The sequence below is a fragment of the Harpegnathos saltator genome, unplaced genomic scaffold, assembly GCF_003227715.2.
Source record: "Harpegnathos saltator strain DR-91 unplaced genomic scaffold, Hsal_v8.6 scaffold419, whole genome shotgun sequence".
Taxonomy (NCBI): domain Eukaryota; kingdom Metazoa; phylum Arthropoda; class Insecta; order Hymenoptera; family Formicidae; genus Harpegnathos; species Harpegnathos saltator.
The window spans coordinates 11,711-83,799 of NW_020230227.1; the positions used below are offsets into that span (position 1 = coordinate 11,711).

Sequence of the window (72,089 nt, forward strand, 5' to 3'; positions counted from 1 at the left end):
TACGATCGCGTGACGCGCGAGGCGCCCAAGTGGCCGAAGTTCCGCGGAAAAACCCGGAAGAATCGTCGGCGAGCGGCGGGAGCGCCGCGCGCGATCGCGTGCGCGGCCGCGCTCTGTCCTCGATTTGCATGCTAATCGACGCCAGGCTCGCGACGCGTCCCCCCGCCCCGCTCCCCCTCCCCGCCAGGCAGCGCAAGAGACTCGCCTCGATATATCGATTCTACTTGTTGATATCTTTCGCCGCGCCGGCCTGACAGCCTCGATTGCTCGACCACGAGTCGCTCGAATTGCGGCCGCCCCGCGCGCTCGTCATCGGCGACGGAACGAAACTTCGCCCCCGCGATCGAGGACTCGAATGTGGAAGACGGGGGATGGCTGGGCAGACAGAGACAGACAGACAGACAGACAGACAGACAGACAGAGAGAGACCGAAGTTTGATCTAATCATCGCAAGATGTGACAGGCTGAACTTTACTCGAAAACTTTAAATACCCGCCGTCCGCTCGGTTTTAACTCGGCCCCAACATTTTAACTTCTCCGTTACATCTCTCTCTCTCTCTCTCTTTCTCTCCCCCCTCTCTCTCTCTTTCTCTTACGCGACTTCCTCGCCTGTTTCGCAACTTTCCGCGGAAGTCGGACGCGTAATTACGCGTTAGATAAATATAGTTATACACGAGACGCGGGAGAACGAGCGAAAGGATTCGCTCGGAGTACGAAGCGACAAGCCAAGCGCGGGAAAAGGGCGGGAGAAGAGAGGCAAGAGAGAGGGAGGGGGGGGAATGCCAAGACGTCGCCAGGCTCTTGTCACGTTCTTAACAGCGCTTCTTAACAAAGAACCATTACGCAGGAATGAGTGTCCTTGGTGTGAGCGTCTTAGCAAAGGATCGAGCGTTATCTTATCACCGCAGGAATACCGCGGGATGTTGGTCCTTCCACGGCCGAAGAAAGCGAGAGAAGAAAATCTCTCTCTCTCTCTTTCTCTCTCTCTCTCCCTCATCCCAGCTTCCGTCTCGTCTCAAGCCTCGAGCAGGCCGTATATTTCCAGCGACGCAGCGCGTAAGAGAGCGACTTGTAGCCGGAAAACACAATAAGGCCTTCCTAACGTTTGTAAGTTGACTTTATGCCGCGCCACCATTGGCCGTCCTTAAGCAGCACGTAATATCGAGCGCGACGCGTTCCTATCTTGGGATTATGCGCGCGCGGCGCGCCTTTTTTCACGATAATGAGCGCGACCGGGAAGTCGTCCCGGCGCGGCAGCGAATTACGACGAATTAAGCGCGAATAAAGTTGTTACGCACCTGTAATTACTCGTCCACGCGCGCGCGCGCGCGCCTGTAATCGCGCATTTCGCTTAATTCGATGTCCTTCGGTCGGTTGACTTCTCCCCGACAAATCCTTGTAATTTGCGCGACTCGTGTGGAGCCGGTGGATTTTTGAGAAGGCGCATTGCGATGGAAATGTCGCGGAGTTGAGCGATTCAACTTTTCCGTGGCCGTGTGTGTCGGAGAGGGAGAGAGAGAGAGAGAGAGAGAGGAAAAAGGGAGTGTCCTGCGTAAAAACTTCCTTGACACGTAATTTGGCGTTTAATACGATTTCTCGAAAGCCAGGCAGATTCAAATCTCGCGCGGAAAATATTCTAATCCGTTTGGGTTTTCTGACAGAAGAACGAAATAAGATCTAACGGGATATCTCTAATGCAAAAAAGTAGCGAGTGAGAAGAAAATTTCGGGGGCGGCAGGTGGAATCCGCTTTGACTTTCCGCTCAGAATCGCAGCCTCATTTCGGCGCAGGAAATTTTGCTACGTAGGGACGAGCGCGCGAATTCCTGCATCTGTACCAATTTTTGATAATCGGCTTTTACCAGTCGGTTTTTAACGACCGACTGACGAGCGATAATTAGCGATAAAAGTGAGACATATTTGGGGATTCCAATCGGAATCTACGCAGCATCTGGCAAAATCCTGAAAAGCTCTTCTTTGCCCTTTCCCTCTGTGTCTCCCTCGCTGCCAGGAGAAGCAGACGATACTTAATCTCATCGACTCTTGCCGCGCCGAGTTTATCGAAAATTCGTCACGGCGAATATTACAGCCGGCGAGCCGCGGCGGCGGCCGACTTAATCATTGCGTATCGATATGGAAATTGGCTATCTAGGGGCCATTTGATGCGCTATCGAGAATCGTGCGTTGCGATTCCGGCGGCATTAAATTATTACAGTGCATTAAATTGTTACACCGCATTAGCTCGCGGAGTATGAGCGCGACGAGCGCGCAATTTCGCGCCACAGACCGCATTAAGCGCTTTGAGGCACGCTTCGTTTAATTAGCGGCGGCGCCGAAAGAAATTGGCCGCCGCCGCCGCCGCCGCCGCACTTATTTGCAAGCCGGATTGTGCGCCGCGGTCGACTCTATTCCAGTAGTTCGCAAGAGATCGATCGACCTATCCATTCTGCACGGCAAAGATATCGCATCCGTGAAGTTTATTTGATTGATGCCCGAGGAGCTTATTTTGGCGCGGCTATATTTATCGGCGGTGCCGCCTCGCGTCAACTTGTCCACCTTACTGCATACGTAAACATGATGGAGATGCATCATATTTTCGAGCGTATTCTCAGCTGTATAGAATATCCGGTGAAACACAGTATCCCGCGGATGTCTGGATTTATTGCATTAGTAGAAATCTTTAAGAGTTATGAAGGACCAACGGTGATGACATTTTCTCAATAAATCCCCGAATGAATTTGATCGCGGAGCGAACTTGTAATTTGACCCTTGAATCTCAGGATATTAAATGTTAAGAAGAGGACAATCCGTCAAAATTTCATTACGAAGAAATTCGAGAAAGTCGAAGAGAGAAAGAAGAGAGAGAGAGAGAGAGAGACAGCGATGTTTATCGACGTTCCCCTCAAGCACAAGTGCAATAAGAAATTACAATGTACAAAAAGAAAATTCTTCCAATTAGAAAGTAAGTAATGAGCTCTGCAATAAATAGTTTCGGATTTCTCAAGTGAAACGAAACAATCACATCTTAATGTTGTTATAATAGTATGAAACTGTATATCCGTCATTTTAATCTATAATCTTGCATCATTCTTCGTATACATCATTTCATTAAGTTCCAAGGACATAAAATATGGTCGTTTCGTCAAATCTGGAAAATCCAAAATTACTTATCACATAACCTAACGCGACATTAAATAAATGAAAATGAACCAGAAAAAATAAAAATACATACATATATGCGCTATTTTGATCTATAATTTTGCACCATTCTTCATATAATATCATAAAATTATAAAATTATAAGGACACAGAGGTACGATTGTTTCGAAGAAAATCAGGAAAATCCAAAATTATCTACCACACAACTTAACGCAATATTAAACAAATAAAGAACATAAAAAATAAAAGTATATACATGCGCTATTTTGACCTATAATTTTGCACCATTCTTCATATACATTGTTTCGTAAAATTATAAGGATATGAAGGTACAAACGTTTCGAGGAGAATCTAGAAAATCCAAAATTATTTTCCACGCAACCTAGCGTAAAATTAAATAAATAAAAAATTAATAAAGAAGAGAAATATATTGAGAAAAAGAGAGAAAGAGAGAGAGAGAGAGCGAGAGAGAAACGTGTATATATTTATGTGCGCGTAGTGAAAAAGCTCATAAAGTCCAGCGTACAGCAAGATTTGAAGGATTCTACGCGTACGAGTCGCACCTGAGTCGCAGGTGCAATTGTATACTCCGTTCGAGCGCGCGCGATTATTTGTAGCGGCGGCGGGGGTATAAGCGATTCGATATATACAGGCCGGCCTGTTTATCGATAAACTGGCGACGCGCAAAATGCACAGCGACGATTTGCATTCCGTGCAATTGCTCGCTGGCGGTGGACCGACGCCGAAATGTCGCGGCGTATTTGCGTTTCGCCGAGCTCGGGCCGCGGGCTCGTTCACAATTAGGAGTAATGTCGGCCGATCTCTCGCGCTGTTTGTTATCCGAGCAAACGCGCCGCCCTATCGTCGCCCTCGCGCGGGAGCCAAACGCAACACGAAGAATCCCCAGCGTGAATATTCGTCACTACGAAGCGCGCGGCGAACAGGCGGGCGCGAAATCAGTGTCGCCGGTTTCCGCGGCGGATCGAAAGTTCGCGGCGCAAATCCGCCGGAAAATCGCGCGACGGGCTCTCTCTCTCTCTCTCTCTGCGAGACACGTCCGGTAAATCGAAGCAATTAAAACTCTCTCCCGCTCTCTCCCTCTCTCTCTCGCACGCGCGCGCCGCTCGTGGCCAGAAGGGATTCATAAATCAATTCTCGCGATAGAACGCGCGGTTGTGCTTAGGGACGGAAACGTGATTCAATTCGCTACATAATTGTTCGGTCGAAATTGTCGAGAGCCCGCCTGCGCGCGCGCGTCCGAATTAACGCGCGTTGTGTTGTGTTCGTTTTGATCATCCGCGCCGCTCTTTCTCGCGCGCGCGCTCGCGTTTTACGCTGACCGACGTGCGTCATAATTGCCAATTATTCGCAATCGCGCCCAGTAATTAATAACGTCGCGGTCGTATCCGGATTTCCGGCCGGCCGAAGTCGCTGCTCGCATAACAAAACGCTTCTCTCCCTGTCCCCCTCTCTCTCTCTCTCTCTCTCTCTCTCTCTCTTGCTCGCTCTCTCGCTCTCTCTCTCTCTCTCGCACATACGCACACCCTCTGTCTATCTATTCCTCGCTCGCGCGGGCGTGCAAAATGCCGGGAAAATGCCGAAATTTTATTCCAAGGTGTCGATATATCTGATTTATGGTGATCCTTAGTGGCCGACGCACTGTGTATTCCCTTTTCTCATATAAAAGTGCCGTCTCGGTGCTGCTCGCGCTGCTGCGATCTTTAGTGTGCACAAGCGCGCCGGGTGGCGGCGAAGAGCATATATTTCCCAAGTGGCGTGCGAGATAAAGAGTAGACCAGAGACACGTAGTGTTGGTGGAAACGGCCAGTTTATCTGGAGCCATCATCTTAATTTTCTGTTACCACGTACATAATATCGTCACCCGATATATCCCAGCCGGTATCGCCCGCGCAATCTTTATTACTGACGTTACGAGGCCGTCTTAGGGAACGTTATCTCTTAACGACGGCGATACAGAATCGTTAGGGACTGTAATGACAAATTTCGCAGACGCCACCGTGAATACAGATAGCTCGTCTGCATGCTTCGTATTTGTATGCAAATGACATTATTTTTATGTCGCGATACATCTCCCGAGACGTCGCGCGACGAAAATTGAAGCAGCGGCTGGGAAAGTGACAGCCAAGTCGCACAAACGCGATCTTCGGGAGAGACGCGTTTACGCTTGCCGTCCTACCGTCGCCGACTTGCGAAAATACCGTCGAATCAAATTCCAAATGTATTCCCCCCAACCCCTCAATTCACATAAATACAGTATCGCGCCTTGTCGTGATACTGAGCGAGGCTTCGACATCGGAACCAGGTGAGGGAGATAATGCAGAATTTCCGCCGCGAAATATTTCGAAAAGACAACCAAGTCGTAGACGCGTTTGCGGTTGCCGTCTCAGCAAAAAGTACCGTTGGATCAAACTCCAACTGTATTCTTTTCTTCCTCGAGACAGAAATACCTTGTCGTCGTTTGACGTCGCTGTAATCGACGACTTGGCGAGAGCTTCGACATCGGGAGACCAGGTGGAGGGGAGGATAATGGCGGAGGAATTTTTCCGCCGCGAAATATTTTCGAAAAAGACAACCAAGTCGTAGACGCGTTTGCGGTTGCCGTCTCAGCAAAAAGTACCGTTGGATCAAACTCCAACTGTATTTTTTTCTTCCTCGAGACAGAAATACCTTGTCGTCGTTTGACGTCGCTGTAATCGACGACTTGGCGAGAGCTTCGACATCGGGAGACCAGGTGAAGGGGAGGATAATGGCGGAGGAATTTTTCCGCCGCGAAATATTTTCGAAAAAGACAACCAAGTCGTAGACGCGTTTGCGGTTGCCGTCTCAGCAAAAAGTACCGTTGGATCAAACTCCAACTGTATTTTTTTCTTCCTCGAGACAGAAATACCTTGTCGTCGTTTGACGTCGCTGTAATCGACGACTTGGCGAGAGCTTCGACATCGGGAGACCAGGTGAAGGGGAGGATAATGGCGGAGGAATTTTTCCGCCGCGAAATATTTTCGAAAAAGACAACCAAATCATAGACGCATTTGCGGTTGCTGTTTCAGCAAAAAATAGCGTCGGATCAAACTCCAACTGTATTTTTCTCTTCCTCGAGACAGAAATACCTTGTCGTCGTTTGACGTCGCTGTAATCGACGACTTGGCGAGAGCTTCGACATCGGGAGACCAGATGGAGGGGAGAATAATGGCGGAGGAATTTTTCCGCCGCGAAATATTTTCGAAAAAGACAACCAAGTCGTAGACGCGTTTGCGGTTGCTGCCTCAGCAAAAAATACCGTTGAATCAAGCTCCAACTGTATTTTTCTCTTCCTCGAGACAGAAATATCTTGTCGTCGTTTGACGTCGCTGTAATCGATGACTGAGCGAAAGCTTCGTTATCGAGAGACCAGGCAGAGGGGTGGGAACAGCGCGTCTCGGAGCGATACGCGCTCGCGCAGAGAGAAATTCCTCCACCGCAGAATATTCCCGGAAAAGACGCGGGACTCGGTTCAATGGGCTACAGATTTTCCTAGGGGTTCCTCGGACGGTGTTGAGGCGGGGGGAGAGGGTAAAATTTCACGTCAGTGGGGGGTTAAGTAGCCGCTGTAAAACGCACTGTAAGCGCTTTGTGACGACACAGCGTTGGCCGAAGCCTCGGCCGAAAGAAGAAGTGCTCGGCGCGGTCGCCTGTTAAAACGTAAGCAGCTCACGAAAAGCTGCTTACGATACTCGAAACGAAAGGCAGTGCGATGCTGCGCCGGTGGGGGGAAGGAGGGAGATAAAGAGCAAGGACGAGAGACAGAGGGGGGAGGAAGGAGGGAGGGAGGCAGAGAGACAAAGATAGAGACAGGAAGCGCCCTTTCTGCTCGTTCGCCAAATGACAGTCTGTCAGCGTGTTTCATTAGCGTGAGCCGCGCACACGACTCACTAATGACGCACTCGCACAAAGGGACCGCAATGTGACGGCGAGGTAAGGCGATTGAATTGTACGCGCGAGTGATATGATATGTACAGCGTTGTTTCTGTTGGACAGAACGCCGCTTTCGCGGTGCTGTCGCGAAGAACGAGAGTCTGCGAGACTGGAAAAGTGCCCTTTGTGACGTCGCGCGCGCGCGATAGCGATCAATCGGAGATTAATTAGCGGCGAACGGACTAAGCGTCGACTGACGCGCTCTTTTTCAATTGCAGTTCACCCGATGGTCCAGGTGCCGAACCAGCTGGTCGGCGCGCCGACCGGAACCAACGTCACGTTAGTGTGCCACGTGGAGGCGTCACCCAAAGCCATTAATTACTGGACCCGGGAGTCGGGTAATACAGCGTAGCTCGTAGTGCTTCTTGTTGGCCGATACCAACGCTCGCAGGAGTAACGCCTCTTATCGGCCGCCTCTTATCTCGCTCGCGCTCGCGCTCGAGTACCTCATAATAACTCTCGCGCGTCTCGCGCGAAAACACCCCGGGAGCTTTCATCTCGCGTCCTCGCGAGGAGAAAGCCCGGGCTCGCGCGTCCGAGCAAAAATACTCGTCGAAGCGTGAGATTCTTCCTCTTGCCCTTCCGCCCTTTCGTCTTTTTTTTAACGCCCGCCTCTCGCTGCCGCTCTCGCGCGACTCCAAGTTCCTCGAACCTGTTTCCGCAGGCGAGATGATAATCAGCAACAGCAAGTACGCGATGTCCGAGATGAAGACGTCGGTGTACAGCGTGCAGATGCGCCTGGTGATCATGAACCTGCAGAAGCAGGACCTGGGCGGCTACAAATGCATCTCGAAGAACTCCATCGGCGACGCCGAGGGGAACATCCGGCTTTACGGTGAGTTTTTCAGGAGAGCGGATAACGCTTCGCGCGCGCGCGCGCCCTCTCGACGACGACGACCAGGTGAATACGGGTCGTAAAGTCGCGCTATGCGCGCTCGAACTTCCGCCGAGCACCGGGATATTCCGAGGGGTACTCTGGGAAAAAGTGCTCGCGCAGCGCGATATTGAACCGTTGAAGGCCGTAATTGTTGCGCGAGTATTTTCAATCGGACCGTTCCTTCGCTAGAGACCTCAGATTGATATTAAAATTGTTTTTTTTTTTCCCTTTTAATCCTTGAACACTGGAATATATTTGTTGCCTCCTAATAACTAGGACGGGTGAATTTTTACTCATAATTTTTTAATATTTTCTTAGTTATTCTTTAGTCGCCGTGCGCTCATGAACTAAATATTTGGCAAAAATTTGTAACAACGTGTAAAACTATTTTAAATCATATATAATTTTCTAAAGGGAAAATAATAACTTTCCACTATAAAAAAGACTTCTTTCATTTAAGCAAAAATGATCGAAGGTATTTATGAACGTCGTAAATCCTTGCCTTAAAAATACAAAAAATATATGTTAACTAGTGACACCGTTAAAAAATGCCGTCGCAATTATTTACTTCGATATTATTATAAATATCTTACGTTAATCAGATAAGATTTTATCCAATAGGTCAACCAAAAAGTTCCCTCGCGCTGGCGGTTGACGGGTTAACAACGCTGCAAAACATCTCACGATAAATGTTTAAGTGGACGACGAGTTAAACGTAATTCGTTCATCTTTTTCGAGCGTATCTCACATAGGCGCGCGATGCGAGTGCGTTTCGCCGCACGCGACAGCGGCAAGTTCGAAGTTTAAAAAACGAGAGCACTTTCAACGGCATTAAAACAGCCCTAAGTATGAGGGGATTCTTCGCCGTCGTCGCGACCGGCGACAAGGTATGGCGTATCACTGCGATGCATCGCCGCCGTTTCCATTACACACGCGATTTAATACGTCGCAATCTCGCAGGAGCGATCGACGGCAACGATCTTGTTGCGCGCGTTGCGCAATTTTTCTTGTCGCCTCGTAGCGACGCCAAGATGGCGAATTGACTCGGCTTTATGAGCAGAAATGAACGTTGTTGCGGGAAATTCGGAAAATTCGGTGAGTCTCCGGAAACCATCTACGTCCTGTTTAGCGCGTAGACTTTGGCGGAAATACTGCGGATCATCTCAAATTGATGACCTCGTGTGAATTCCCACCGATAAGCGCAGTTAATGCCAAAGAGGTTTGACCAACCTTATGCGTCGCTAGTGATATTTTTTTGCCCGGCAAAAATAATTATATATGATTATGTACGAAAAATTTTGTCTCTCACTGGGAAAAACGCTGTTGTAAAAATATTATGAAGGTAACAAATGTAACACACACGAAGCAATGTCATTCTTTCTTCGTTTGACAGCATTTTTTCGCTTGCGCACATAGAAAGTCTGGATGTGTGTATAATTTCATATGGCTGTATACATGATCATAAAAAAGACAATTTACATATAATTGTACAGAGTGTATAAAAAGTACTGAGACGGCGAAATATTTCGAAAATTAAGTATTTAAAAAGAAATGTTTCAGACAAAAGTTATATGGTTTCAAGGAAGACATAAAACAATTGAATTATTTTGTTTACAGATGACGCCACTTTTGAGATATTCATTGATCATTTCACTTTTCTTAAATGGAAACTCTAATTCTTCTTATTATATCATCTTTATCTAAGTTAAATTATCGTAAGTTAAATATTGAAAAAAGTTGCTAAGTTTTCCTTAAATATCCCAAAAGATATTAGGCAAATAAAAAGTGTTTCAAGAAAATTGCTCAGATTAATTGGTAAAAAAAGTTGATATAATAGAAAAGTGCGATTTCGATTTAAGAAAAGTAATGATGAGTGAATATCTCGAAAGTGATGCCATCTGTAAACAAAATGATATCCCTATCCTCGTCCCCCTTCAAACCAAATAACTTTTGTCTGAAAAGTTTTTCCATATCTTTTATATCTTTTGAGATATTTGAGTGGATAAATCAAAATGAACTACCCTGTATGATTACTTTTCCTAAATGGAAATTTTAATTTTGTTTATTATATTTTCTTTTTCTACCATTTAATTTGAGCAATTTTTGTTTAAAACATTTCTTTATTTGCCTAATATTTTTTGAGATATTTTAGGAAAACTTGGTAACTTTTTCAGTATTTAATTTACGATATGTTGGTAACTATTTATCGGAGGGAAAATACTAGAAACTTTTCCACTGTGTTTGGTCTCAAAAATGTACTGTTACAATAGTGCACAAACTTTTCTTAATTTGTTGATTTTTGGAAATTTCAAAATCATCAACCTGCGACGGCTTTCAAGACTCTTATCAACCATTAAACACTATGACGCATGAAAATGCACCCGATGATATTTTTTAACTGTTGCCATTAGCAGCACGTTACACAGCGGTGTCCTGCCAGGATTTATAATATTCATAAATATTTATGGTTCATGTAAACTCAAAAGAAATAATAAAAAAAATTATGGATGAAAATTCCCCCGTTCTAGTAACAGGAGGTAACAAAAAGGTTCTAGTGTTCAAGGATTAAATGATTGCGTCACTTTTATTTCCATCGACACCTCAGCCGCTCCATAAAGGAACGTATAGCTGTCGCCGTGTGCGACAAAGAATAGAAAATGAGAGATCCGACGAGTTAGCGAGAGCCAGCCAAGAGTAGCCGAGGAGGGAATATTTTACGTATAAGCTGCGTGTAATCCTCCGAACGCCACTTCTACCGTTTCGATAATCTCAGGAATTTATTTCCGAAGAAACCGCGCGCCACACCGACACTACAAAGATATCGGTATTCGCGAAATTAACTTTTCTCTCTTTCCCTGCCGAGTTTTACTATTTAAGATATTGGAAGCCGAGGCAAGCCGGAAGACAGATCGGAATTTCCGCAGTTTCTTAGCCACGTCTTCGTCGTAACCGTAAGTTATTTCGCCGCGCGCAGATAATATTGTACTCTCTGTATAATATTTATGGAATTCGCTTCCCCATTGTATGTCCGCGAAATACCACCACCACGGTACGTCCATGAAATACCTCAGTCAGTAATCTTTAAAATGTCTTCACGATATCGGTTAAAACACGATTACGGTCTCGTCCTCTTTCTCTCTGCCACTTTCCTCCGCGCGGCCGCACCGTAACATTCTTCCCGCACGTTTAACCCACCGTTCTCTAAGTATATTATCGTATCTCATACACGCGTCCTATTCTGTGCCGATAACAGCACGGCCAAGACGCAGACCGCGGCTTTAATCCGTTGCACTCGGAATACCAGCTGTACTGGCATGAAAATGATTTGACGGCAAAGAGCAATAAAATGCGGCGACAACATTAAAGGAATTAAAGATCCTTTTTGTAGTTTTCCTAGAAATTCAGAAATTGTATTTACATTCATTGAAAACTGCATATCTGACTCTAAACTCGAATTTGAACATTTCTTACGTAACGTAGACGAGTTTTACGTTTCAAGTTACGAGTCTCACGTAACTCCTGAATCTCACGTCAAGTGAGACATTGAGATTTAATGTTAGATGTGAGTTCTTGAGTCGATTAAAAACGTAACGTCACGTACGTCGTGTAATTCAACTGGAAATCTCAGGTTTAGCTTTGCATTTTCAGTTCCGAGTGTCTCAACCGAAGCCTTCATTTATTTATTACTTCAACCGAAATACTCTCCGTTTCGGCTCCGGATTCAAGTCTGATTGCTCCATGTGAGACACGCGATCAACTAACGACTACCGATATTTAAGAATTTATGAATGTGAAACTGCGAGGAAAACGCGTTTCTCCAGAGCATCTTCGGAAAGAAGCGCGCACAATCGCGCGACCTTGATATTTTGAAATCCTACAAAAAGGACTTATGTCACAAGGTGGCTTCCCGACTCTCCGCGAGGTTTAAGGAGACTGGAGGGTCAGATTGCTGAAAAATCGTGCTTGTTTCTGATAATATTTTGTGACGGACTGAATAAATGTGCAAGAATGAACATTTTTGATATATTTATATAACATATGAAGAGTAGAAAAATTTTGTTCATTAACAGATACTCGTATAAATATACGTCCACTTAAATTTTAAACGTGTTTTTCTCGAAATTTTATTGGTCAACTTTTTGCAATGATCTCTCCGAAACTGAGCTTTGTATCGATTTGAAATTTTAAAGCAATAATATTTGTTCATTTGGCTCTCAGATGAACCATGGACAATTACGTCAAAATATCTCATTTCGAGATATTAATTTTTTTATTGTAAGAGAACTGAAAAATTTGAATTTTTTCCTAATAATAGCTGCTATTTTATTAATTCTGTTCGATTTTTTCGTAGTGGTTCACCGGATAATGATAAGCCTCCTTAAGATTTCTAGTTAAAATTCGCTCTGATCGGACCATCGAGAGCCGAGATATTACTGCAAAAGCGACAACTTGAAAAAAAAAGGAGAGTATATTTCAGCTATATATATCGTATATTTATATGAGTATTTGTTAATAAACAAAATTTTTCTATTCTTCATATGTTGTATAAATATACCTAAAATTATCATTCTTGCACATTTATTCAGTTCGTCACAAAGTACTATCAGAAACAAGCATGATTTATCAGCAATCTGACTCTCCGGTCCCCTTAAGACTTATTTTCCGGCTAGTTTGGCGCGCGAGTAACAGCGAGTGAAAGCTGAAATGCGCATAATTAGAACGACTAAAGGTTGTGCTAGCGGTGTCCTCGCAGGTGCGTCGCTGCCATGCGCGGGCGCAATAAGTCGCCATGAGTGTTGCCTCATAATTTCTCGCGCTGATTGAACGTTACGGTCCGTTTACGACGCATGTGCAGGCGCCCGTTTTACTGCCGAAAAGCGAATGAAAAGAGAGAAAAAGAGAGGAACAAGTGCGGCGCATTTTCGCGGGTGACGCAGCAGCCGACAACGTCGACGTCGTCGTCGACGACAACGACGACGACGACGACGACGACGATGCTTCCGCCGGTGCCATCAGCCGTAAATGCGCCCATAACTTCCCGCTTACTTTCCCGGGGCGTCCTTATTTTTTCACAGTTTATTTACCGGATTCCATCACATAATTTTCCGCTTTATAGCGCGAGGAAAAATCCACTGTAGCGCCAGGGCAACTGCGCGCGCTTCTCGCGGATAACACAGCGATGAGGTGTAATCAACTTACTTTACGCGGCAGATTCTTTCGCATTTTCCCGGCCAGGACGCCGCGATTGGCGGCACTCGAGGATGTGGTAATTGAATCGTCGTGGGAAGCCCAAGCAAATGAGATGCCGCGGCGCGGGAAATGGAAGCGCTCACTTAAAATGCCGCGAGCCGAATTAAACGGCCCGTTCAATCTTTGAAAAGCATTCGGTCCGGAGTAGAAAAATTAATAGGGCTCTGGTAAGGGCCTGATTATTTTTCTCTAACATTAATCGAGCCCTAGCAGGGATAGAAAGACAAGGGCCCAACAAGATATGTAATAAAACGGCTTAACGAGTCTTTATAAGGCAATATTATAACGGTTTTATAAGGTAATATCAACCGGGCCTTATAAAGCAATATTTATAGGGCCTTGTAAGGAAATATCTTTATTATTGCTTGAGTAAAAATATTCATTCTTTTCATTCTAAAAAATTTAGACTGCAATTTCTTTATACCTTTATAACCTTGTTAGTATACAACAAGAATTTTTTATTTTAAAAATATAGCATGCTTTACAATAAAATGTAGCATTCTTTACATATAAAAATATACATAAAAATCCTGCTACTGTTTTTATTAAAGTTTGCTGCATTTCAAAACAAAGGCAATACTAGAAAATCCTTGGAAGAGACTAATGAGTATAGCAACTAATAAAACTAACAAAATTTGTTTTTAATTGCGGTATAATTAAAACAGCAAGTGAATCTCTTTTTGTGGCTTTTTGTGGCTTTTTGTGGCTGCTTCGTTAAAACGATATGAGAGAACGCGCAGCTAGTGCGTTGTCGCTTATTTATCCACTTTTACATGTCGCGTAATTCGATAGTCGTAATGACTTATATAAAGCAAAGTTGAGATTTGCACCGTGCGTACGCACAAAAGGCAGAAAAGGGGACAATAGTAAATATTATTTAGTTCCCGTTTGGAGAAGCCTGTAGCTGGAATTACGCGCTCCGATAATCGTCAATCGATTCACCATTAGCGCCCCAATTATCGGCGCTGTAGACTTCTGGATAACATTTGAATATTTTGGTCGACGCGCATTAGCCAATACTTCTTTCTTATCTTCGTGTTGCTTTTCGCATATCGCGTGATCGTTATTGAACAAAGTTATATCAATTCAATTATCATTCGCGCTGACCCGTAAAACCAGATGATACGTGATGAGATAAGAACTGTCAGGCAATTTCTTTATTGGAATACTACCTAGCCCGATTAATCAAACGCGCCTTCGCGGAAAGAAATGGACATGTTGAAAATTATCGGACGTAAACAACGAGCACGGGATCGCACCTGCCGAGATGTAAACATCGCCGAGGTCACATTGATGAGGAACGCGGTCGCTAATATTTTCGCTAGCTCAAAGCCGAAGCACGAGTATGAGAAAAAATATGTCGGTGTATATCGAGGAAAAGACTGCCGTAGCAGTGATTCGTTAAATTTTCTTAAATTGACACTGCGCATAAATATTATGCTCATAAAATATCAGATTAATAAAGTGTTGCAAAAAGATGCCAGCTTCGGTGCAATTAGTATGGTTTTTCACTCGTCAAATATATATCTTATCGATTATCAGAATAAATATTTCCGCAATGATCAGAGAGGAAGCAAACAATGCTTCTCGCAATTCACATTTTTATTAAACTAGATATCAACGCATATTATCGCGCACTATTTTTTATTATCTCTGGTCGAAAATTAATGCGATTTATATATGAGCATGCATTATAAAACACGACGCTTTCTGAGAGTTTGATCTGCGCACTCACCGACTTCTGTTGATTCCTGTGACTCTGCATCCGTCCAGTCTCCTCAGCATTCAGGACAAGTTCCTTTCTTCATATTCATATTTTGTCGCTTTTTCTTTCTCTTTATTTATCTTTTCTCTCGCATTAATTTCGATGGAATTTAAGGAAAAGGAATAACGAGACAAAGAAGCATATATGGTCGCGTTCAAGAGATGAGATTTTTATCCCAAAAAGAAGTAAACACGATAAATTGCAACGTTCCGAAAATATATACGTGAGACGCGATTCGCGTAGAATCAATCGCGAATGAAAATTACGACGTTTAGACAAGAGAGAAAAAACGAAAATGTTTTGTTTCGCAAATTCGGTAATTCGAAAGAAAAGCACGTCTTGTTTCGTAAGGACTAAGTTGTAATGTAAATAAACGCGCGTACCGAATTTATCGGTAATTTCAAATGAAATATTATCGCTTCTGACACGCGTGAAAAATGTAGAAAATTGATAAACTCGACAGACATAAAATTTATCAAGCCGAATAAGATAAATAATGATGAATTTCACGCGCAATTCTGACATTACGCAAATTTTAACATTACACACTACTCGAAACAGGAGTTATATTAATTGAATCGCAACAAATAATTCCATATCTTGATTTCAATATAGTAACAAACTAAAGCATTTATATCTGTATCTTTTAATGATTCAGAGTAAATATAAAAGAGAGAAATATATATTATATCTTAAAGATTCTGTTGTGTAATACGGTCATTGAAAGACACGATCTCCTGATTATTTCGAGCAACGTGTGAAAAAAGTATAATTAAATCGCATTGATTTTCTCGAGATATTGCAAACACCCATCACCATAAAAATGTCTTTTCTTCTCTGACTCACCGATACACAGCAAACAGAGTCAGCCGCGTTCTGTTGCGGATCTGTAACAAAAAATATAGTTTCGTTAGTTAAACCGTTAGGTTAAAAGTTAGGTTAGGTTGAGCCGAGTTCGCGGAAGCGCGCTCGCGCAGATACAAATGTTGATCCTTTGCCATTGTAATTCAACAGCTTTTACTCCAGTCACTCGGTTTTCGATCGCAATGAATCAGGAAGAAATGTACAAACGATCAGTGAACCTCACCTTCAAGCCGACTCTGCTCGGCCCGAACCGGATCCTCCGGTGCGGCATCGGCATCTGTCGAAACTGCGTCCCGGTAACCGCAGCAATCGCGTGGCCACAAACTCCAGCAGATCTGCAACAAGAAGCGAGTTTTCTCATTAGTATTACGACAAATGCGCCTCGCATCAAGAATATGAAAACTCGAGACTACAAATTAGCTTCTTCAACTTAACCAAGTTAACCAATAAAAGTTTACCTTTAAAGACCATGAAACACTGCTATTGCTCAAGATGCTCCGGATCGTCACGCGCACACACACACACACACACACGAATATTACACATTATACGCGCGCGTACACTGTGATCGAGCGTGAAAATTCGATCGAACGGAAATTATTACGCGCGGCGATCCGCCGATCCGTCCGCCGCCGCGGCGTAAACAATAATGGAGACGGTCGCGGTAATTGCATACTTATGAACATGTTGTTTTCAAAGTCGCGCGACCTTGACCCGTCGGGACGCGTCTCAGAGAGCCTGTAACGTTGTATAAAACTTACCTTTTTAAACAAAAAGGTAAAAAGAGGCGCCAAGTACACGCGCAACACGTATATTGTGTTACTTTTAGAAATTTCAAATTATTTTTTTTTTCATGTTATATATGTAACATAAAATTTTACAAGTAAACTTATAACTATAATAAAACTCTACAACAACGCTGTTCTACTTTACAAAAGAAATAATATATTAAAACAGTAACGCCAACCGAGAAACCTAACATATACTCGTATATATGATTATAATATAATTAATTCTTTATTCAAGATAAACTACAATGTTTACGCTTTTAGTACTGTGCATTGTACCGCACCTGAGCGTGTATCATTGGGCAATGTAATTTATTATTTTCGTTATACAAATAATAAGTAGAGATGTGCGAAACTGCGAACTACTCGAATTCGAATCGAATTGAATCGAATCTAATGTAATTCGATTCGATTCGAATCCGAATAATTCAAATAGGAATCAAATGCATTATCGTTTGCGTGCATCAGCTACAAAACGGGCCATCTGGACCTGTATGTTTGAACCCTTAACTTGTAATTAAATTAATTTATAATTAATAACTTAATTATAAATTACTTTAATTATTTAAATATATATTTTACTTTAAGACAATGATATTACAATATCAATATTCCCTTTCATATTAAAACCTTCCATCATTATTTGCATGTTTAATAGTCATGTTAAATTTTTTAATGATTCGATTCGGTTTCATTCGATTCAATTCGAATTCGAGTGAAATCTCATATATTCGATTCGATTCGAATTCAAATTTAAAAAATGAGATTCGATTCGATTCGATTCGACATAAAAATTCTTCATTCGCACATCTCTAGTAATAAGTTTGCACAAGTGAAACTTATACCTCTAACAATAAATTTTTCTATTGAATACTATAAATAAAACTCTACAAAACTGTTCTATAAAAGAATGTTATGACAAAACAATAGCATCAACTGAAAAACTCTACTTAACATCAACTCTGCAAATGAGAGAGATTTGCAATCTGAAGATAAATATATCGAAAACCCCCAATGATACATAGTCCGGTATTTCAAAAACAGCGTCTTCATTATTTACTAGAACACTGAGTTTTATAGTTATTTTACTTACTATTATAATAAATTAGTTATTACAACAATGCAATAAAAAATATTTAATGCAAAAAAACTTGGCTTCTCTCTCTCTCTCTCTCTCTCTCTTTCTCTCTCTCTCTCTTTCTCTTTCTCATTTCTACTCCTGTATTTTAGCAATATTCTTCTCTCTCTTACTCTCTATCGCTTGCTCACTCGCACTCGCTGCTTCTTCAGCGCGCTCGTAACGTCTCTGGTGTCGGAAAAGTGAGATGCACAAATCCTCTTTCCTCTGCGCTCTAATGTTTCTTACTTTCTTACTGAATCGAAATTTTCTGTGATTCGGACTTTATTTATCTTAAAATATTTACACTTAGAGACAATGTACACAAAAAATACAAGGACACTTTTCTCCCTATTTTTTAAGGCCGAATCGATTGGGAAAAAACCTCGATCGATTTAGCCATTGCTGAGATATGAATATCTCACCTGGTTTCAACTCGCAGTTTCGCGTAATATAGGCATGGTGTGCCTCGCGCCGCTCGCTCGGACACAACTTCGTTGCTTGAACTTGGCACGAGGCACTACCGTGCCTCTTGAATCTTTAAAAGAACCAGATAGAGCGTACCTGCTAAAATAATACTAAACTATGACAATTTTATTACACACTTCAGATCTTATTAATTTTCTGTAATAACACTTGATTTTTATATATCTAAGGCATCCCTAAAAAATCCTTCCAAGGCTCTTCTCAGCTTTTCCTATTATACCCTTATTTCGTAGAATATAAGATACCTCTAAAAGATCCATCTCAGATGATGTGGTAATAATGAAGCACCCCTTAATAGAGCATTCTACTTTCGAATCGATTCTACTTTCAGCCTTATCAGGGGGGCCTTATGCTTCATGAAGATGGCCCTAACAATTTTTTGCTCGGGGTGGTCTTCCCGTTTTCTCCACGATCAGTCGCGACAATAAAATTCGAACTTAACTTAATAAACAAATACAATGCCCGATCTTTTTCTTCCAAAAGTTGAAGAATCGATTTTCGATCCGCTGATGCTTTGACTGGTCAATGTCGTTTCGTTTAACGAAGAATTCAAGCACTCACTGTCAACGTTCGGAAGAATCGATTTGCCCGAAAATCGAATGGAAAAGAATCGATTCGGGAGGAAAAGATTGCTTCTCCGCTAAAATTATTAATTGTCGCCGGCTTCGTCTCCAGTTCAGACTATTCGTAACGCGCGGTATTAGCGCTCGCGCTCGCCATTTCTGCAGGTGCTCCCGCGAATGCTGTATTTTTGATCGAAATAACAGAATGAACTCGGCGCGGCATTCCCCGCCGCGTAATTAGTGTCGCCGAAAGTTATCGCGCCGATAAAAGATCAGCTGCGGCGCATTACGCGTCGCGAGTTTCGCGCGCGCATCCGCGCGGCGCGTTATCGTGGCGAAAATGCAGCGCAGCGCGGCGCAGCGCGATCGGAACGAAATTCCGGACGAGTTATCGACGAGAAGCGCGCGTAAAATTACGAATTCACGCGCGCCGCTGCATCTGCATCTGCGCATCCCTACGCGTGCGAGAGAATATCTCCGTGTGATGCTGCCGTCGAAAAGACGCGACAGCGGAGCGAAACACACGCGGGGGTGATAAGGAGGGAGAAGGGGGAAAGGCGAGAAAACGCGATAAAAAGATCTAATCGCGTCTAGTGCCGCTGGTATAACCCGGATATTTTTGCAGCCGAGTGCCTCGATGGTAACAGCCGGATAACCGAACACGCGAGTGCTAAAAAATAGAAAAAGGGATAAAAGTAGAAAAAAGATACGTTTAAAAAATCATACGTCTCGTTTTGCATAAAAAGGTTTTTCTCTCACCGGTCTGCTCGCGCACGGATATGCTGAAGCGAGGACAATAAAGAGCGAATGTTCTTTGTCAAATGTTTCATATGTTATATCAACGTATTCTGAATTTTTTTTTATATATACCTTGGTAAAAAAGGCAAAAACTTAATATTTTGCAAAGCGTCGATTTTTTCGCTGATCTTCCTTGATGCTCCTCAACGCTGACATCTACTACTCATCATTTGTTGTAATTATTGCTGCGCCTGTAACTTGCTTCGCCCTTTGTGCACGAATTATTATCGTATATTTGATATTGTAGCCATATTGTCGTGCTCGGTAAAGCTACTAACACTATTATTGTTGCTTTTATTATCCAATAATATGCTGTTTTATTATTATAGATAACAATATATATTTTAGTCTCAATATGCTTTGCCAATATTTTTCTAGTTATGTGTTTTTAATTTGTCTTCATTTTGTCAACATATTCTCAATATTTTGCCTTGTTGTTATTATTTTCAAGCGTGAGAGATAAGTAAATAAATAATCATAACACAGCGCGTATGCGCTGTTGCCTCGCCTCTCGCGCACAATTCATCATTATTGTACGCCTAATATTTTAACCATTGTTATTGTATCCGATAAAGCTACCACTAATAATTATCCATACTACTTGCATTGTATTATTATTGTGTAATAACGCACTATTTTAGTCATTATAGATAACAATATACATGAATATTTTTTATCATATTATTTTGTCAATATTTTCTCAATATTTTGTCTTATTATAGTCATTTTCGCGCGTAAGGTGACTTGAGAAAAAAATAATCGTAAGGACAGCGGGAATCGACGAGCACGAACCGTGTCGTGGCAAGAAGGATCTCAATCGCTCATCCGGCTCGCTAACGCGTATAAAAAGACGTAACAAGTGGAAGAGAGCGGCGGCCGCGCGAGATACTCGCGAGTTAACCGGGCCGGCGCTCGCGTCCGCAACCCTCTAATGACGGCAATTTTATCGCTCTGTCGTGTAAAGAGCGGCCGTGCGAGGGTGGTGCGCGATGGTATCCGGGCATGCTCGAACTTCTCGTTGAAGTCACGCGATCAGATAAGCTCGAAGGATTAACTGTTAAACCGCCGGTGTAAACTGGGCACGGGAGCGGGGAAGAGGGTGAAAAGAGCGCGCGCGAGCACGTTTCCTACACAAGGCCGGCGGCGGGGAGGGGCAGGGTAGATTTAAAGGCGCCGAGACAGAGAGGGAGGGGGGCTGGGAAGGGTGATAATGGGATGGGGTGAGGAATCGAGGGTGAGGGGGCGAGGGGCGAGAGAGAGGCTACATCGATGTTGGAGGACAGTGGCGGCATGTTGGCGCGTCATGTCGAGAGCCGAAAGTCCGCGAAACAATATCCAAGCTTTCCATCCCCCAGCTGCAGCGCGCCGCTTTTTCGTGTCCTCTTTTCCGCCGCTCTTCCGGGGATGTTCTTGTCACAGATTGCGCAGGGACGCGCGCGAGCGGTCGGGATTATGGATTTACTTTGATAAATGGCGACTCGATGTATCCGCGAGGCGCAACCCCGGAATGAAGATATTGCGCCGCTTTAAATTATCAGGTCTGGCAGTTAATTCTCCCCACAATTGTTGACAATTTTCAATCTTCATTTAAAAATCAATGGAACAGGATTAATTAATGCAATATTCTCCGTTGCAGTCGAAGACGTTACGCCATTTATTGAGCATTGCCGAATCCCATTACGAACAGAGACTTGGTGGTTTTAACCCTTTCACTGTTAATGGGAAGTATACTTCCCACCTTTTCTTGATTCAATTTTGCGTTGTAAATCACATAATTTTGAAGAACTAATCGGGGATGAGTTTTCCAGATAACTGAATAGTTGTTCAACATACTCCAATAGGCTTTTATACCCAATTATTCATTTGTGATTATTTATAATGAATCAAAATTGAAAAAAATGCTTTCTTTAGGGAAAAATCGATTCCTCGGAGAGTATTGAATGTAGAGGTCTAAAATTTTCACCAAATATTTTTCTGATGTTGTACAAAAACATGTATTTTTTTCAGTATTTTTTTGCAAGTTTGATTTTTCTTTATAAACAAATATTTCTACAAAAACGGCCGAAATTGGATTTTTTTGCACTTTTTAGCTCTATTTTCCTAGTTTTTTCATTCTGTATATCCATCTTATCCGTACTATCAATATTATTTTACTTAAAAAATTCGTAATCAACGACTCGAAACACCCATATATCATCAATAATAATCGGAATTTTTATCAATTTCGTACATTATGGTCGCCATATTGAATCCGTTATTTTGAATTTTGCAAATCTGACTTCAGATTCGCAATCAGCGACCCGAGAAACCAATACACCATCAATAATAATTGAAATTTTCATTAATTTTGCACATCATGATCGCCATATTGAGCCCGCCATTTTGAATTATGCAAATCTGACTTTAGATTCGTACGAATCAGCGACCCTAGAAACGTAGGGCTACCAAATATTTTAATAATTTCTTCAAAGGAAGTTAATTCAGCAATGAAAGGATTAAGGCTATAAAGTCATCGATGAAATTTTGTACGTCGTCAACTGTCGGAAAATATGTATCAGACAGTGCGTGTTGTATCGATCGAAACAAGTGAAAGTCTGATGGAGTCAAGTCTGGAGAATACAACATGTGTGGAAGAACTTCCCAGCCCAAGTGTAAGATGGTTTCCTTTGTGGCTTCTGCTGTATGCGGTTTGCCATTGTCGTGCGGCAGAATGACTTTACGACTGCCTTGTCCAGTAAATGGCCTTTTTTCTCGATCGCATATCGCTCAAACGTATCAATTACTCTTGGTAAATCTCTGCTCTAATGATTTTATCCGGTTCCAAGAGTTCATAGTACAGCACACCCTTTTGGTCCCACCATGCACAAAGAAGAACTTTTTTTTCTGAAACGTTTGGATTTTGCTATCGACGTTGTCGGTTGACCAGAATCTACCCATGATGTGTTGCGTTCAGAATTTTTATACATAATCCATTTTTCGCCACCAGTTACGATTTTGTGCAAAAGATCATTTTTTGTTCTTTGGCGAGCAAGGTAACACGCATATGGTCAGTCGGCGATTTTTCTTGTCAATGGTTAGCTCATGTGAAGCCCACTTGCCTTCTCCCTGCACCTTTCCCACACGATCGTAAATAGCTTTTTGGCTTATCCCCAGCTTTCCCGCGAGTCCTTGTTATATTTGTGCCATATTTTCATTCAGTAGATTTTGCAACTCCTCATCTTCAAATCTTTTTGGCTGACCGGGGCGTGGTCGTTCAAATCAAAATCTCCACTTCGAAAATGTTCAAACCAGTTTCGGCACGTGCGATCACTCTCAAAATTTTTACCGTAAGCAAATTATTTTGGCTGCTTCGGAAGAATTTTTGTTCAAATGAAATGCGAAATGCATCGCCTATCGAATACGTACTTTATTGACAGCCATTGTGAACACTACTAATTATTTGAGGTTATGTGCATCAAACGCCAAACCATATATGTCATTTCGTAAAGTCAAATATTAACACGTTAAAATCGCAAAAGAGCGGGAGAATATTTCAATTTAAAATTTTGCTCTGAGCTATGTAAATTTCATCGAAAAGAATTAATTAACTAACTAACCTAATATAAGTCCGTTGCGGAATAGAACCACCGATGTGGCGAGATCGCGTAATGCGTGATGTTTTATGACTTGAGGAAGGCTTAGCGTGTGAAAAAATTGTTAAAATGTTAGTTTACAGTGCGAGGAGACACGCAAAGAGAAGCCCGACAAATTTCCTTGCCAATGTTCACAAATAAATGTGGTTTATGATGCGCAATTTTGACACTGTCACGAGAGGTTGTCGGCGGAACGTGCATGATATTTGAAAACCCACGCGAGAAATAATCGTCCCTCGCGTTTTGACTTTCGGTCGAAATTTTTCGCGCTGAAATATCGCATGTACGTATGCTAATGAACGTTATCAGAGGAATTCAACGCGTTAACCGTTGTCGGAAATTACGTACTTGCCACAATTTTCTCAAAAACTACACGGCCAACGATATTTCTGCAATATTTTTACAAGTCTCTCTTTCTCTTTTTTTTCCTCTCTTTTTCCTTCGCTCTCGTTTGATCGCTTTTCATTAAGAGCGTAAAAGAAATTTCGATTAAAAACGTGATATCAACATCCGCTTCGTACGTGCGACGCACGTAACCTTGATTTCAATTATCTCAGCTTCGGTACAGTCAATCTCCTTCTAATTGGCTACGTGTCTAGACCGTATTTCCGTCTTACAAGTAACTTTCACCAAGTGTTACACGCCGATTGTTTTCATGTTTTGAAATCTGATTTAGGAGTCAAATAGAAGATAAAATGCACAAAAAAATTAGCTCAATATTATTCAGACCATTTATACAAGGGGTGCAAGCTGAAGAAATAAGGAAGATATGATACAATATTTCTCGGAAACAAGATATTTTAAGGAGAAACTTTTGAAACAAAAATTGCTTGGTTTCAAAGGACATGTAAGATAATGATTTTTGTTTGACCTTGAGAGTCTCTTTCAAAGTCACGATAAGGTCATCATAAACATTTTCGACAAAATCGCGAGATTTTATTTATGTTATAATCCTGTATGAAAAAAATAAGTAAACATACACATACACATCGTAAGTTAAATATTGAAAAAGTTAACGAGTTTTCCTTAAATATCTCAAAAAATGTTAGGCAAATAAAAAAATGTTTCAGACAAAAGTTATTTAAATGAATTGGTAGAAAATGACGGTGTAATAAAAACTTGGGATTTCCATTTAAGAAAAGTAATAATTAATGAATATCTCGATAGTAATGCCATTTATAAACAAAATGATATAATTGTTTTATGTCTCTCTTGAAATCATACAACTTTTGTTGTAAACATTTTTTTCTAAAATGTTTTCGAGATATTTTACCGGTCCCGAACCCTTTTTCCTCACCCCGTATGTATATGTATGTGTGTGTATGTGTGTTTACTTATTTTTTTCATACAGTATTATAATATAAATAAAATCTCGCGATTTTAACGAAAACGTTTGTGATGACCTTATTGTGACCTTGAAAGAGACTCTTACAAGGTCAAACAAAGATCATCTTACATGTCCTTTGAAACCAAGCAATTTTTGTTTCAAAAGTTTCTCCTTAAAATATCTTGTTTGCGAGAAATATCATATCTTCCTTACTTTTTCAGCAGGCAACTCTTTGTATAAATGGTCTGAATAATATTGAGCTAATTTTTTTTGCACATTTTATCTTCTTTTTGACTCCTAAATCAGATTTCAAGAGATGAGAACAATCGGCGTGTAATATTTAGTGAAGGTTAGTATATACTGTGAAAATTTCAACAGATCTCTGAGGAAACGAATCTACGGAATAACTATTTCGTTGCTGTTTGGTAAAAGGTTGTCTCGTGAAATGAATATCTCAGTAACTCGTTGTAACTCTTGAGTTACACGAAAAATATATATCGATCAAAGTGTTGTATTATTTAAGTGTCTTCACGATCGGTGAAAGATTCGAAGAGCGTTAGCAAATTGTAATATATGCGATCAATGTCGACGCGCGTTTCCTCGCGTCCATTAACGCGTCGTTGTTCTATTTTCATTTTTGCCTTCCGCGCAAATCACATTTAAGATGTTAATAAAAACAACTATGACACATAAAAATACATAGACATTGTGCAAAAGAATTATAGAATTTTTACCGCAGTCGCTCTTGAAAGTACAAGCATGAGAGCTCGTAATTTGCAGAAATATTCCATGTACGAGAACGGAAAGAAAGGTGACACTCTGCCGTTATAAACAAGTTAAAAAAAAGAGATAGAGACTTTGGCAGAGATGTGCATTGAAATAATCGTCCTCATAAGGACAGGTGCTTAAACCTCGAAAGCAAAAGCTACCATCAATCATCAACCCAAACTAACTTTTCTTCTTATTGTTTACAGCAAAGTATATGCGAGAATGAATCTATTTTATCGTAATGTTGACACTATTAATACAATGTGAATAAGTGCCTACAAAGTTATCATTGTCAGTGCGATTACATTTTCTAATAAGATAAAACATTCGCATGGGGTGAAATTTTCACGGCCCACGGCGGCCTTTGAGGGTTAATAGAGACGAGCAGAATCGAAAGTTTGCACCGGCAAACAAGAAAAAAAACGAGTTCACTGCGGCCACAATTTTAGAGTAGCCAGAGACCTTTCGCCGCATCTTTTATCAACGAAATATTAATTTGTGATACATTCTAAGATAATTATCTGAACATGTAACTCACCTCAATTATCGGCAGACGCAGTTTATTCTTCCTGCCGTGTGACTAACCCGTTTCCGACGCCATCCTCGCCTGAAGACGGTCGCCTAAAATAGCGCATCGACCGGGACTATTTCCTTCTTTCTTCCTCTCCCGTGGCTTTCGAGTTCACGATTTTTCCTTCCTCGCCACGACTTTCGAGTTAACTCTGCAAATCTGAGGGGAAGAAGGCGTGATTAATAACATAACGAGCGTAAAACAACGCGCCCCGCTCGATCCGCGGAGGCATCGAAAAAACGCCGCGCAACAACAATGGCCGGAGGTCGTCGGGGCGTCAGGTCGCCGATTAAAAGACTGCGAAACAATATCTCTCTAACGCCGCCTCCCTTCGCCCCGCCGTTATCTCTCTTCTTGTTACCCGCCGTCCTCGCGCCCGACCTAACCTCACCGCCGTGCCGCGCTACTCCTGTCTCGTATTAGTTATCGTTTATCAGCCGACCAGACAAAACGCGGTGTGCCCGGAATTGGGTGAGCCATCTGTTGCCAGACATGATCGATAAAAGTCTGCCAAGTGTTATCAGTGCTAAACTGCTATTTCGACGGGCTGCGCCGCACGCGTGCGCGCGTCCGCCAGCCCTCTTCTCTTCCACTTCTCTACTTCTTCTTATAGTTCTTCCAACCGACGGTCTACCGCAACCTGTCTCTTCGTTCACAGCAGCTGTACACCCGGCCCGAGGGCTCCGGGATGGGGCTGAAAGGGATATGAGGACGAGAGAAGGGGGGCGCGAAGGGTGTGTGTCGCGGACAGATTTTACTTGGCGAAAATTGTCCGGCCGCTGCGAGATTGATTCTCATTTCGCGAGAAACGCTCAGCTGGCAGATTATTAGAGAGAGAGAGAGAGAGAGAGAGAGAGAAAGCGACTTTCCCGAATAGGAAAATTAGCAGGACTCTGGTAAAGGCCTGATTATTTCTCCCTAACATCAATCGGACCCTAGCAGGGTAGTAGAAAGATAAAGATCCTACAAGATGTGTAACAAATGGTTTAATGGGTCCTTAGACCCTAAGACAATATTATAAGGGCCTTATAAGGCAATATCAACCGGGCCTTATAAAGCAACATTGATAGGGCCTTATAAGGAAATATTTTTATTATTGCTTGAGTGAAAATATTCGTTCTTTTCATTCTAAAAAATTTAGACTGTAATTTCTTTATTCCTTTATAACCTTGTTAGTATAACCTACAAAAAGAATTTTTTATTTTAAAAATATAGCATACTTTGCAATAAAATATAGCTTCCTTTACACATAAAAATCCTGCTACTGTTTTTATTAAAGTTTGCTGCATTTCAAAACGAAGACAATACTAGAAAAATCCTTGGAAGAGACTAATGAATATGACAACTAATAAAACTGATAAAATTTATTTTTAATTGCGGTATAATTAAAAAATCTTTAGAAGAATCAGATAAAGCGTACCTACTAAAACAATACTAAACTATGACAATTTTATTACATATTTCAGAACTTATCAACTTTTTCTATAACAAAACTTGATTTTGTATATCTAAGGTCTAAGGCCCTTCTCAGCTTTTCCTATGAAAGCCTCATTTCGTAAAATCTAAAGTATTCCTAAAAGATCCATCTCGGGGCCTTATGCTTCACGAGGATGGCGGTGACAATTTTTTATTCGGATTGCTGCGAGAGACCTTTTTCTCCTCTCTTCCTCCTCTTCCTCTTGATGCGCGCACGAGGGAGAAAGCGAATTCGTGAGCAATAAACGTCGTTCCGGCCGGCCGAAAGTGAGGCGGGGACTTTCGCATGAGGAATTAATCTCGCGTCCTGATTAAATTCGTTAGCGATATTGCCGAGCCGGGGGTGACCGGGGGCGAAGAGGAAATTACGATGGAGACTGGTTCTCGTTGCGAGAGCGTCACGAGCACTCTGTAATGAGTAAGTAGCAATGGTCGGCGGAGCAGGTCCGCGCGCTTAATTCAATATCATTGAAACGCGATCTTGTCAATTAGCCGTGTAATTTTGGTATTTAGTATCTCGCTCGCGGAGCCACGTAATCAATCTACGTAGGAATTAGACATTCTAACGTTACGCGTATCAGCTTGCATTAATATAATTCCGCTCAAACAGCCCGCGACGCGTTTAACGTTTTAACTTTCAATCAGGTCTCTATAATTCCATCGCGATTGAACGCGCGCGCGCGCGTCTCTCTCTCTCTCTCTCTCTCTCTCTCTCTCTCTCTCTCTCTCTCTCTCTCTCTCTCTCTCTCTCACTCTCTCTTTTCCTCTGGCGGAAGAAGGAACATCACGCGAGACGAGGAGGAGCGACGTTTTGCATCTACCGGATAGCGGCCATAATTACGGCCGCTCTCGATAAAATGGTCGACACGACGTAAATCGGATTTAATTGCGCCCGGAACGCCGTGGCGGATGTCTGAGCCGCGCGGCGGTGTATCGAATCGCAGAAAATTAGCGTTGTTTACTTCGTAACGGGCGGACGAGCCGCGGCCGCGATTGATCCTAACATGCGGGAGATAACGGGAGCCTCGTGTATTATCGTGGCTACGCCGCAACACCGCGTCGCTCGCTATCGCGCATCGGCTCCGCTCTTGTAATTCGCGCTCGTCGAATTTCAATGAGAGACGCGCGCGCCGCGTTCTAAATTACACCGTAAAGCGCGCACTTGCGATGCTCACAATAGGGATACCGATTTCTTTTCAAACAGATCGATTTAAAGATCGATCGAAAGATTCGAATCACGGAGAAAAAGATCAATCTTTAAAAAATCGGTTTATAAAGAATCGGTTTCAGAAAATCAATTTGAATCGATATGCGTGCAGAGTGGAACCACTCATTAAAGTATATTGTCTGTCAAATTTCTACATTCTAAAATAGACCTCGTGTGTTATATTACATATAGTTTAATATGAATTAAAGAAATTAAACATATGCTATTCTTTTAGTTGTGTTCTGTGTGTGTGTGTGGCCAGAACAAAATAGAAAAAGATCTTTAAATCTTTATGCCAAGGGTTTAATTAGTTTGATTAAACGTCAATCAAGGGTTTTTAAACGTTAAATAAGAATTAAATAAGAAATCACGTTTACTATTATATGCATATACATATGTATACAATGTATATTATTATATGGAGTGGCTGTGATTGGTTCGCGCGTTTCGTTCCACTGAAAATTCTCGCCCATGGGACATCGGTCTAAAGGCAATATAATGTGCATTGTGCAACCACTGAGTGAGTTCCAATGTTACAACTAAAAGAAGTAAAAAAAAACCATATTACTAGTAGAAAGTGAAAAAATCGTGTTGGCGATTTTCAGAATTTACAGATCGATCCTTGAATCGATTCAGTTCCAGAAAATCGATTTGAAATCGATCTTTTAGGCTCTTTAGGATCTTTAGGATTAATCGATCTTCGATTAAATCAGCATCCTGACTCACAGCGGCCGTCCGCGGAAGGAAGAGAGACGGCTGACTTTGACGAGCGTAGAGAGACTTCCATATGTGAACTAGACTGCTGACTTTGAACGATGGAATGGCGGTGGATGATGGACGCTGTATCATTTTTAGTTTGTACAATGTGTGTGTGTGTGTGTGTGTGTGTGTGTGAGTGCCACGAGTGGGCAGTTCACGACTATTTTAATCAAGGAAATAGTGCGTCATGTTTCGTTTTGCAAAGTTAAAACTGTAAATATTTGTCTCATATTTTTTCGTATTTTTCGTCCTCCTCTCTTGGGCGCCTATCGTCCACCAACGTGTTTCAGATCCTTGATTAATAAATATAAATTAAGCTCTTTACAGTATATATATATATGTATATTACAAATATACAAAGTGTACAAAAGTACCGGGACGGCGAAATATCTCGAAAATTAAGTATTTTAGGAAAAACAAACGTTTCAGAAAAAATGTGTATGATTTTAAGGGAGACATAAAACAACTATATCATTTTGTTTACAGATGACACCACTTTTGGAATATTCACTAATCATTATTTTTGTTAAATGGAATTCTTTTTTATTATATCATCTTTTTCTATCGATTAATTTTAACAACTTTTATCTAAAACAGTTTTTTATTTACCTAATATTTTTTGAGATATTTAAGGAAAACTTGATAAAAAAGAAAGAGTATTATACTTTTTTACTTTACTTAATCTCAAAAATATATTGTTACAATAGTGCCCTAACTTTTGTAAACTATCAACCTTTGGAAGTTTAAAAATTATTAAATTAACAAAAGTCAGGGCGCTATTGTAACAATATATTCTTGAGACCAAATAGAGTAAAAAAGTCTAGTATCATTTTTTTTTCCGACAAATTGCGAGATATTATAAGTTAAATATTGCGAAAACTTTTCCTTAAATATCTCAAAAAATATTAGGCAAATAAAAAAATGTTTCAAACAAAAGTTGTTAAAATTAATTGGTAGAAAAAGATAATGTAATAAAAAATTGAGATTTCCTTTAAGGAAAGTAATGATTAGTGAATATCTCGGAAGTGGTGCCATATCTATAGACAAAATAATATAATACAATAATATTATAATATTATTATTATTATTATATTATAATAATAATATTATATAATTAAACAATATAATATAGTTATTTTATGTCCCTTTTAAAACCATACAACTTTTGCTTGAAACATTTTTTTTAATGATGCTTAAAAGTTTTTGAGATGTTTCGCCGTCCCTTTTTTACTTACTTTTTATACATCCTGTATATAAATTCTTAATATAAATTCTGACATTCACACTTCAGCAGATTTATATTAGAATAAACTCAAAATTATATAGCCACCCCCACACAATTCCCTTGAGATACGTTTGTGTGAAAAATCAGCGGTCTAATTGACGTACAAAACTCGTCGGCTGCTTAGAAGCCGTATCTTTGTCTATCGAGTGAATTTTCATTGACCAACGGCTTCCTACAATCCCCGCTTAAAGCTCAGCTTTCCTAACACCAGCAAACAAGAAGAGGACAGACTGATTATAGTTTCTCCTATATTTTGATGAGAGAGAAATCACCCAATGCGCGGATGTCACACGAAATATATTCGCTAGGTGGGTGGGAGACGCGAGAGGGGCAAAAAGAAAGATGTCGATAGTCGCAGTCGTCGTCGAGTTAGCAGCGTAAGTGGCGGATAAATCTCGCTTGAAGGAAGAAAGGAGTGAGACCTGCACGGGGGCGAGGAAGTATACCTCGATTCTGCTTTCTGCCGCATAACTTGCGCGCGATGAAGCGCGTCTATTGGAAAGAATTCTTACTTCGCTCTTTTATTCGCGGCGCGTCAGGTGACGTCCAGCGCGCGGCGTGTTTCACGCGAGATCCTCCGTCGGGCTTCCACGCATGCGGAAAAAAATGATAGCCACTCGCGCGGCATATCGGCCGAGAGCACCGACCGACCACGTTTGAAATAATGTCCCGAGACGATCGTGCCTTGAATTCGCCGGCGAGCAGCGCGACGAGCATGGCGAGCTTTTCATCACGCCCGGCAACACGAGTATCGACGACGACTCGGCCCGTTCTCGGCGACGTCGACTCGACAACTTGTTGGAAGAGCCCCTTTTACTCCCCGTCCCGCGTCTCCGTGTAACCTCGCCCCCCCCCCCATTAACTCCGAAAGTAACGCCTTATTCCGAGTATCGAAGATTCAGCGGCGAAATCGAAGATAACGATTCCGGCAGAATTGTCCGGCTATCTCCCGCCGGAATCGTAGAAGTTTCAAAAAATTAACAAGTTATCAGCCGCTTCGGATAATTAATAAATTAGAGTGCGATCGAGAGAAATTATATTGCAAACACTGAATATTAAAAATGAGGTGAAGATTATACACGCTGTAAAAACTGAGAATTAAAAGTAAATCATCAAAATCATATGATAAAAATTAAAAATTAAAACGACCACATGAAATTGCACATTATAGAAATGGAAGATTAAAATCTTTCAAATCTTTTAAAACAACGCTGCTTGAAGGCTCAAAGATTCTTCGTAATTCTGATTTTAAAAGATTTTAATTTCTATACATGTATATATATATACTTTTTGTTTGTTTTTGGTTCTCCTTCTTTTCTTTTTGTGTTGCCATTTCCACTCTACTTATTTTCAGGTTTCTAAATGTCCGTTCCTATTTTTTCTCTCTCATTTGTTATCTTTCAATTTCTCCATAGACGATATGCGATATCGAATATAAATGATGTATAAAGTTGTATCAAAGGCGTCTTCTCCCGTCAATCGCGAAATCAGCAAATAAAGCAAATAAATACGAGTAAACAAATTATAAATAAAATATAAATAATATTATAATATAAAAATATATTATATTATGGTTGTTACATTTTATTATTTATATAAAATATAAATAATAAAATATACAAAAGTATAAATGCTGTCATTAAAGACCGCGTCAATCTCATCAGTCGCATCCTCGACAAATCCATCAAAATTTTCGCACTTGGCGCCCTCAACAACAGAGAGCCGTGCTCAAAGGGACGAAGGGCCGAAGTGTCCTTCCCCCGATTAAGCACCCCGCAACATTCCCTCACGCATTAACCCGATATTTCCCGGTGCTTGCCGGTGTTCCAGACATGGAGCTGCCGGACCACTCGAAGGTCGGCAACCGCAGACTGGAGGACGACGCGGACGAGTCGCTGGGCAATCGTGATCACAGACTGAACCACGTGTACCAGGGCTCCCTGCGGGAGATGGGCTCGACCCTGGAGCCGATGTTCGACGCGGACGACAATTCGGCGTCGACCACGTCGAGGGAGAGCGCGCCGCCCGCCTTCGGCGTCGTCCTCATCGGCCTCGCGCTGCACCACTTGCTCGCTTCGACGTAAGATAGACGTAACACACCCCACGACTAAACCTGAACCGGCTCGCCGCAGAGCTCGAGAGTGCGCGACTCTCCCGGCCGCGTCTTCCGCGACCCAGCCCGGTCGTTGACGTCGACATCGCGACGGCGACGACGAACAAGTAGCATCGCTCGCGACCGCGCGATCGGGACATCGCGCGAGACTCACCACGGACGAGGAGATCGGACATCGAAGATCGCCATGGCAAGAGGAAAATGGCGGGGGAGGGAGGAGGGGGAGGAGGGAAAAAACGATCGCGGGAGCATTAAACGCGAGCGCGTAACGCATAGCTAGCGCGCGCGCGCGCGGTGCGTGTGTGTGTGTGTGTGTGTGTATCCTGTGTGTGTCGTGTATGTCTGTCTGTCTGTGTGTGTATGTGTGTGTGCGTGTGTGTGCGTGTGTATATAGTACATATCACAGTTTTAATTACGCGTAACAATCTTACGGCGGTCCGGCGCTCCCTCCGAGCAGACGCAGACACGTGGCCGTTTATTTGCCTCGTTCGCGCCGCATAAACTGGCGGACTAAAATTACATATGCGCGAATTCGCGTGGCGGTCTCCATGAACGCGAACCCAGCGCGGTAATTAAACACCTGCCGGCCGGGCATTCTGATGATGAAGGAAACGCATTTGTAAAATCCCATTTGAAAAGCGCGGCAACAAACGTTAATATTAATTTCCAGGCGGAAATAACGGAGGCACTTGGGGCGGGCGGGCGAACGAGAGAAAGAGAGAGAAAGAGGGGGGGAGGGGGGAGAGAGAGAGAGAGAGAGAGAGAGAGCGGCCGTGTGTATATTAACAAACGAGGAGCACGTTAAATTAAGTCGCGCGTGACGTGCGAAAATGCGGCGCTCGCGCCGGCGGAATGTCGACATGCGAACGCTCAAAGGGTTGCGATACGGACGACTTTTGTGTTCAGAGGAGACAAGCGGCAGCTTTGTGACCGCCGCCGCCGCTCGGACGAATATTTCAAATATCGTTGGACAGATTTCGAGCGTTACAGTGAGAATCGGCTGGGTTGCTTTTTCACGTGTCACGCCTCTGCGCTGGTCGCGGGTTTTTCCCTCTCAGCGATCACTTCGGCAACGACAACGGTAACGGCAACGGTTACTGTTAAAGTGTCGCTTTACGGATATATAAAATACATCTGCCAATATCCGTATGAGAGACGGAGAGGGCAGCGGATCGAGCGGAAGAAAAGCCCCGAAACTTGTGGGAGGATTCGGAGAAGTTTCTGGTCACACTCTCGTTAATTCTTCAATAGCACTGACGAGGTGAAGACTTATTTCGCAAGATGAGTAACAGTGGAGTGGAGGAAGGTGACTAGCGATATTTTGCCTGCGGCACACGGTGCGTTTTTCGCGTTAAATGCGTGCGAGACACCGTCGCCATCTGGACGCCAGACGCGCATTCACACTCGGGCAGAAAAGCAGAAAACAGAAAGGCAACAGCCAATCACAAGTGGCGCTGATAGTCTATCCTTCTCTTGAGAGAGAGAGAGAGAGAGAGAGAGAGAGAGACAGAAGAGAAGGACCATCAGAGCCACTTGCAATTGGCTGCTGCCTTTCTGTTTTCTGCTTTTCTGCGTGGTGTGAATCTGTCCTTAGAAATTTGCTACGCTGCGTGCTGTCGTGCATGTTAGCAAGCACATGTTGATTTTCGAAGTTAAGTTCGGTGCTATTTTCCTGACGTGATTTCGTACTAGCTAAGAAAGATAGACGTATTGAAATTAAAAGTGAAACAGTAATGAATATTCACATATACAGGGTGAGGAAGGAGTACGGAAACCCCGAAAAATCCCGAAAAGTATAAGTTTACAGAAATATGTTTCGAGTAAAAGTAGGATTTAAAGAGATCTGTTTACTGATCTTATCAGCTTGACTTTGAATAGCATCGTCAAGGTCGGAGCGAGGTCGAGCGGAATTTTTTTTTTAATGCGACCTTGTTCTGACTTGGCGATGCCACCCAAACATAAAACTCTGTTTATATATATAATTAAAAAAAAGATTATAATTCGTATGATCATTTGTGTTGCACAAACGATTCACATATATATATACATAAATATTTATATATATGTTACATTATTTATAAATTTATTGCTACATATTATTTATGTATATACTTATGTACATATTTACATATGCATATGCATTATATACGAGCTATAAAATGCTGATAAACATGATAAGCGAAGGAAGACTGACTATTATATAATGATAGGAGAAAGGAGGCGCGAAGTGAAAATCAAACGAAAAATATTCGAGTCAAAAAAGCAGCATCGTCAAATTAACAGCACGCAGCATAGGCTGGACGAATCCGTCGGCAAAGCCAGCGACGAAACACTCACCGTGTGGCTTAGGCTTTATTGTGAAAGAGCAACCTTGATGTTACGTACGTCAACCTTGTATATTCTTGAAATATTTTATCACGCAGTGTGTCTATTTTACATCACTTTCGTTTATCCGGAACGAGGCACCAGAGTCTGCCCGCATAAATTTCTCAGGATTTTCCCGGACATAGTGTAAAAAAAAATTAAAGTTATCAAGTTTGTTCCAAAATTCGTTGTTCAATTACATACCCATTGGGATCAATCCCGATTTCCCAAATAAATAAAGTCGTGAGATTTCAAGTGGAAGAAGCCAAACAGATTCCATTCGCTCCATCCAACGTTCTCCCATTTTTCTTTTTTCTTTTTCTTTTTTGTAACGTGTGATGTTGAAGTTTTATATTTAATGTAGAAATATAATAAATATTGTTTCACCTCCAGATATTCCTGATTCATTTCAAAAAGAAATTAAGCAAAACACTTAAAAGTACTCTCTAAGTATTTACGCTTGCAAAGTGCGTGCAAATATTCAAAGCATTTCAGACCTTTTGTTCAACTCTAATATAAAATAGAAATGAGGAAGGGGAAAGCTTTTTGGGAAAATGTTCGACATAATATCACGCTTCTCACTTCTGTTTGGCTTTCTCCATTTAGAACTTTATTTACTTGGCAAACCGGCAAATTGATTCTAATTGCTGTCATAACTGAACAATTACGCGAACACTTCTGATCTGAATCTTCGTGGATTCCCCAATTGGGGCCCGTCATCTTTCGGCGGAAATCAGGATGAGTGGCCAATCCTAGATCCCGGAAACTTTCCCATGCGGGGCTCGGGTCGAGATCGCACTACACCCCCCCCCCCCCAATTAGACCCCAAGGAATGCTCCACGAGGCTCTCAGTTTTCACAGGGAGAGACGACCGGCGGTGCCGCCTCTGCATAAAAGCCAGTCCACATCCCCGCTCGTCGATCCGACGCAGCCGCTCTTCCGCCGAACGCCCGTGTAAATTAACAGCTTAACGAATATCGGGACGAAATGTTAACGGCAGACCGAAGATCGTGAAATTTCGCCGTCACCGTCCCCTCCCCCCACCCCTCCTGCCCCCTCGAGCCGCGATTGTCCGTCTGCGGCTTAACGAGACGTCTCGTTAGCGGCCGCATCTCGCGCGCTCGACGTCACCGGCCAATGACGTAATTATTAAATCGCCGATACCTTTTTCTCGCTCACACTCGCGCGAACGGAACGTGTCGCGTCTCGCCGGGCGAGGCGTTACACGCGGAATCAATTACGCGAACGTCGCTCGCACGTCGAGTCGCCGAAAGCGGAAGTCGCGCGTCCCCGCTCCTGCGCCTCGCTCCGGCCGGGGCGACTGCCGCGCGAGAAATCGCGCGCGTTTAATTAACGCCGCGATTCCGAATCCGCGAGTCGATCGAAGTCTGCTCTCCGCCGCCACCGAAGTCTAATCGAGCCGAGCTCGCGCGGGAAGTCATCGAGGTCGAGAGCAAGGAAAATCTCGCGGAACGAGCGAATCTCCTAGGCAGAACAGAAAATCATGACGACATCAAAGTGACAGCAAAATGATGAGAAAATGATCGAATCATGGTGAAAAAATGAGTTTTCCACATCATTTTGATGTCATCATGATTTTCTGTTCTTTCTGAGCTCCAAGTCGCGTTCATCGGCGAAGGTTGCCACGCTATTTTTCGGCTGCCTTTCGGAACGCATCCGTCTTACCCAACGGAAGAGCGCTCCCATCGAAAGATGAATTCTCCCATTGGACGAAACGGGCGCGTCTCGGGACTCGCGCGAAATATAAAAAAATTAAAAATGCTCGCGGACAAACTTCGCGTTCGCGAGTGTGCCAAGCGGTTTGAAAAAGCGGTTCTTTTTCCAGCGAAGTCGGGGGCGTGTTAAACGGTCTCTCATGCTTCGGTGGGAGAGAGAGAGAGAGAGAGAGAGAGAGAGAGAAGTTCACAGAAGAAAAACGTAAAAGTCTTCATTATATCCCTACTTGTTCAGAAACGCTGCAAAATCGAAATTCCACGATTTAATTTCATAAAATACTATCACAATTCGATGAGATACTCTACATTGAGAAAAAATTGTATTAAAATTAAACAAATGTTTCTTCGAATACGACTGTGAATACATTTATTTAAATTAAGTAATTATTTTCTAAAATTCAAGGAAAAAGTTTACATTCAGAGAACCTCTGTATTTAATTTTAGAAATTGGTCGCTTAATTTGAATAAATATATTCACAGTCGTATTCGAACAAATACTTGTTTAATTTTAATACAATTTTTTCTCAGTGTATAGCACTTTGTTACTGAGATGCATTATTATAAAATCGAGAAATTTATCATAATAAAATATTGCCATGATTCAATGGAATGTACTATAGTATTTTATTGCTAAAATACATTATTGTAGAGTCGGGAAATTCCGTGATTTGATTATAATAAAATACTGCCACGATGTAGTAAAATACTATAGTATTTCATTGCTGAACTATATTATCGTATAAAGTCGTGGGTTTCTTTAATTTTGCAATGTTTCCGGAATATTAATGTCAAGCTATGCTAGTATTTTGCAAATCTACATCTTTACAACGTTGCTGCAACGCAGATGTGACGATCTGCGCTGTGCAAGTTTGATGCGCTTTTAACTTCGTCGGGGAAGACGTGAAACCGTTTCGTAAACGCGAATATTGAGATCAAATATTAGAGATGAGCAAGAGTTTTAGTCCTTTCTTCAGCCCTTTAATGTAAAAATTTTCAATTGAGATATCTTCCCCTCGGTTTGCGTTTTTATAAGGTTGGTATTTAATTTTCCAAAACACCATTCACACACTATGATTCATCGGTGCACATAACCTTGAAAATAACAACTGTCACAATGGCGTTTTAGAAAGTTCAGTACCAACCCTACCAAATCGCAAAACGACGGTAATATATTCCAATTGAAAATAATTACATAGAGGGCTGAAGAGAGGACTGAAACTTTTGCACACGCCTAAACAGAAGAGACCGAAACATTCTTAATTTCTCCTCGCTTGTCTCCTCCGCCTCTATGTGCCGCGCGACGTTCGCCGACAAAAAGGAAAATCATTCACGCGTGTATGACAGAGACGGAGATCGAAAATTTTTTTTCACCGCACGGACTAGCCACGAGCGATCGTAATGAAATATTTTTTATCGACAATTTCGTTATTAAACGCCTCGTCAGTCGCGACGCGTGCGACAGGAATGTCTCTCTTCTCGACATTCCGACATTAGTCGGATGACGGGCTGCGTCATGCGCGTAATTTCTTCGGCAAAACCGCGCGGGCGTTTTGCTACATCGTTTCCGATGCTTAGACCTCGCTCTCCCTGTCACGGACAAAAATTTCGGCTGAGGGAGCACCTGCGTCGTGTGCACTTTGCGTCGAAATTCGAGTTTCAACAGTCTCACGTGTCGGCGAAACGCAACGCTACATCCATAATTGATCGCTGCGTCTGCCAGTCTCACCAACGAGGCTCAACGTTCAAGCCGCAAAACTTCGATTCGAGCGTCACGTAGAGCTCGAGTCCGCTTGAGAAATACGCCCAAAGACGCGGCCGCGCTTTCATTCTTGTTCGCGATTTAACGCGCGACGCACGAAAATGCCTCGCGTATATTTACATTAAGAGGCTGAAAGGTCAGTGCACTGAAAAATCGTGCTTGCTTTTGATAATATTTTGTGACGAACTGAATAAATGTGGAAGAATGAAAATTTTTGATATATTTATACAACATATGAAGAGTAGAAAAATTTTGTTTATCAACAAATATTCATATAAGTATACGTCCACTTAAATTTTAAATGCGTTTTTCTCGAAATTTTATTGTTCAACTTTTGCAGTGATTTCTCCGAAACTGAGCTTCCTATCAATTTAAAATTTTAAAGCAATAATATTTGTTCATCTCGCTCTCGGATCAGCCATGAACAACTCCGTCAAAATATTTCATTTCGAGATATTAATTTTTTTATTGTAAGAGAACTGAAAAATTTGAATTTTTTCCTAATAATAGCTGCCATTCTGTTAATCCTGTTCGATTCTTTTTGTAGTGGTTCACCGGATAAGCCTCCTTAAGATTTCTAGTTAAAATTCGCTCTGATCGGACCACCGAGAGCCGAGATATTACTGCAAAAATGACAACTTGAAAAAAAAGGAGATTATATTTCAGCTATATATATCGTATATTTATATGAGTATTTGTTAGTAAACAAAATTTTTCTACTCTTCACATGTTGTGTAAATATACCTAAAATTTTTTTTCTTGCACATTTATTCAGTTCATTTCACAGTTCAGTTCACAAAATATTATCAAGAACAAGCACGATTTTTCAGCAATCTGACCCTCCAAGCCCCTTAAATTCGCGCCGTACGATCGACGACGTCGCGCAGAGTCTCGGAAAATTCGCGTGACATTGACTCGGTTACGGCGAGATGCGCGGGCGAAAACGAGAACGAGAAAGAGAGAGAGAGAGAGAGAGAGAGAGAGAGAGAGGCAATTACCCATCCCGGTTGGAAAACGTGCCAAATAGTCGCCCTCGTTGTTCTCTTCCGGGGAAATTCGTCAATTTCGTTGGGGTGACTCCTCGGTATCTCGGCGTTGCCAAGAGCATCCACGTCGCTCTTCTCGAGCTTCAGCCGCTCGGAGCCGCGTTCGGACGACTTTCCCATAAACGGCGCACCGAGTGCCCGCACTTCCATGACAGCGGAAAACACCTCGGCAAGTCTCAACAGGTTCCCGGAACGTGTTTACGCGGAAACAGACGGGCAAGCGGAAGTCTCCCTCCCCCCTTCCGCCAGAAGTCGGCTGCGGTCGCGGCTGAATGTGCACGCACCTTCGAATCTTTTCGACGCTCATCGCGGGAGGAAACCGTCGGCGGTCGAATTTTTAATCTAATAACCGCGAGAGATTCGTTAAGTAGATTCAGCGACTTCCGCAACTTCTCTCCCCCTCCCCTTCTACCCGGCAAATTACTCCTATGGCGGGAAATGCTATTACATCATCCTTCCTTTCCCTCTAGCACCCCCCCGCCCCTCTTCGAAGAACGGGAACTTTAGAATCCTATTTCTCAGTTTTGACATAAAGACACTTGGTGGGGGAGGTGGGGAGTTCCTTTTATGCGGAAAAGTCGCCCGTTTAAATAGGACAATGAATACTTCGCTAGACAAAAGGGGGAGCGCGATGCTTTATAACGACGACACTTTTGCCACCCGCTCGTTACACCGCCACGTTATGGCGCTGTCAATTACGTCAATTACGTCATCTCGCAGTCCGCGTTGTTGCAAATGGACGATTAACACGCGCGCGCGCGCATGCGCCCGTATATATGGAGGTTAATCCTTAAACTAGGATGGCTGAAAATCACCCGATGACATTTTCCAACCGTTGCCACCAGATAGCAGGCGGTGTCCTGTTGGGATTTGCAATGCTTATAGATATCCCTTGGACACCATTCGTGCTCAAATAAAAGTTTCCTTTACAGCGAAAGGTTATCATTTCCCCTCTAGAAATTTGTATGTAATTTGAAACTGTTTTACACGTGGCTATAATTTTTTAACCAGATATTTATCGTCCATGTACAGGAGACAACATCAATATATAGGTCAGTATGACGAGTTGCCTGCCCTATTCGATAGATGAGATATACTATATAAAATTTCTAAATATTTCTGTACCGTTCTTTCTAATCTCCAATTCCTCGATCGAACTTCCCAACGCAAGAAAGAAATTAGGAAATTATGTAGAACAAGAAAATGTTGCATTACTTATCTCCTGAACTGTCATTCTTATTTACTCCGCTTAAATCCGTAATGTTTACTTCTCAGTTTCACTTTCTTAAGCATCTTTTTTAATTACAACAAGGCTTGACTCTTGTCATAAACGATCCGTAAACTGCCATAACGATCGCGGTGCGAAGTTGCACTCGTCGTGACTGGGAGGACTGCAAATATCATTATCAACGAGCGACTTTTTCCGCAACCTCGGCATTATCGTTCGAATAGGAAGGCAACCCGCCATGACTACTGACCTACATGAAGATGTTACACCCACTATGTTAAAAGAAAAAAATAATAAAAAGTTACGGGTGAAAATTCACGCGTCTTAGTGATAGGAGGTAACAAAAACATCCTAGCGCGTCCAAGGGTTCAAGGGTCATATATTTTATACTCACGATGGAAACGCGCGCGCATACAAAAAATGGCGCTAGCACGGCCTGTCAGCGGCCGGCCGGCTGGCGCGCGGCGCGTTTTCTCGGAGGTGTAATAAACGTGTAACAAGCCGCGACAACTGGGTCGCCTCTCGGCTCCCCTCTTCACGTGACATTAAATCGCGTTATCGCGCATTCGTCGGCGTATCATCGATCACAATAAACGTCCGGAATAAAAATAGAACGTCGCAATATCGCCGTATAACGAGAACTAATAGGACCGTTTTCTCCCCCCTGCCCCGCGCGCGTTCGCGCACGCGTGTGTGCGTGCAACATTCCCTCGGTGCGGAGCACCGCGTTACGATCGGCGGCGCGTCACGACCGGAGACTTCGGCCGGATAAATGAAAATAGCGTTGAAACGTGACAGTCCTGACCTCCCCGCGGCGGGTCAGGTCGGGCCCTATAGAGAACACCCGCCATCGCACTGAGGGAGAGAGACAGCTATTGTTACCAAAGTTATAGTTACCTTCAGCCTCGATTATTCAATCCCCTCTTTGCTCCGCTAAGGAAAAGTAGTAGCTGCGGTATGCATATATGTATGCCTGTTATCGCTGACGCTATTTAGCGAGTCTCGCCGCGAAATGGCCCTCCTCACTGCCATCCCTCCGCTGTGCGATCGCGGGTACCAAGGACTTTCTCTCGTCGGTGCGCTCTTCCGCCCTTTCGAAATTCGCCGGAATTCCATCGAATCTCGCGGCCGTTCAAACACGATCAAGCGGACCTCGCGACAATTTCGAGAGCGACGCGAGGCTCACTTTTGCGCGACTACCGTAATATATCGATCGTCGCGCTGTCGTAATGCTGTCATCTATTAGCGTCGCGCTATCGGCGATCGCGAATTTTGGTGTTTAGCGTCACGTGAGGACGGACCGAGCTGTTTGTTGGCCGCCGTCGAAGCTCGCACGATTGTTCCGTTACTTATTCAGTGATTGGGCCTCGTTATAGTCGCAATAAGTGAGTGTACATGCCAGAATGTATATGTGTGTGTGTGTGTGTGTGTGTGTGAATGTGTGCAACCTATGAATGTTTCTCATGTGCGTATGAATGTACGTGTGCGTGAATGCCGTGTGAAAGGAAACACATCGCGGTGTCTAATTATTAACGGGAAGGGCGGGAAAAATGTCTATGTGTAGATTGTGTAAATTACGGAATAGGGTTTATCGAACTGTTGACCGTAGGTGTTTTATGAGGGTTATGCAATATACATATATACATATATAAATATATATAAAGGATGTCCCAAAATTCACGCAAGAAGTAATTTTGATAGAAAACACAGGTTTATAATTAAAAGTTGTAAATTTGTTATTGATTCGTAAAGTATACAGTATAAGGTTATGTATGGAATAGCATATCGGGTAAATGGCCTCCACGGCTTTGCTGGCACATATGCACTCTTTTGTTGAAATTTTCCATGACCGTTTTGCATAAGTGTGGCTGAATTTCGTTGATACAACGCTCAATTTTCTCCTTCAAGGCGTGGATGGTCGTGGGCTTGTTGGCATAAATCTTAGACTTCAAAAAACCCCAAAGAAAAAAGTCCAACGGCGTTAAGTCGCATGATCTGGGCGGCCTGATCTGATCACCAAAACGGGAAATTACACGACCAGGAAATGACTCATGCAGTAATTGAATTGTTTCTCGGGCTGTATGGCATGTGGCACCGTCTTGTTGAAACCACATGTCGTCCACATCCATATCTTGCAATATAGGCACAAAAAACTGGATTATCATGTCGCGATAGCGAGCACCATTAATTGTTATTGCCTGACCAGCCGCATTTTCGAAGAAGAATGGTCCGATGATGCCTCCAGCTCAAAATCCGCACCAAACAGTGACACGTTGTGGATGCATTTGTTTCTCAACAATCACTCGTGGATTTTCTAAACCCCAAATGCGACAATTTTGTCGATTAACCAAACCATCAAGATGAAAATGAGTCTCATCGCTGAAAATAATTTTGTTCGAAAGATCAGCATCCATTTGTTGTTGCTTCATAATTCATTCAACGAACTCTCTTCGCTGTGCGTGATCAGTTTAAAAACCCTAAACTGTCAGCTGTCACGCTGTCTTTTTTTTTTTCGTTGGCAACACTTTACCGCACAAATGGCGCAAAATTCAAATCTTGCGTGAATTTTGGGACACCCTTTATATACATATACAAGGTGGACCACCTAAAACAGGCCACCTTAACAATTTTGAAAATATGCAAGACAGAAAAAAATGTGTTAAGCTACAAAAGCTGTAGGGTTTTAAATGACGTATCACATAGCAATACTATTATAAATTTGGACGGCGTCATTCAAGGCTACCTTGAATCTTTTAAATCGAAATCCCCCGTTTTTATTACATTATCTTTTTCTACCGATTAATTTAAACAACTTTTATCTGAAAGGTTTTTTTATTTGCCTAATACCTTTTGAGATATTTAAGGAAAACTTTTTCAATATTTGATTTATATATTATATTTCGATGACTATTTGTCGGAAGAGAAAGTAGTACTACAATTTTTTTAGTCCCCAAAATATACTGTTACAGTGGTGCTCTTTTATTAACTTGATAATTTTGAAATTTCCAGAGGGATCACCAAGTTAACAAAAATTAGGTTAGGCATATTCTTGAGAAATAGAGTAAAAAAGTTTAATACCCTACTTTTTCTTCCGGCAAACAGTTAACAAGATATCGTAAATTAACTATTGAAAGAGTTACCACAAATTTTCCTTAAGTACCTCCTTAAATTTAAATTCTCCTTAAATATTTCCTTAAACATATAAAAACATTAGGCAGATAAAAATATATTTCAGACAACAGTTGCTCAGATTAATTAATAGAAAAAGGTGACAATAAAAAAATTGTGTTCCCATTTAAAAAATCTAAGGTGACCTTCCCGTGACTTTGATAACGTCACTTAAAACCCTACAACTTCTCTACTTAACATTTTTTTTATCTTGCATATTTTCAAAGTTATTTAGGTGGCATGTTTTAGGTGTCTCACCCTATAGATATACATATATACATACATATATATATATATATATGTATATATATGTATATATATTTATATATACATCTATAAAGAAAATGCGATTCTATCTCCTTGCGAACGAGAGGAAAATAAAAATCAAATCATAATATCGAATCGGCCTTTGCGCGGATAACGCGAGTCTCTGTGGCCCGGAATCGGATCGGGAAAATGCCGTTGACCTATCATTGTTGGTTATCGTTTTCATCATTGTTATCGCTGGCGTCGCTTTCTAAGGGTGAGTCCGACCCCGTCGCCCCATGTGGCTCGTCCTCGCCGCGATGAGACGACACGAGACAATCGGCGAGTATAAGACGAGTGTCGCACACCGTATAGCGCTACATTGTGTAATATATCATCAGACAGTTGAGGATAGCCGTAACGCGTCCATTTCGTATCGATTCGCGACGTCAAGACGGTCGGAACGAGACGCGCAGCCGGAGACGGCGAGATTAATACTTCGCGCGAGCGCAAGCCGGACCCTTCAGCTGCGCCAATGACGAGTCCAAACATGTCTCTTTCAACTACAAAGTTCACATACACACACATATGCATACGCAACCGGACAAATTTTATAAATTTTATAAAGGGAACATTCGGATAAAAATACATCTCACTTGTCAAATTCCGCTGGCATACGTCGTCGTGAGAAATTCATTTCGCCGCTAAACGACCCAGACAGATGTAGCTCTCGCTTTTTCATACACACGGTGTCATGAAATATACGACAGATATATACATATATATATACACACACATGTATACACGGCAAATTGTTGGACTTATTTTCTCGGTATCGCGTCTCTAGGAAGAATTCGACTCGCAGTCGCGAAGGTTGAGACGCGAGGAGCGCGAGCGGACGGTGCGAGCGGCATCGCGCGAATAAACATATCATTTGTGACGATTCGGGCATGCTTTGCGAACGTGACGTGTGTGTTTCACTTACATATCGGTGAGTCTCCGCGCGCCTCCGGCCGCTCCATCCATCGACGAGACGCGGCGAGCGCTCGAGAATATCGATGCCGGTAGGTGTGTCGAAAAAGTATCGATGGCCGATACTTCTGTATCGAGGCCCGGGTATCGATACTTTCGAGCGTCCTCGAGCACATATCACTCGGGACACACTTGGTCGCATATATCTGGAACAATGTAAAAAAGTGCTTTTAACGATGGAGGTCGAAGCGATGTAGAGCGAGAGAAAGAGAGAGAGAGAGAGAGAGAGAGAGATTGTGCGTGCCGATCCTTTGAGACACGAGCGCGCCGACTCGAGAGATCGCAGTGCGAGAGAGTCGATCGGCGATACGAAGAGAGGACCGCTAGCCTTTAAGAGGGACGACGACTCGACGACGCTGTCCTCCCGGTACGAGTGGCCTGACCTTCATATATTTTGCACGATGTGTATACATAGAGAAAGAGGAAAGAGGGAAGAGAGAGAGAGAGAGAGAGAGAGAGAGAGAGAGAGAGAGAGAGAAAGAGAGAAGCAGAACGGCGACTCCCCTGCGCTATTGTGAATATTGTCGTAACTTCCATCCTCCTCCTCCTCCACCCCTCACGTGCGATCGCACACCTTTTTTCATCGCCCGTTCCCTTTCTCCGCCCCTCCCCCCGCCCCCACTCCCGCCATCGCGGCTCCGTCGGACCGAGAGGTGAAGAGCGTTTAGAGAATATAACGGCGGCGCATCTCGCACACTGTACAATAATCTCACGCGCGTGCATATGTTATATACATATACATGATATACATACGATTAATTGATATGCATACCTGTGCGTCGGTGTAATTAATTACTGTCCCCCCCTGGCCCCATCTGTAATATCGCCAGTATGAAACGCAACTTGTACCAAGCCATGCCACACACGACTTATCGAAATACTGTCGCCAACGGAGAGGTATATATACATATTATATATATAAAAAAAAGGTATATATATATATATATATATATATATATAGACAAATAAAAAAGAAGCGATTAATGTACACACGTCGTACTTTTCACTTCCCTCACCGCTCACCGCGAACGTCAACCCCCTTGCGATCCACCCTGGCGATTTCGACCTTCCACGATTCCAACGTCCGCAGCGCGAACGCAAACCGGCGGCGATTTCACCGCTGATTCGAACGCTCATCTCCGAAATTTCGAAATTAGCCAGCTCGCCCTGAATTGCATGCGCTTTAAATTAATGACGCGCTCGCACGGTGCTTTATTGATTCCGCGACATTTGCGTAGCGACGCGGGATCACGCAATATCCGATTAGAAGAATCGCAGTGCCCCGCGCAAAGAGTGAGAGAAAAAGAGAGAGAGAGAGAGAGACTACTTATCTGAAAAATTGATAGAAGTGATCGATATTTCACGCGCGCGAGCGATCGAGAGAGGGACAGCGAGAGAGAGAGAGAGAGAGAGAGAGAGGGGGAGCAATGGTATCACTGTGCGTCATTACAAGTAGCAAGCAATACGTTCATTATGTTATCGTTGATTACATGACGTTAATCGTGTAGGGAATAAATAATTCGCAGTCATCAAGGGATCCATTTACCAGTCGATCAAAATTCCGAGGCGTGCGAACGCGCACAGGCGTACAACAATGTGATAGCCCATGTAAACGGCAATGCGATTATGGCTGATAATTATTCGATTTAATGAGCTGCTAGAGACACCGAAATGGCGTTGCGACGCGACTCTGCCGCAATCACGTTATTGGCGAGGAAGAAATCAAGAGAGCCGCGGTTTGGACGGGAAATAATTCTCCAATGTCAGCAAATATCATCGCGCATAATCGTACAAACTTATTTATACTTTATGCTTCCCTTCTTTTTTTTCTTTTCGATCATGCCCGATCACGGGTCGATTTAATGAGCTGCTGGACACGTAGAAGTGACGTGCCACCGATCTTGCCGGTGGCGTAATTGGCGGGAAAAATATGAAGAGCCTTAATCCAAAGAGGAAATAATTTTCCCAATTAACCCCGTCAATTTCGGATGGCGGGATGAAATTTTAACGGACATTCAAGTAAGTCAGCCAGGTGAGTATTTCCGACATTTGAATAAGATGATATGACACTGTCGTAATGAATGCGATAATAGAAATAGTTACTAGTCGCGAGAACACGAACCGAGAACGGATTTATGATGCGGATATCTGACGTCGAAGAAAAGCGGCGTTGTGATCGTCGTCGATTTGAAATAAGTGCCAAACTCACTATATCAAGAAATATCAAGAATATGTATACGTATACGGGGTGTTCCAGAACAATTTTTACAGAGCTCGTGGAGACATAGAGCTTAAGACAAACATAAAAGTCTCATACTGTTTTGCGATATTCACTTGATAATTATCAAGTTATTAATGACAGAAATCTGAGGAATAGTTATATTACGAAACGTAAATACAGATCACAGACCCGTTTCTCGATAAATGTGTTTATTTATGTTTCTTTTGGTTATCAAGTATGTACTCTAAGGTCTTTTTTGTTTTTGTTGTATCGCGAACGCAACTTTGTGTCAATGGAGTTCAATCATGAATGAAATCGCTAAAGGTCTAAATGCTTGTAACTTTTGATAGAAGCATTTCCCAAACAAATGTTTCCGATAAAATTTACTTATTTTCTGCCGTAGAATCCAAATATGTAATATTTTATAAGAGTTCCATTTAAAATTATGAAGTTACCCCCGTCCCCCCTTAAAAGGGAAGCGGAGGCGATTTTACGTTTATATAGTTAGAGAGGCCTCTCGAATATATGAAACTTCCTTATGAACAATTTTCTGATTTGATAAATATTTTCAAAGTACAACACTTTACGTGGGCCACCCTGTATATATAGGGTAGCTCATTTTATCCACTCAAATATCTCGAAAAATATAAGATACGGGAAAACGTCTAAAAAATTGTTTGGCTCGAAGGGGGACACGAGAAAGCGCTATCATTTTGTTTACAGATGGCGCCACTCTCGAGATATTCACTCATCATCACTTTTCTTAGATGGAAATTTTTTATCATATCATCCTTTCCTACCAATTAATTTGAACAGCTTTTGTCTACAAATTTTTTTATTTACCTAATACTTTTCGAGATATTTAAGGAAAACTTGGTAACTTCTTCAATATATGATTTACAATAGCTTGCTAACTATTTGTCGGAAGAAAAAGTGGTACTAGACATTTTTACCTTATTTGGCCTCAAGAACATGTTGTTACAATAGTGCCTCAACTTTTGTTAATTTGTTGACCTTTGGAAATTTCAAGATCATCATGTAAACAAAAGGGCACTATTGTGACAATATATTCTTCAGACTAAATGAAATGAATAGAGTACCAAATAGAGTAAAAATATCTGGTACCACTTTAACTCGATATTGAAGAAATCAAATCCCGTTCTGGACGGGAATGAAAAAAATACTAAAATCTCGTTCCGCCGGCCGCGACGCGCTCTGGCCGAATTATAATGTTGCATATCGAAGGGCTATTGATCACGAGAACGACTGCCTTCCGATTGCGGTGCGTAGCGGCGCGGTGGAACTTTTAATTGTACAAACAATTTATATCATAGAGATGCTAATATCGGCCGCGCGCGCACACTCACGCACGGCCCGGCGTATTCAATTTCGATCAGGATTACAATTTCGAATATGACTCTCGTAATTGCGGCTACTAATTAATGTCTATTATGAGAATTAATTGGAACGTGACTCCGTGTCGCATATTTTAATACGGGCGATTATGCGGCGCGGTAACGCGAAATTTCGTATCTCTCTCTCTCTCTCTCTCTCTCTCTCTCTCTCTCTCTCTCTGGCGCAAATAAAGGGACGGAAGTCCCCGGTGAAAAGCGCGAAAAGAGAGAAAGCGAGACTGGAAAGTGACTCTGCGCACTGCGCGATATTAGCTCGATGTTTTTACATTCCTCGTGTTTGCCGATCGCCGCTCGCGAGTCGGCGTCTGATCGAGCATTAACCGAGAGGAGCGAAATTACGCTAATAGATTTCCGTGTAGTCTCATTAACGCGCTTCTTTTCAACGCGCTTTAGTATTTAATATACATTACGATATAACGAGCGGCATTTTTCTCCCTTTACCTTTAAACGAACTCAACCCCCGCTTACACTTTAATTCTCACCTTTTGATCCTTGTTACATCATGAAAGATAAATTTACCCCTTCACTTCGATCTCTCTCTCTCTCTCTCTCCCCCCCCTCTTTTCTCTTTTTAATTTTTTAATTTATATACGTTAGAGCGCGCACGTGCCAAAGGAGGAAGGTCGAACACACATTGATCGCGCATTCCGGAAAAAATTCACCGGCCGCCTAGTTATACCGAGAGATTTCGAGAGCTACAAACAAAATGTACACAGACCGACGCTCATTCAGCCTAGAGCCATTGAAATTTGTCGATTGCACGCATTGTACGTGCCAACATATTCGCGCATTATGGCCATTGATTTATTAAAGAGAAGCAACGGTATTTCAAACATCGCTCAGATAGAGCGACGTTTTTAACGCAAGACGTAGAATGGTGTGTATAAGAATAAAAGATATAAATATATATATATTTTTTTCTTTAACCCTTCATTCTTTAATTAACTAAAAATATGCATGTTATTTATATACCGCTGAATGTGATAAAAAACAAAGCACCAACATTTTCGCGCATCACGGCCGTTGATTATCAAAGAGGAGCGACGGTATTTCAAATATCTCTCGGGTAGAGCAACATTTAACGTGTAACGCAAAATATAGAATTGCATATATAAGAATCAAAGATATGTATAAATTATTTTCTTTTTTAGTCCTTCAGTTCCTTCAATTAATAACTAAAAGGACATATGTTGATTATCACAAATTGTGGTAAAAAACGAAGCACCAAACATTCTCGCGTATCATGGCTGTTAATTATCGAAAAACAGCAACGGTATTTCAAATATTTCTCAGATATTTGAAATACCGTTATGAAATATCGGTATATAAGAATATATATATATATATATATATATATATAGGGTGTCTGGGATCTTTAGGAAAGGAAAAATTGCGAAGATTAATTAGATAAAACTGAGAAGAAAAGTCATGTACCATTTTGCAAAAATCGCAATAGTTATTCAGTTATTAATGATTGAAAATTACCACATCTAGAGACTTCTTTAATTGACAACTTGAAAGTTTGCGTATTTGTTTGAAAAATGGTAAAGGACTTTTTTGTTCAGAATAATCTAATTTACAATTATATGACGGCTATTAGCGATAGATATGAATATATTGAACTTTGAACCCTGAATCCTGAACCTGTCGCTAAACACAATAGCTGTCATATAATTGTAGGGTCATAAGGTCATTCTGAACAAAAAAATCCTTTACCATTTTGCAAATAAGTGCGCAAGTTTTCAAGTTATCAATTAAAAGAGCCTCTAGATGTGGTAATTTTCAATCATCAATAACTTAATAACTTAATAATTGCGGTTAATAAATTAATGCGTAATTCATAAATTAATGACTTGATAATTGCGATATTTTTGCAAAATGGCACTTGAATTTTCCTCTCTCAATTTGATCTGATTAATCCTCACAATTTTTCGTTTCCAAAAGATCCCGACACCTCGTATACATAATTTTATTTTTACTTTTATTATAATTTTCTTTTCTGATCCTTCATTCTTTAATTGATAACTAAAAGAACATGTTACCGCTATGTTATACATCGCTAAACGCGGCAAAAAAGAAAAGCCCAGACATTCCTACAAAATCTATGCATAGAAGAAGTACGAAAACGATCGAGCGTGATCGTGTTAGCACGCCGATCAGCTGCAGGATTCTAACGGACAAATTATCGACATTCTCCTCGTCCATTTTAACATCGCGCAAACATCGCCAATAGCCTCAGAGCTCGCTAAAATGAAAACAAAACAAGAATCCCGCGCCTGCTTCCTCCTCGTCGCGAACTGAAACGCCAACCAACGTGAACGCGCAACGAAGATCGCGCGCGGCTCGATTCGAGCGAGCTCCCGAGCTTAGCGCGCGATGACCAAGTAAATTGCAGGTGCAGCGCGTACCTGCGGCTCCTCGATGATTATTCAATTTAATGAGCTATTGTAGACGCCCTCTGGAACGTGACGTTTGCACCGCAATCGGTTTCCGTAAGCCGCGAACGACCAGTCGCGCGCTCTCGCAGCCGCTCAACGAGTTGGCGCGAGTACGCGCGCGCGGCAGCTCCGCGCAGCTGGAATTCCGCCGGGCGGTCGCTGCGCGAGCGAGCCCATTGATAATTAGTAGACACTTCGGGGCGAATTAATCCGCGACGGAACGACGAGCCCGGCGCGGCCGGCCATTAATTAAGGACACGCTCCGCGGAGACAGCGCGCGGCAACGTCTACTCTCGGCGCGCTCGTTAGAGGGCGCGCGAGCGCGCCTCCGGCAAAAATCCGCGCGCTACGGGCAGCCTTCATTCGTCGGAACTTTTTAGTTTGCAACTTGAAATATCTCGATAATCAGGCCGGCCGGTTCTCGGCCGGCCGGAGCGAGGTCCACTCGAAATTAATTGAACAACAAAGTTCCGTTACCTACTTACTTCCGCTCTCCTCCACTGAGCTTAAGTCCGTAAAAGCCCCTTTAAGCTTCGATATTAAATAGCTCGCCAATTAGGCCCGGCTGTAAATTCCTGCCGAGGCATCGCCCCGTCCTGTGCGAAAATATTTCCCCGCTGCCCGCGTATCATCACAGCGGGCTCTCCCCTAGGAATAACGAATCGCCGGGGCGTGCGTGGACGAGAGAAAGAGAGAGAGAGAGAGAGAGAGAGAGAGAGAGAGAGAGGAAGGGGTCCGACGGTCGCGAGTTATCGGCGAGCGCGCATAATCGGACACGAGTCCGGCGCAATAACCGAAGGTGTTCCTTGACGCCGGTCCCGATTGGATTCGCCGAGGAAACGCAAGCACCGGCGAGGGTGAAGGCCGCAGGACGAGGGCAAGGTATCTGCCTCCCTCAGCTGGGAAGAGGAGTACATCCCGCTGTCGTTCCGAGGCGAGTCACGAACCGGCCGGATGGCCGTAGTCCGGGATCCCCCGAGTGGTCGGCGGAAGAAGGGTTGCCTCGTTAATTCAGATCGGCACGGAAAACGCCCTGGTCGGCAACGGATGACCATGGCTGCAGCGCCGGGGAGGGCGCGCACGCGGCTAAGAAGGCGAATGCCGAAGAAAGAACGAACTGGGTCACCTCTCTTCAGAGCGTCGATGACGGCGAAAGGGCGACGGGTACGAGCGGCGCCAAGGGAAGAACGGCCGGGGGGAGGGGGGCGGAGAGCGACGCGGCAAATTGGAGAGGGTGGATGCCGAGAGAGGGCAAAGTGGCAGGGAAAGGGCGGCGGGCTGATATTGTAAGTGGCTGCGAATCCTTTATAACTGGGAGAGAACTCTCTCCCCGTGGGCCGAGCGGGGGCGAGCTTGGAATTTTTGATGTAGTAGCGGGCAGATATGAATATCGGAAAGTTTCCAAAGGAATTCCGCAGAGTCGCGGAGAGAAAGAGAGAGAGAGAGAGAGAGAGAGAGAGAGAGAGAGAGAGAGAGAGAGAGGGGGGGAGAGAAAGAGCGAGAGCGAGCTTGCGATGCGAGGCTGAGCTGCGAGGGATGACGTCGCTGGGGCGAAGAGGAGGGAGAGACAGACGCGGGAGCTGGGAGGGGATGAAGCCGCGCGCCGTACACGGAACGCCGGGACGGGCGGCGGTAACTTTGAGAAATTGCTGAGAAACCGATAAACTTCGCGGCGGACAAACAACGATTCGAACGGATACACGGATTCCGATACCGAAATGATGCCGCGCGCGCACGCGACTTGGGAACACCGAAAGCTCCGGCCGCCGGACATCTTGCGAGCCCGACAGATCCTCGTTTTTTCTTGCAGCGAGAGCTTTTTTATTCGATACATCGCATTGCATCGCGTAACTGAGATATGTCCACCACTCCCCGAATTCTATATATTAATGTATTTATGTATTAATAATTTATAATTTTTATAATTTCATAATTATATATTAATATATATTTTATAGTTCTATATTTTTTATAATTTTTGAAATCTTTTTTGGAAACGAAAAATTATGAAGTTAATCAGATCAAAGTGAAAAGAAAAGTCACGCACCATTTTGCCGAAAATCGCAATATTATGTTATTATGTTATTAATGATTGAAAATGACCATATCTAGAAGCTTTTTTAATGAATAATTAGAAAAGCGATAGGTTCAAGATGCAGGGTTCAAAGTTCAATATACTCATATCCAGCGCATATCCACACAATAGCCGTCATATAATTGTAGATTAGGTCATTCTGAAAAAAAAATGTCCTTTACCATTTTGCAAATTTTCAAGTTATCAATTAAAAGAGCTTCTAAATATGATAATTTTCAATCATTAATAACTTAATAACTATTGCGATCAAAATGGTACTTGACTTTTCTTCTCAGTTGGATCTGATTAATCTTCACAATTTTTCGTTTCCAAAAAATCCCGGACATCCTATATATATATATTTTTTTTTTATAATAATTTATATATTATATAATTAATTTGTATATTTATTTGTATATTAACAATTAATTAATAATTCGCTCGGATGCCGTTTTAACTCTGCAATATGAACGTCTACAGCAGAGGTTCCCAAGCGAGAGTGCTCGCACCGCCTAAGGGTGCGAGAAAACATCCTTGGGGATGCGAGGAAAAGTGATTGTAATTAATAATAATTAAGATGAATTTTGAAATAATCCGGCATTTTTACCATCAAATTAAAAATAATATTATTGAAATTATATATTTTTTACATATCTGTACATATATATTCATTACGTTTCACTATGTGAAACCTGGTACCATGGATAATAATTTTATAATATTAAAATAATAGTTAATTTCTATAAAACAATACTATATGTAATAATAAATTATTATATATTAACTTCTTACCTTAAAACCCTAATAACTAATTTTTACCATAAAATATACGAATAATTTTTTTTTGTAGGAAATGCGAAGATTCATTAATAAATTTTTAGAGGTACGAAATACAAAAAAAGTTGAGAAACCCTGGTCTACAGCATTCGTCAAATAGTTTCTCATATTACTTTCAAATGTTTTGAGTAACATGAATATATTTTATGTAGACAAGTCGATAAAGTGAACTTGCCGAAGCAACCTCAATTTATTCTTAAGTTTCAACTTAAGAATAAATTGAGCGCGCAAGTTAATTTTGTTGGAAAGCTTGAGCACGTTTGGAGGATTTCAATTCTATGATATACCTTTTGAATTTATGAAAACATTTTAGTTTACTTGTATTTTTCCAGAAATGACGAAGGTACTATTTAGCGACTCGGCAGTATAGTTTTGCTTTTTCCATGACAGCTTAGTTGCGAGGAAGCTAAAGAACAATCGCACAGAGACAACAAAAGCAGACATCTGATATTGACTATCAACCGATGTCAGTGCCTAAATGCCTCGATTGTACTCCGGCTGTCAGAAAAGATACACGCAATCGACATCGTTGGCAGCCTGGCAATTTTTATATCGGAGAGCACTCTCTCGTTTGCAAAACGGTTTGAACACTTTTGTTCCGATTCACTTCGAGAAACGCATTCGACGAAAGAATTTATCCTAGGCGAATTATACAAATTCTTCTGTTTCACACAGACTACGTGTCCAAAGTGCGTCGAGTTAAACGTGTTAAAGCGTTGTTCCGCGAACGAAGATGAAACCTTCGAGCGCCCTTCGTGCGAGTGGGTCGTTACCAGCAGGGTTGGCATGTTTAAAATTTTTTTGTTTAAAACAAAAGTTTTAAACATGTTTTATTACACTCGATTTTAAACATACGTTTTTTTTAAAACCTTAAAAACGTTTGAAACATTATATAATATAAATTGCAGATGCAAAGTTATATTGATAATATAAATTTAATCTTTTTACAAAATATATTTTTTCCATATTCTTGCACATTATACAATATTACGCACGAATGCATACATTATTGCATGATTATTAAAAAATAATTATTACACATGCATACATACATTCTATACAGGTCGTCCAGGTTCTTTTAGAAACGAAAAATTGTGAAAATTAATCAGATTAAACTGAGAAGAAAGGTCATGTACTATTTTGCAAAAATCGCAATAATTATTATGTTATTGATATGATTGAAAATGACTATCTGGAAGCTCTTTTAATTAGTAACTTGAAAATTTGCGTACTTATTTGCAAAATAGTACAGTGACATTTCTTCTCAGTTCATCTGATTCAATCTTCACAATTTTTCATTTCTCAAAGACCCTGGATTTGTGTATTTACTTAATAATTCACATTTTATTTATATATATTTCAAGATTCATTTAAATGAAATTATTCGAAAACTTTTTTTCAACGCAGTTCGAAACGTAGTCCGTGACTCAAAAAATACATTATCCTCTATGAACTCCCAAAAATAAACTTTTCTTACATTAAATCATCGACTACATTTCAAACTGTATCAAAAGTTAAGTATCGAAACTGTACTAAAAATACATATATGCTTTTGGCGCTCGTTGAAACATGTTTAAAACACAAAAACAATCTTAAACAGAAAAAGAACAGAAAAAGAAATGATGTTTTGTTTTTTTATTTCGAAGCGTGTTTTTTCCCAATCCTGCTTACCAGTCATTAAACATCAGCAAGACGCAACAAATGTTAGTGTTCTGCTGCTTAATTAACAACGTGATTGGATTTGCCAAGCTTACGTGACCTTGCGTGACCTTGGCTATGTGACGTGGATTTACTTCTTCTGCGCAGTTCATTGCGCGTCTGGTCGTCGTGTTATTACCGTCGTTAATTCTACACTTATTGCTGTCGTATCTTCCGCCCGGAAGAAATTCGTTCCACCTGATCGTTTACATCGCTCGCTGTATCAATTTCGGCATCCGAACTATGTTTAGATTAAACCTCGGGCAGTTCTCCGATAATCCAGCCGTCAGAAGTATTTAATCATTATTTCGCAAATGATTCCGGCCGGGATATATATTACCATCCTCGCGGATGTATCAGACGCTCTTGAAATACCTGATCGGTATATTGAGGAAGTTTGCCCCAAGGATATAATCAACTCTTATCGATTCCGCTCACCTGTGTGCGCGCGTCGGCGGGATGGAGGAAAACTTCGACGCCGCCAATTATGCGTGTAAACCGGCATTGTCTCGGCAACGTTCCCGCGAAGACAGAGCCGACACGCCCCGTCATCCTGAGAATCTCGTTGGCGTCAACGGAAAACGGGGAAACCGGCCGGAAATTCGATCGCGCGTGCCCGTCGAATCGCGCGCGCGCGCGCGTGCGAGTAGTTCTCCGAGATAAAATCGAGCATTCCAAATCACGAATTCAATTTTCAAGATCAATTTTAACGCGCACGGGTACGAGCGGTAATCTCGATGAAACTTTCGGCTCGAACGCAAAAGCGAACAAATAATCTAAATAAATAGCGATAATGATCGATACCGTAATACCGGCGAAGAGAGAAGTACATCGGCGCGCGCGCGTATTCGTATTCGATATAAAACGATAGAAAAATAGACGAGGCCGAATAATCAATAAATTCCTCGCGTAAACATGTTGTGTAAGGAGAGAACCGCCGATGCGATCGCGAAGCGGAAGCGAGCGAGAGGCACGGTTCAACGTCCCGCGCGCGCATTCCCGGGCCGAGCGGGAGGTCGCGCGTCGCGCCGATATCGTTGTAAATGAATATCCATAGAGACGATCGCATCAAAGATACGACCCGGACGCGAGGTAATTTTCCGGGATCCAAGCTGACGCGCAAGCTCGGCGAAGAAGGTGCCCTCTTTAACCCTTTAACGCCTACTTCATTTAAGAATCCATAATTTAGTCAAGAAAGGAGATATTCTCGTTTTCTTTGCATCACTGTAAAGGTGAATTCTTCTTCTAAAAAATGGTATGTAGATTGTATGTAGATTCAGTTTAGTCTGTTTTTGGCTCAATTTCAATGATAACATGTTTTGTCAAATTCCAAGTAGGCATAGTTAGCATTGTTACTGACATCTAGAAGTGCACTGTAAATGAATAGATTGGTATCTGTTATAATTTTATACATTTGGAAGCTTCCTTAGATGCAAAATGTGAAATTAAAAGAATACAGAAATTCAAAATGGCCGATCCAATATGGCGGACACGAAAATCAAGAAATCAACCTATATTCGTGAAACCTGGCGACCTATAGCGCTTTTTATGCGGCGAAAAATGGAGGAACGATTGACTATCTAAATGGTGATCTATAAGATATTCTTCTGAAATAGTAAGTTTGATATTCTGAATGATAAACTTCACTCACAAATATAGTAAAGTTTCAGCTGAAAAATATCAAGCTGACTATCAGAGTTATGTCGTATAGATTATCCTTCATTTTGCTCTGTATAGGTTGCTCATTTCGTGTATGCTTTTAGGATCCAAGTCATATTTACCAATAAACAAAAAACGAACGATAAAAGAACCAAACTAACGAAACCAACAAACGAAAAGCGGAAACTTCATGTACTCATTTATTATATTCCATTCCGAGTAAATAAAGATCAAGTTCTGAATATGAGTTATGTTTCAAGGAATTTTTCCAACCATTATGATATGATATAAAATTACTCAAACTAAAAAAAAAGTTTAACCGATCAGGCGTATTTTTCGCTTCTAGGGGTAGTTTTTGCTCGGAAAGGTAGTTTTTCGTAGATATAGAATTCTGATATTTTTCTTGGTTATCACTACTTATCTAGTCTCAGTCCAAAAAAACTCAAATTTTTTTCTTAAAACACACATGAAAAAGTCAGGCGTTAAAGGGTTAAAGCTACGCAACCGCTTTGCGGGCGGGGACTTTTCGCGGCGCGACGTCTCATCGCGACTGTCAATAGCGGACGTCGAAGCCGAAGGGCAATCTCCAGGCGAAACACGCATGGAGGCTCGCGTTGCCTCCGACTGACGGGCTTAATCGCCCCGCGCGAATGACGAAAATGACCTCTCTCTCGCGCGCTTCATGTACAGAAGTGCAAAGCACTCGGCGGCCGAGTGTGTCGAGTGCGAAGCGGATTCTGTGAGTAGCCGATGATGCCTCTCGCGCTCGCGTCAGCTCCTATTTGACCATCAGACGTCTCTCGTTCTGACTCCGCGAAAATATGTCGTCCACCTCCGCTTTGGTCGCGACGGGCCGAGAGAAGCTGCCTCAGAAGCGAGATCGCGGCAATTACTTATCGTCGTCCAGCCTTGCGCTCAACTATGCTACGATAGCAAACACGCCGGGAGGTAATGAAAAACGCGCCAAGTGGCGCATCGTCGAGAGGTCGATTCCAGCTTGAACGGGATCGCGCGCGACAATGCGGAAAGTTCCGTTCGTAAAAGCTGAGAATTTGCCGCCGCGCCGCGCCGGGGAGAGCGGAATTCCGCGGCCGCGGCTCGACGAGCCCCGCTGTTTCCTTCGCAGGACGCGGCCCCAAAGCTCGTCGTTATAAACTTCAGCATCGGATATTGCACGGGCCGGCCGCGAGAGCGCAACCGTGCGCGCGTATAATTGCGCGCGACGTCGATGCTTAGAGAGGAATAATTCCGGCTTCATATTTCGCGTTGCCGCATCGCCATTCGCCGCCGCCAGCCAGCCGGCCGGCGGTAACTTTGATGAAAGTTTTTATATTTCATCTAACAGTCCGCGCGCGCACACACACACACACACACACACACATGCAAATAGGCGGGATGCGCGCAGTGTACGGCGGCGGAGCCAATCATGTCCGGATAAAAATTCCAACGTCGACGCGCGTGCTTAATAATACTCGGGGGAATTATTTAGACGTGTCGCATTATATTCGGAGAATTTTCAATTGCGGCCAACAGCACAACTCGTGTCGGCGACGTCTAATTAATTGCTAGAATTGCTAAGTGAACTGCAAAGCAATCGGTATGTATTTTCTGGTATTTTCTTTTTTTTTTCTTTTTATAAAACTTGCTAGAATTTACATGATGACGCGTACGATATATTTTTAATGGACGTCGAATATACAGCTGGAGGAAATAAATAAACATTTCTGCCTTTTGCAAAAATTTGGCACTTCGACCGCTGGAAAAAGTTGGCGGTGGTATCGTCGGTGGTTTTAGTGCTCCGACACGACTCCATCACACCGACACTATCACACTGAATTCACGTGAGCCTCGTCGGGCCTAAATTTCCGGTGCGTTTTTATGTTTTAAACCAGCGTCATCGCGCTGATAAAATACGCCTGGTTCTGGCACCAAATTAAAGTCCTCTCAAAACCCTACATTTTGCCGTAAATGGCGACTCTCTACTCCCAGTAGAAGCAGAGATACCGACGGAGAAAGGCTGGAAAACTTTAACCTTCGATATCTCCTAAACGGTTAGAGATACAGGCCTGGTTCTGGCACCAAATTAGAGTCATCTCAAAACCCTACATTTTCGACTACATTGACGACTCTCTATTCCCAGTAGAAGCGGAGATATCAACGGAGAAAGGTTGGAAAACATTAACCTTCGATATCTCCTAAACGGTTAGAGATACAGGTCTGGTTCTGGCACCAAATTAAAGTCTTCTCAAAACCCTACATTTTGCCGTAAATGGCGATTCTCTACTCCCAGTAGAAGCGGAGATATCGACGGAGAAAGGATGGAAAACTTTAACCTTCGATATCTCCTAAACGGATAGAGATATAGGCCTGGTTCTGCCACCAAATTAAAGTCCTCTCAAAACCCTACATTTTCGACTACATTGACGACTCTCTACTCCCAGTAGAAGCGGAGATATCAACGGAGAAAGGTTGGAAAACTTTAACCTTCGATATCTCCTAAACGGTTAGAGATACAGGCCTAGTTCTGGCACCAAATTAAAGTCCTCTCAAAACCCCACATTTTGCCGTAAATGGCGACTCTCTATTCCCAGTAGAAGCGGAGATATCGACGGAGAAAGGATGGAAAAGTTTAACCTTCGATATCTCCTAAACGGATAGAGATACAGGCCTGGTTCTGCCACCAAATTAAAGTCCTCTCAAAACCCTACATTTTCGACTACATGGACGACTCGCTACTCCCAGTAGAAGCGGAGATATCGACGGAGGAAGGCTGGATATCGACGGAGAAAGGCTGGAAAACTTTAACCTTCGATATCTCCTAAACGGTTAGAGATACAGGCCTGGTTCTGGCACCAAATTAAAGTCCTCTCAAAACCCTACATTTTGCCGTAAATGGCGACTCTCTAGTCCCAGTAGAAGTGGAGATATCGACGGAGAAAGGCTGGAAAACTTTAACCTTCGATATCTCCTAAACGGTTAGAAATACAGGCCTGGTTCTGGCACCAAATTAAAGTCCTCTCAAAACCCCACATTTTGCCGTAAATGGCGACTCTCTATTCCCAGTAGAAGCGGAGATATCGACGGAGAAAGGATGGAAAAGTTTAACCTTCGATATCTCCTAAACGGATAGAGATACAGGCCTGGTTCTGCCACCAATTTAAAGTCCTCTCAAAACCCTATATTTTCGACTACATGGACGACTCGCTACTCACAGTAGAAGCGGAGATATCGACGGAGGAAGGCTGGATATCGACTGGAAAACTTTAACCTTCGATATCTCCTAAACGGTTAGAGATATAGGCCTGGTTCTGGCACCAAATTAAAGTCCTCTCAAAACCCTACATTTTGCCGTAAATGGCGACTCTATAGTCCCAGTAGAAGCGGAGATATCGACGGAGAAAGGCTGGAAAACTTTAACCTTCGATATCTCCTAAACGGTTAGAGATACAGGCCTGGTTCTGGCACCAAATTAAAGTCCTCTCAAAACCCTACATTTTGCCGTGAATGGCGACTCTCTACTCCCAGTAGAAGCGGAGATATCAACGGAGAAAGGTTGGAAAACTTTAATCTTCGATATCTCCTAAACGGTTAGAGATACAGGCCTGGCTCTGGTACCAAAATAAAGTCCTCTCAAAACCCTACATTTTCGACTACATGGACGACTCTCTACTCCCAGTAGAAGCGGAGATATCGACGGAGGAAGGCTGGATATCGACGGAGAATGGCTGGAAAACTTTAACCTTCGATATCTCCTAAACGGTTAGAGATACAGGCCTGGTTCTGGCACCAAATTAAAGTCCTCTCAAAACCCTACATTTTGCCGTAAATGGCGACTCTCTACTCCCAGTAGTTGCGGAGATATCAACGGAGAAAGGTTGGAAAACTTTAATCTTCGATATCTCCTAAACGGTTAGAGATACAGGCCTGCCTCTGGTACCAAAATAAAGTCCTCTCAAAACCCTACATTTTCGACTACATGGACGACTCTCTACTCCCAGTAGAAGCGGAGATATCGACGGAGGAAGGCTGGATATCGACGGAGAATGGCTGGAAAACTTTGACCTTCGATATCTCCTAAACGGTTAGAGATACAGGCCTGGTTCTGGCACCAAATTAAAGTCCTCTCAAAACCCTACATTTTGCCGTAAATGGCGACTCTCTACTCCCAGTAGATGCGGAGATATCAACGGAGAAAGGTTGGAAAACTTTAATCTTCGATATCTCCTAAACGGATAGAGATATAGGCCTGGTTCTGACACCAAATTAAAGTCCTCTCAAAACCCTACATTTTCGACTACATTGACGACTCTCTACTCCCAGTAGAAGCGGAGATATCAAAGGAGAAAGCTTGGAAAACTTTAATCTTCGATATCTCCTAAACGGTTAGAGATACAGGCCTGGCTCTGGTACCAAATTAAAGTCCTTTCAAAACCCTACATTTTGCCGTAAGTGGCGACTCTCTACTCCCAGTAGAAGCGGAGATATCAACGGAGAAATGTTGGAAAACTTTAATCTTCGATATTTCCTAAACGCTTAGAGATACAGGCCTGGCTCTGGTACCAAATTAAAGTCCTCTCAAAACCCTACATTTTCGACTACATGGACGACTCTCTACTCCCAGTAGAAGCGGAGATATCGATGGAGGAACGCTGGATATCGACGGAGAATGGCTGGAAAACTTTAACCTTCGATATCTCCTAAACGGTTAGAGGTACAGGCCTGGCTCTGGCACCAAATTAAAGTCCTCTCAAAACCCTACATTTTAGACTACATGGACGACTCTCTACTCCCAGTAGAAGCGGAAATATCGACAAAGGAAGGCTGGATATCGACGGAGAATGGCTAGAAAACTTTAACCTTCGATATCTCCTAAACAGTTAGAGATACAGGCCTGGTTCTGGCACCAAATTAAACTCCTCTCAAAACCTTACATTTTCGACTGCAAATCATCACGACAATTCGACGACAAATCGACGACATTTTTTCGACACGTGATGATTTGCATACTTTTCGGTCTGCCCTCGCAGTGTCACTTTTGAAAAAGTTTGTAGTCTTTTAATATAGATAATTTGATAAAATGTTGAATGAAAATTAATTGAATAATATTAGATTAAATTGAATTTTAATTAAATTAAATTAAATTAAATTTTAATTTAAGTTAATGATATTTAATTCGACAAAGTATTTAATTATTAAAAATGAACGTCTCGAAATTTTTAAATAATTAAATACTTTGTCGAATTAAATATCATCAAACGAGGGTCATTATGACACCGGGTTAAGCCATTTATGTCAGGAAACCTGAAAGAAATGCTCGTATCACTGAATTTTCTTTTGACAAGTGACATTATATAAATCAGAAACTTCACGCATTATTGTCTGCCGAAGAAGGCACAAGAAGTGATCTCGAAACGTCTGAAAAATCAGTCGTGCTGACTCTTACGGGCTTCATCATCGCCCGATTTGTTATCGAACATGATAAAAAAAATTAAAATAACTCTAAAAATCCATCCTCGGTAAGTAATCACGATGGATTGCTAATGTTTCATCTCCCGCTCGATGTTTCACTAAACACTTGGTAAAATCACTCCCCTAGCAGGTGATAAGAGTGTCGCCCATGAGTGGGCGATAGGGCTGTTGCATCGGCCAAATATAACGTGGCAATCAACGCGTGGAAACGGTAGTCGGCGTCACAAATATTACGGAATTATACGGTCATTATACATCTCGTTCCTAATATTTATTTCGCAGCTATATTCGCCGTTTCATATGCTAAACGCGCAGAAGATATTTATCGGCACGGCATAAATGTTGCAGGTATTACAGGCGCGGTTCTCACGTATCTGAAGACGAGCCCCGGCAAGGTAAAGAGGAGCGAAGTGAGCTTCGCGCCCTATCGCGAATCTTACCGCACGTGTAAACTCATAAAGCGTGAAGTACTGTAACCAGACCGGCGTCTTGGCGTATCTTAAAGTCCCCTCCGCCGCCAAGTAAAGGATAATAATGTCCTGCGCGAGTTCGTTTTTACCAGCGAGCACTCTCGACATTGAGCACTCATTTTATTCTATTACTAATTGAAAAATGTCACCGGCTACTCCAGGCTTATCGCCGAGGACAAGTAAAAATCCGAGTCTCAGGGTTGAGCAAAGCTTTGTCGCACAAAGCGGGCGATACAGACCGGATAAAAATCAAGTCAGGTCAATAGCTTGACGTAGGGATTTCAAGCAGCGTATTTAGTCGACGATAAAATTAACTTAAAGAAAATTGATCGTATAATTCTGAAAAGAAACCGAGAAAGGAAGGAGACCTTTCGTAATAGATTAAGAAAGTCAATAAACAGGAAAATATGTTGAATTAATTTTATGACGGCCATGTTGAACTAAATTGGGAACTTGTTTCACGCGAATCGGAGATGTATAAAGCACGAGAATTTCGTCGAAAGAATCAAGACAATTGGTTCGCCATACCAACGCTGAAGTTGAATTTATAGAGAAATTAATAAATCAAGTCAGGTCAATAACTTGACGTAGAAATTTCAAGCAGCGGATTTAATCGATGATCGAAAACTAACTTAAAGAAAACTGACCGTATAATTCTGAAAAAAAACCGAGAAAGAAAGAACTTTAATATTGTAATAAATTAAGAAAATCAATTAATATGAAAATATGTTGAATTAATTTTATGATGGCTATGTTGAACTAAATTAAGAACTTGTTTCACGCGAATCGGAGATGCAAAAAGCACGAGAACTTGGTCGAAAGAATCAAGACAATTTTGCTATATGAATACTGAAATTTAACTTTTACAAAGATATAAATAAATCAACTCAGGTCCATAACATTGACCTGAATAAAAATGTCAAGTAGCGGATTTAGTCGACGATAAATTTGACTTAGAGAAAATTGAACGCAAGCATAGTTCTGAAACGAAATTTAGAGAGAAATTACGCCTTTGGAAGCATATTAAGAAAATCAACGAACATGTGTGTTAAGTTAAACTAAAAATTAGGCAAATCAGAGCTAACGCCGGTGAAAAATAATAATACTATTAACAATAATAATAACGCCGATGGACAGGCACAATTACAAAGTGTTTATTGAAATTATTACAATAAAATTTGTAATAATTTCAATGAATACTTTGTAATTGCGCTTGTAATCGGCGTTATTATTGTCAATAGTATTATTCGTGCTTTTTCACCGGCGTTAGCTCTGACTTGCCTAATTTTTAGTTTATTTTTATTTGTTACTTTCGTTAGCTTTGCTCGTAGTTAACGTGTGTGTTAATTGTGCGACAGCCTTGTCAAATAAAATTAAGAATCAGTTTTGCGCGAATCGAAGGTTCAAAAATTTCGTCGGAATTTCGAAAATTTCGAACTTTGTCGAAAACATCGTCGAAAGAATCAAGACAATCGGTTCGCCATACCAACGTTGAAATTGAGTTCACACAACTCGGGGTCCGAGTTAACTTAGGCTGTTCTTCTTCCTACCAACGGCACACCCGTATAAAGCGACCTGATTACCTTTAAGGTCAAGCCTGAGAGCCGGATCGAGCGCGCCCGGAGCCGTTCGAGTCGCCAAGACCCACCTTGCATGTGATGCGAGGTAACTTTGAGTCAGCCGAACGTCAATCGGACGCTAAGCTCAACGCGCGCAAGAGACATAACGACCGGCCAGTCGGCGCCGACGGTCGAGCGTGGACGAAAGGAGCGCGGAGTTCGCTGATTAAAGCCGCGTATGTTTCGAATTTCAGGCGGCGGCGGCGGCGCGATGGGGAGGCGCGATAGCGAAATACATATTATGCAAATATGTTTGCGCTGCGGCTCGCGTCGTGAAATAATACCGCGTGCGGCCGCACGACGGCGGTCAGCCTAGTGGCCGAGTGCCGATAGCATTATTATATTATTTCGCTAATGTTATTGCTGTGCGTTATGCGCCAAGCCCAATTAATATAATGCCGAGCTGCTGCCGGGCCGCGCGCGCCGTTTGATCGGATTTGCCGCGGACCTTTGACGCGGCGTCCGGCCGCTCAATAAAATTGATTAACGTCGCGCGTTCCTACCGCCCGCGCCCCCGCCCCCGCCCCCCTCTCCAGCTACTCTGCAGGCTGACGTAAACGCCGACGTCGTCGCGGAAGATCGCGCGGATCGACGGCAGCAACGCGACAGGCATCCGCCGGAGGCCGCAAGAGAGCAACACGCGGCCGACTGCGTGGAGAAAAAATCATGACGAGGCTCGAGAGCGAACGAGAGCAACGGAGACGCGTTGCCTTCATCCTGACGCGTGTCTTTCGGATAATTTTCCCGAGTGACGTGGCAGAAGGTTTCGCCGCCGCCGCCGCTCATTATTCGTTAAAAAACGTTAACAACGGAAGTTTACTCGCTGTACGTGGTGTCGCTTGAGTATTGTGATTATTAAGTTAAACGGCGAACACACATCCGGATAAATTTCCACCTCGCACGGAGCGAGGAGAGCTTCTAGTAACAGAGTAACGATTTAACGCTGTCGTTGTTATTTCAAGCTGAATGTATTTAGCAAAATCTCCATTTCCCGCCGGTCTATCCGCGCGATATTTCGGCTTATATGTCACGCTTACGTGCGCATCTTAGCGGTGTTGGACCGCTAAGAGATAGGCTTCCAAGCTGTAATTGGTACGTGAAAACAGTATGTACGTACAAGCGGAGGTGGAGGAGCTCCACCCCTTCTCTGCAACTCCACGCCCAAAAAACCAATTTAACCTAAGCTAACCTTCATTACTACATGATATTAAGGTACATTATCAAACGATGTATACCTCTTGATAAGATACGCTAATATTGCCTACAGCTTAAGTTCAGTCAGGTTGGATTAGGTTTTCGGGGGTGAATGGGGGAGAAAGAGCAAGACTCCTCCTTCTCTGCTTATATATTTTTACGTACACCTTAATTTTTACATACTAATTTGTATACGCGTATTTTACGTACATGTACCAATTATTGTGCTATACTGTTTTATAAATATAGGAACTCAGCTGTCATATTCCTTAAGCTCTTTCCGTAGATAATTTTTCAGTGAAGAATCAGCGATGGCTAAATTTTTTTTCAATATTTTTCAGGATGATAATATTAATGACGTAAATTACGTCAAGATAATAGGCCACATCTCGTTGCCCGTTAAAAGCACAATAACAATATTTATCCAAAATTTTTGTATATCTTGCAGCATGCAGAAATATGATCGAAATTACTACGTATTTGTCTACAAATATTACGTTTATAATTTCTAACATAATTTAACATAATTTAAATATTATGTTTATATAGGCTTTGAAGCTATAAATTCATCGATGAAATTTCGTACGTCATCGACTGCCGGAAAATGTGTATCGGATAGTGCGTGTTGCATTGACCGAAATAAATGAAAATCTGATGGAGTCAAGTCTGGAGAATACGCTGCGTATGAGAGAACTTCTCAACCCATAAATAAGATGGTTTCCTTTGTGGCTTCTGCTATATTTAGCAGTTTAGCATTGTCATGCAGCAGAATGACTTTATGGCTGCATTATCCAGTAAATGGCCTTTTTCCTCGATCGCATCGCTCAACTATATTAATTGTTCTTGGTAAATCTCTGCTCTAATGGTTTTTTACCTGGCTCCAAGAACTCATAGTACAGCACACTCTTCTGGTCCCACCATATACAGAGAAGAACTTTTTTTTCCGAAACATTTTGCTGTCGACGTTGTCGGTTGATCAGGATCTACCCATGATTTTTTGCGTTTAGAATTTTTATACATAACCCATTTTTCGTCACTAGTTACGATTTTGTGCGAAAAATCTTGTTTCTCTTGGCTGACGAGCAAAGTAACGCGTGTGATCAATCGGCGATTTTTGTTGTCAATATTAGCTCATGTGGAACCTGCTTCTCTTCTTTCTGTATCTTTCCCGCACGATGCAAACGATCGCAAATAGCTTTCTAGCTTATCCCCAATTTTTCCACAAATTCTTGTTGTGTTTGTGCCGTGTTGTATTTTCATTCAGTAAATTTTGCAACTCTTTGTCTTTAAATTTTTTCGACTAACCGGGAAGATGGTTGGTCGTGAAGATCAAAATCACCACTTCGAAAACCTTTAAATCAGTTTCGGTACGTGCGATCGCTCACAACATTTTCGCCATAAGCAGCACAAATCATTTTGATTGCTTGAGAAACGTTTGTGCCTAAATGAAATGCGAAATGCATCGCGTGGCAATCGAATATGCTCTTTGTTGATAGTCATCATGAACACCACTGATTATTTGAGGTTATATGCATCAAACGCTAAACCATATCGAAACCATATGCCATATCGAAAAATTAAATGTCAACGCTTTAAAATCGCAAAAGAGCGGGAGAATATTTCAGTTTTCAATTTTGCTCTGAACTACGTATGTAGATTTCATCGGAAAGAATTAACTACTAATTAGAGAAGTGCGAATCAAGAATTTTTATGTCGAAATCGAATCGAATCGAATGAAATCGAGTCGAATCATTAAAAATTTAACATGACCATTAAACATGCAAATAATGATGGAAGATTTTAATATGAAACGGAATATTGATATTGTAATATCATTATCTTAAAGTAAAATATATATTTACATAATTAAAGTAATTTATAATTAAGTTATTAATTATAACTTAATTTAATTATAAGTTAAAGGTTCAAACATACAGGTCCAGATGGCCCGTTTTGTAGCACGCAAACGATAATGTATTTGATTCCTATTCGCATTATTCGGATTCGAATCGAATCGAATTACATTAGATTCGATTCGATTCGATTCGATTCAATTCGAATTCGAATAATTCGCACATCTCTATTACTAATTAATTATACCTAATAACTCGTTCAGGCATCATCTGGCACGCTTGCATGTTTGTCAAATAACGTGATTCGAGACAACAAGAAACTCATGAAAAAAGCTTCAGACAATTCACTCGCTTATGTAACGTCAAACTAACACGCTCGAATTTGCAGATTTGATCCTCTCTGCTTGCCGGGTCGGATGCCGCAGGAGCGGAGTCTTCGGCAGTATTCATCGACAGAGGAGAGACTCCGACGGTATTCATCGCGTATTCACCGATACGGATGAACTTTCCAAACGTGTCACGCCGATACCCGCGCCATGGTATTTGCATTCCGCCCGAGCATTCGCTATCTCGAGTGCACGCCTCTGCGCGATCCACTTGGCCGGCGCTCGAAGGACTTTCCCCGCAAATAAACACCGAGAGCACGTGTTAATATGAGCGAGGCGGTTTTCAAAGCAGGCAAACACGCCGGCGAACGAAGCGTGCGGTTGGCAGGAAAAGATTTCTGTTTGCGATCGCCGCGCACGGGGCGAGTTACGAGTTATGTCCGAGGGGATTTAACACCAATACGGAGGTGAGAGGGGAAGTAAACCTAGGTTAACACCTAGGTTATGTGTTCCGTACGGCACGGGTTGCCGTACGGAAAGTCGGTTCGCGGATCAGCGCTGCAGGGCAGCCAGCCTAGCTCCCGGGGTATTCTCGCGGCTAGGAACGCTGGTTTCTCGCGAGCGAGCGCGCGGGACTCCCGCCGGCGCCCCGCGACTGATTGGTAGCTCCGACCGTGGCCGCTATGCGGCGCAGCCTGCGATTCCACTGCCCGCAGGCAAGATTCGGCCGCCCGGCTATATAACCGGGCACGCCGTGCGCAGCTTCCTCTTGGCTGCTGCAGTATTTCATTCTTGCCTATTTTCAGTAGTAAACCTGTTGCTGTTTTTTAGTGCGATTGTCGTCGTTACTACTGGCGTTACCGACGCGCGCTATTCATGATTTCCTAGAGCGCTCTGTTCTCACGTTTCGGATTCGAACCACCGCTCTAGACACTCTGCTGGATTGAGGCTAATGGTTCGAATCTCGCCCTGTGATCTCGTGCTCACGGCGTTGCCGGAATTTAGGAGCGACTCGACCATCTCCTCGGAGCTTCGAGCTCCCTTGTTTCGTCGGGACCTTGGCGATTTAGGAGCGGTTCGGTCGCCGTCTCTAGAGCTTCGAGCTTTTCTTCCAAGCGTCCGTAGGGGGGGGATCTTGGACTTCTCGCGGGAGTGAATTCGTCGCTTCCCGCTTCCTTGGGCTCAGAGCTCACTTTCCACGCGTCCTTGGGACCGTGGCTGGCTGTAGACCGTTACGTCCGGAAGGGCAGGCCTTCCGAAACGACGGAGGTTCTTTCGTTTACACGTACTTGGACGTGCTCCGGGTGCCGCGTACTGTTGACGTCACTGACGTGTGTGTCCTGCGGGACTTTGCGTTGACGAATGTTTTTCGCCTTATAAATAGCTGCGCTTATTCTCTTCTGCGTTCTATTGCGTTCATTGCGTTTCTACATCACGTGCCTCTTAGCGTCGGCACGTGCGTGTCAAGATAGAAATCTTGCTCTCGCCGCCGTCCCTGGGCACGGTCCAGTCGGCGCACGGTGTTGCATGCTTCTGCAAGGCCTGTGGCAGCCTTACGAGACCCCTCAGACGTTACCCAGGACGATCGGTCGGTCGTCGAGTTTACTCGAGCGACATAGACGCAGGTGGACATCGCTCTGCGATCCAAAATCACCAGCCAGCTCTCCAGAGCTATTCTATGTTCGGTCTCGTTCCGAACACTACGAAAGTTCAAGAGAGAAAGGGAGAGAGAGAGAGAGAGAGTCAGAAGGCGGGAAGGGAGAGAGGAAGAAAATCATTTCGATAATTGGTTGGACAGGCGAACTCTGAAAACGGCCGAATTAAAGGAAAGGACTCGTAAAAAAGAAAAAAAAGACGCACGCGATGTAAGAATCCCGAACCGGCCGAGAAACCGGAAGTTCGCCCGTTTCCAAAGTGGGGCGCGAAAATATCTCGCGGACTTTTCTCCTCGTGAGCGCGTTACGTCGCGCGCAAACTTACGGAATCGTACGAACGTCGAACTTTGAATAACGAACCCGCCTCCCCCCGGCCTCCCCCTCCGCGCTGCTAATGAGCCCTTCGACGTACGTTCGCGCGCAAAGTTACGCGTTAACGCGAGCGAATCCCAGTTGGCGATATGAAATATTCGACGTCATCCGATCGCGCGCGCGCGTGCGCGATCCGATTACTTCCCGATCGGTTTTCATCCGCAAATGGAATCGCAGATCGCCGCGACACAAGTCGACGATTAAAAGCTCGCTTTCGCGAGCTCGCGCGCGCGCGCGCGCGAACGAGCGTATTAAAGCTCGGAAACCGATAAGCGAGCCCCTCGCGCTGCTCCGTCGGTTGTCATTTAATTGACGAATCGGAGTTTCCACTCGTGAAAAAAATACCCCGGCCGCCGGTGTATTTGTCGATATTTCCTTTCCCTCCATTTTTCTTCGTGCCGGCATATTATGTTCGCGCTATTGCCACGCGTTTGAATTGTCCCACGAGTTTGCCGCTCGTGAATCCCGAATGGGCCTGTATCTCCTTCTTTGAGCCGGAATCGGCCGACGGAAGCTGCCCATAACTTAATGAAGCACCCACCATATATTATATATATATAATATATATAATATATAATATTAATGCACGTGGCATCGCTCGTAAATTGCTCAAACGGTGTCGGAACGAAGTTTCAACGACACCACTTACCGACACTTTGTGTAGAAACGAAAACTGCGGCGGCCGTAACAATCGAATTAAATATGAATAATCGTTTATTGTTCGTCATCAAACTCGAATCGTTTTCCGAGTCTCTCTGGCGAAGCTACTCGATTGATTCAAATGCCTTTCGTCATAAATGAATACCGCGCAGTTACTGATATGAACAAAATAATTTTCAAATGAAAACATACCGAGTGACATCGAGTTATTAATTCTTATATTTCGTCTGGTTCTTATTATGTGTCAAAAAATCTTTATTTTTTTATTATTTCAAATCAAATATGTATTCGATGGCGAAAGATTCCTGAATTAATTAATAATTAATTAATAATTAATTAATTAATTAAGTCTAACTCAAAACAAGCTAATGTTTCACTTTGAAACTTCAAGTGAAGTTTCCATCTCAAAAGCCACTTTTCTCTTCCATATACTTTAGCATTTCTTTGTTTGTTTTAATGCATAGAATCGATTGGAATCATAAAATTTAAGGGAAAAATTTGAAAATTTTTGATAGAGTTCTTAACATTTTTACCTTCTCTGAAATATTTTGGCTTCCTCCCTCAGAATTAAAAGATAAAGAATATTTACTTTTCCAATAATTTAAAAAAACCATTTTAGGCCCAATTAAGGGTATTAATTCTTGAATGTCATTTTCGGTCATATATTTAAGTACATTTAGAGTAACTTTATTCTCTACACATACAACAACAAAAAAAATATATATATAAACATATATAAACATATAAACGTATAAAATTTTATAAAAAAAGACT

The 72,089-nt window shown here is 42.5% G+C and overlaps 1 protein-coding gene across 1 annotated transcript; it reads left to right on the top strand.

Annotated features, from left to right (window-relative positions):
- Nucleotides 1-7,317: 7,317 nt before the first annotated feature.
- LOC112589185 (lachesin-like) lies at nt 7,318-32,985 on the top strand (the record flags this gene model as incomplete). Its single annotated transcript, XM_025301445.1, has 3 exons — nt 7,318-7,468; nt 7,795-7,965; nt 32,494-32,985. Coding segments are annotated over 3 exons (576 nt in total), but the record flags the coding sequence as incomplete, so codon positions are not given.
- Between the last annotated feature and the right edge of the window lie 39,104 nt (nt 32,986-72,089).